This window comes from Pelophylax lessonae, assembly GCF_965119305.1.
Source record: "Pelophylax lessonae genome assembly, chromosome: 3".
In the NCBI taxonomy this organism is placed as follows: Eukaryota; Metazoa; Chordata; class Amphibia; order Anura; family Ranidae; genus Pelophylax; species Pelophylax lessonae.
Genome location: NC_138770.1, coordinates 172,945,230 through 173,017,318, shown reverse-complemented (window position 1 = coordinate 173,017,318; position 72,089 = coordinate 172,945,230).

Below are 72,089 nucleotides of genomic sequence, written 5' to 3'. Positions count from 1 at the left end.
CCCATTCCTCCTTCTAGCACAAATTACCCCCCTCCCTCCTCATTACCCTTCTCTTCCCAGCACAAGCAGCCCCCCTCTAATCTTACAGGAATAGTGAGGAAGTGCAGGCTCTCTGAGCACCCCCAGGCTGGACCCCTAATGAACATTGTAGCCACGTCCACTACAAGTCTGGACAGGAGAAGTATCAGCGAGGAGAGAGCGGGGATAACAGTGGTCCTTCATACTGGGATAACAGCGCTTCTTCACACAGCGGATCACACAGGTTCCTCTTAGATCAGACAGTACACAGCTTGTTTACCCATCCTCTACCTTCTCCAAGAACTGCTCATCTCCCAAAAATTTGTGTAGGGGGCGGGTAATCAAGCCGTGTACTGTGCGATCGAAGAGGATCCTGTGTATTCTGCTGTATGGAGGAGCGTTTGACTGACAGGAGCGGGGAGCGCATACCTCCTCCAAGCTCTCTTCTTGCTGGCAATTCTTCTGTCTGGACGTGCAGCGGGCGTGGGTACAATGTTCATAGGGGAGCCAGGCTGAGATAGCACAACTGAAATATGGGGGGAAGGCGTAGCCCACCACAGCACCCCCCTAGATCTGACCATGTACAGACGGACGCCTTTCTAAGAAGAGTGACTGTGGCTCATGCCTAGAGTGCCTATTGGGAAATCCAGCCCTATTCAGAGGGGTTGCTGCCTGCTGATTGCTACAAGTTGTGTGAACTTTACCGTGGGCACTGCATGTAGACAACCCCATCCATTGCATATTGCAGTTTAAGGGGGAGCAGTTGGCGGGCTGCAAAAACACAGCTCAACCATGTATTTTTGCCACAACCACAACAAAAACCTCAAGTCCAAGTGAAGCCTAAGAGCAAAAGAGTGTGACTTGTCAAGGTGTCAGCCTGAAAGGCTCAACGGCCTGGAAAGTCAAGTGTCCACCCCCCAAAAAACAGAGAGATGTCAAGGAAGGGGGGGGGGACAGGAAGCAGATACAATTTCACAGGGTATATCTCTTATATTATAATTTTATAGCATAGTCCCCAGTGAGGCGTAAGGTCATCCAAATTAACCTAAAGAAGGAGAATATCATCCTCTACAAGGCCCGAACAGGGCTCCCTAGATGTCCCATTTCCTTGAACTGATCTCATATTTCAGCTATCCTCTCTATGTACAGTAGCTTGAACACCTCTCAAGAAGCACATAGCAATACATTTTCAAAGGAGTAAACCAAGTTTTCGTAAACCAAAAACATATTTATAGTATTGCAGCTTATCAATGTTTTGGCTGTATTGGTTTTCTTTTTTAGGAGTTTTTCCTCTTTTTTCACCTGGTGACCAATATAATAAGACTATTACTTTGCAATATAATTTAACAGACCAAGCTGTGGAGACAAAGAAGCAGATAGAGGGATGAGACAATTCATTTAACAATGATAGGGGTGCTTACATTCATTTATGTAAAACCTTTATCCCAAAAGCTTTAATTTCTTAGTCAAGTCCATCTATATTTGCTGGTGCATCTAAAACTACCTTCTCCCCCAGATTGACAATGCTGTTGTTTCAAAGGCATCTCTGTTGCACTGGCATCTAGAATGAAGACACCCTAAGACAAGAAATGCGTTACTAGTCAGATCACCAGGTGAAAATAAAGTAGATAAAAAAGGCTAAGAAAAAGAAAACCAATGCAGTCACCTCATTTAAGGATCAGTAAACCACAATAAATTAATTTGTTGTATTTGGGTTTAATATACTGTAGTGCTACCCCCACAGGAGCTGCTGGTATGTTGCCCTAGTCTTCCCCACTTTTGCTCTGCAGCCAGGTACAAGGCAGCTTCACACAGCCAGATGCACACCTTCACTTCTGTTCATTACTCCAATGACTTGTCTAGGGGTTTTGTTTTTTGTTGTATTGAATAGGTTGAAGGATATAGTGGAATACTTCCAAATAAAACTATTTTCACTGAGGACTCTAACTTCCTTTCCCAGGGAAACTTGGCTAAAGTCCTTCCAGAGGCAAGCCAACTGGCAGCAAACTGAATGCAGAACTGAGCAATGTCCCTTAGTAAAGAAGTGGACAGTCCTAGACAAAGCTCTAAGAACACTAGCCATTGTTCCCTTTGTGTGGACCCATAACTGACTTAGAGCACAAGAGGGGGGGGGGTAACTATCTAAGGCTCCTTAGGGTGACTGTACTCACAAAGCTCCTGAAGTACCACCGGCATCCTTCTCTCTTTGTGATACCAGACCAGATGCACTGTAGACTCTCCCTCTGTCAGCTATGGTAGAACCAGAGTTAGCCACAGAGGCTTTAAGCCCTCAGGTTGCCCACCTGAGGCCACGTGGCAGCAAGTGCTGGGGGGAGACAGTGCCTCTCCCACAGCCTGGTGCAATTCTCTGATAGGTAAGACCAAGAGCCCATGTGCTCCTCGAATATAAATACCAACACCCAGCATGCATAGGGGCACCTCCGCTTCTAATTTGCCAGGGCTGTATGAATATTCAAGCTCCCATCTACATGGTTTTTGCCTGGTATCCAGCATTTTCCTTAGTTGCTAGGATACAGTGAAACTTCAAGACAGCATGAGCAGCATCAGAGCACACTGAGCAAATCACACTAGCCGATCACCACTTTCTGTTAAGCAGACAGCAATTAAATTTACCTAGCTGTCTCTTTGTTAAGCAGAGCAAACAAAACCTATTATACTCTAATCCTAGCACCTAACTAGGAGGGTGCTACAAAGGTGTTAATATAAGGCAGTGGTGAAGTGGTCAACTTTGTGAATATTGTCTGACCTGCTCCTTTCTATGGGCTCCAGTCGTATCTGCTGCAGGACAATTTTGCTTGCCGCAATGTGGGCACTGTAGACAAATGGAATGCTATGTAGATAACCTCAGACAGCTCAGGCAAACTACAATGTTAACAAGCAAAACTAGAAAACTTGTCACCAAAAATACATGAAAAGCCTGTGCAGACATAACAGAAAAAAGAAGTGCTGAACACAATTTGTGGAGTTTATTATTTCAGAGACCTGCTGTAAATATCAAATTTGTCAGAAAGCTAGAGACGCGTTTTAAATTACACGGTTGTATGAAGTCTTCCAATCGTGTGAGCAGGTACTAACATAATAATGCAATACTTGTATCACATTTTGTATAATGGCTGTGGGAGGATGAATTAAGCACTGAAACTCACTGAGGATGAAAAAGGACACTTAGCTAGGGCACAGACTTGTTTTTGGTTTAGCTGAAATAGACACATATTCCATAATATATTCACTCAGGAGAACAGTACTATTTACTAAAGTTTTTATACAACTTTCACCCAACATTCACATTGTAGTCATTTGTGAAAATGTGTGAGAGTTGTGTGAAGCTTGTGCGAAAACATTTAGAAAGAAACATCCATGTATATTAATGCTATTTAAACTCTAAGGCCTCTTTCACATGGGTGGCCGGGGGGAGGTAAAAACAGGTGGCTGAGCCACATTTTTGCCATCCCCGGCCACCCACCTATGGGCTAGACAACAGTCGAAGGAATGGGGGGGAGGGGCAGCAGCGCTATCCCACGGTACATAGTCTACAATGTAACTCAGGCAGGCTTGATGGAAAACCTTGAAAAGTTTATTTATAAAAATTATATATAGTGATGATGATTAAAACATAATAAAATGTATTCCAAACCAGATCTGTGGCGTTGCTGGGGGTCACAGGATGACCGAGCCGCTGGGTGAGCCGGAACTGTGTAGATGATCACAGCAGGGAACCAGGCATAAGGGAGAAGGATCTTATGTGCCAAAAGCAGACCGGACCAGCCGGTAAGGTGGCGTGGCTTCCTCCCACCCGATAGCGTGGCTGCTCGCACTGAAGCAGTGTAGACGTGCCGCGGAGCCGCCAACCAGAGGTATCCACAGCGGAGGCCGCTACTCGTAAGCGGCGTCAGCAAGCGTCGGGACCTGGCCTGGAAAGCATCAGAGTTGCCGTGACGACATGTTTCGCACTGCTGTGCTTTGTCAAAGTCACGGGAGGAACAGCAACCTGAACATTTAAGGTGGAGGAGGGGGCGGGCACCCAGTGTCTCGATATCATCATTAACCCCTCAACATCCACTCTTATAAAAGATTTTTTAAAAAGGAACATAGATAAAAGCAATTGCTACTGCATAAACAGTTGGTAATGCTAGTGGACATATGCATTCAGTACTGGTACAAACATAAAACTGCAGATATGAGAAAGAATAAAAAAAAAAAAAAACGCATAATAAAAACGCATAAAAAAATAATAATAAATAAATAAATGCAAAATAGAAACAAAAATGACCGGATGCAAGGACAACAACAACAATGATGAAATATATGTATAACAAAGAAAAAAAAAAAAAAAACCCACAGACAGATTACACAATTGTGTGTACCTCCAACTCCTCATTCAAGCCCCCAGGGGCCAAAGACCCAAATTTAAATATCCAAAAAGTCTCCCTCTTACATAGGAGGGAGAATCTCTCATTGTCAGTCAAGGTGCCTTTAGGGATGGATTCTATAGCCATTACCTCAAGCGCCTTAAGATCTTTTTTGTGGGCTTGTAGGAAGTGGCGAGGGACGCTATGTTTATCGCACCCTTTGTGGATTAACCTCCGGTGTTCACCTATTCGGGTTCGCATTGTTCTTATAGTCCGTCCTACATATAATAAATTACATGGGCACTTCAAAACGTACACCACATAGTCAGTGGAGCAAGTGATGAACTGCTTGATCTGGTATTCCCTGCCTGACCCATCGCAGATCATGGTCCGTCCATGTTGGATGAACTGGCATGTTAGACAGCCCCTCTTCCTGCATTGGAACACCCCTGTTCGATTGTCAAAGAATGTTCTAATGTCCGATAGGGGGCCAGTCATTGTGCTCTTGAGTTTGCTTGGTGCCAGAATGTTTTTTACCGTTCTGGCCCTGCGGAAGGTGATCTGAGGTGTAGGTGGTAAAAGGGGAGCCAATCTCTGATCTAATTTGAGAATGTTAAAATCTTTCTTTATAATTTTACCAATTAAAGAGAATTGGTCATTGAAGGTTGTGATAAACCTAACGCCATTGGTGTTCTTATTGGACGCTACAGATCCCTTGGGACGGCTGGAAACAATCTGTTCGTCAAACGCCTTCTTAACCAACCCAGATGGATACCCTTTCTCTAGGAATTTTTGAGACATATGGACTCCCTGAGAGAGGTACTCACTATCTTTAGAACAGTTTCTCCTCAACCTATTAAACTGGCCTCTCGGAATGTTATTCTTCCATGATGGGTGGTGACAGCTGGAAAAATGGAGGTAAGAATTACCTCCCACCGACTTCACATGATTCTTACTGATGATGTTGCCATCCTCATGCGATAGGACCAGATCAAGGAACACCAGCTCATCCGCATCCAGAACATGGGTAAAAGTCAAACCCATATCGTTGTTATTGCAATGGGCCACAAAGGAGGAGAAGACATCCGGACCTCCATCCCAAATGAGCAGGACATCATCTATGTATCTGCCATAGTACACGAGATGTCGAGCAAAGGGATTGTTGGCCCAGATGTACAACTCCTCCCAGTGGCCCATGGTAAGGTTGGCATAACAGGGGGCAAAATTAGCCCCCATCGCTGTTCCTTTGAGTTGGAGATAGAAACGGTCCAGGAACGTAAAATAGTTATGTGATAAACAAATAAAATTGGCCTGCTCGGAATTGATGTTACCACAGCTAGTTAAAAAATGTTGAATAGCCCTCAGACCTATGTTGTGCGGGATCGAGGTGTACAACGAGGATACATCCAGGGAGGCCCACATGTAGTTATCCTCCCACTTGTAGTGGCTCAGGGTATCAATCACTTGACTGGAATCCCTAATGTAGGATGGCAGGTAGCTGACAATCGGCTGAAGAAAATGGTCTATATATACTGACAGACCCTTGGTAAACCCATCCGTGCCCGCTACTATCAGTCTGCCAGGCGGGTTTGTCAAAGATTTATGGACCTTGGGCAGGTGATAGAAATACGGAGTACTAACAACAGGGGGAAGCAAGAATGCTCTCTCTTTTTTGTCCAAAAGACCCTCTCTCCATGCTTTGTTGACCAAGGTCTGGATTTCAAGTTGAAAGGCAGGGAGGGGATCAGATCTAAGCAACATATATGTATCAGGGTCTGACAGCAGACGATAACTTTCCTGTATGTAATCGAGTTTATTCATGACCACCAGGCTGCCTCCCTTATCTGCCTGCTTGATAATGATGTTTTTATTAGCTGTAAGGTTTTTAAGTGCTTGTTTCTCTAGGTTGGTTAGATTTGGAGATCTTCCATTCTTGTGCGAATCATCACACAGCTGGGCTAGGTCTCTATACACAGCCTGATAGTAAGTCTCTATATAGGGACCCTTGGACCGAACGGGAAAGAAAGTGGATGCAGGCTTGAGATTGGTGTGAACAACCTCTGGATCCAAACTAAACTCGAAAGAACACTCTACATTCCCTTCTACCCATAGTTCCTGTAGGACGGACAAAATTTCATTATCATTTACATTGTTAGGCTCTGTGATTACGGGAATTTCTGATGGTATATCCTTACCTTTCCCATATTCAGAGTAATGTCTCTTTAATGTCAAGGTACGGATGAATTTATTCAGATCCTTAAACAGACCAAACTTGTTTGGTGCTGCTGAAGGGGAGAAACTGAGTCCTTTTTTCAGCAACGCCAGTTCAGCACCTGTAAGAGAATACGATGAAAGGTTGTAAATTTTCATCGTATTTTCTATCCCTTCACCTCTGTTTTTTCTTTCTTGCTTCCTCTTTTCTCGTTTACCTCCTCGTCTACCTCGTCCAACTTTCTTTTTTCTTTTATAACTCCCCTTGGAGGTTGGACTAAAAAATTACCTTCAGCTCTTAATAAATTTGACGTGTCCCCAGTATGACTCCCTTCCAGCATGAAATTATCAAGATCACGTGCTAAGGGGCTGTATTTGTTAGATAAGGGTAGGGAAAAATTAGTATTAAGGTCATCCATTACCCTCGGAAAGCTAGCCTTCGGGGGAGTTCTGACCTGTTCCATATTGGGTAAACCCGGTAGATTAACTGTCGGTATGATCTCATCCTCCACAGTAATGACAGGGTCTGTATTTTTTTTTTTTTTTTATTCTTTCTCATATCTGCAGTTTTATGTTTGTACCAGTACTGAATGCATATGTCCACTAGCATTACCAACTGTTTATGCAGTAGCAATTGCTTTTATCTTTGTTCCTTTTTAAAAAATCTTTTATAAGAGTGGATGTTGAGGGGTTAATGATGATATCGAGACACTGGGTGCCCGCCCCCTCCTCCACCTTAAATGTTCAGGTTGCTGTTCCTCCCGTGACTTTGACAAAGCACAGCAGTGCGAAACATGTCGTCACGGCAACTCTGATGCTTTCCAGGCCAGGTCCCGATGCTTGCTGACGCCGCTTACGAGTAGCGGCCTCCGCTGTGGATACCTCTGGTTGGCGGCTCCGCGGCACGTCTACACTGCTTCAGTGCGAGCAGCCACGCTATCGGGTGGGAGGAAGCCACGCCACCTTACCGGCTGGTCCGGTCTGCTTTTGGCACATAAGATCCCTCCGGCTCACCCAGCGGCTCGGTCATCCTGTGACCCCCAGCAACGCCACAGATCTGGTTTGGAATACATTTTATTATGTTTTAATCATCATCACTATATATAATTTTTATAAATAAACTTTTCAAGGTTTTCCATCAAGCCTGCCTGAGTTACATTGTAGACTATGTACCGTGGGATAGCGCTGCTGCCCCTCCCCCCATTCACTGCATTAATTAGCAGCAGCACCACACGGTAATTTGACTTTATTCATTCCTGAGAGTGAGAGATATCACAGTTAGCGCTGGAAGTCCCTTTGTTGTTTGATCAACAGTCGAAGGAAGCTGTTCACATGTCATAGCTGCAAAGCTTTGTACCGCAGTCACAGCACATGTCAAGTTGAACAGGCAGCGCTTCTCATTAAAAGTCAATAAGGCCATGCCACAATACTGCGAGCCAAAGGTTTCAGTGCTTTAGTTCCTGTAGACACTGCCATTCCGCAGAAAAAAACAGGCATTGGGGGGGCAGAATTGCCTCCTGAACACCTTACAGCAGCTGCTCAGCACCGTGGATCGCTTTTCAGAGATTTGGCTAGTGTAAACCTAGCTCTAGGGCCGATCTACACTTTGCCATTATTGGGACTTGCATTATTGTGCATTGCCTCATGTGTTAACATACACTGAATAAAGGCAGCTCATTTATTTTGAAAAGGCTGCCAGTCCCCCGGAACAGACAAAAAAGTACATGACATGCAGCATTTTTTTGACTCAGAATTAAGTGGTGCCACCCTTGCATCGGCGCCATGTCTGATGCGGCTGACTGGTGATGTCCATTAATTTGTGGCGTCATCACGTCATGCACGCGGCCTATCACCTCTCTTGGCCGGATGAAATCGTTGCGCCAGCACAGTCTTTCTCCATCTGGCGGCAAGCGCCAATCTGGCGTTTGCACGCCTTCAGCCAGAGCACATGGTGTTTGGGGTGGGACCCGGCCACGCCCTATCCGAGAGATACAAATGAGAGACAGGTACACAGAGGCATTCATTCACTCACCTGTTTGTCCATGAAGGGAGCAGCCTTTTATCCCTGGGTCCACACACTACACACGGTGGGTATACAGACATAAACTACACCGTTTCAGATTCATTTCTTTCTGCACCACTGCTTTCCTTGTTCCCTCCTTTTGTTTGCACCACACATGGTACAATATCGATCTCTTCCAATCGGTATTTTTTGTTTTTACCAATATATTATTATTTATTTTTTTTTTCACTTTGCTTTACACACTGCTCATACCTAGCATTTTGTTTCACTTTTGGGTGCATTTCCTCCCCTGATCCCTGCATCAGCCCTCATATTTACATCCTTGTTGCTGTACATTCAATACATATTTATATTTATGATGCAGTTGATTCTTACATTGCTATAACCTACATATATTTATTTTAGTCAGTGATCATGGACATCTGGCACCTTAAGGCCAGTACACGCGTACCGATTGTCGGCCGTAAATATTCGGCCAACGTCCAATCGGCCGATTGTCGGCTTGTTAGTATGATGCTTCCGACAACCGACTGCGACTTTTCGGCCGAACAGAATCTGGTGTGCAGGCTTTAAAATTTTTGTTGGCCAACACCAGAACGGCCGATTGTTCCTCAGTCAGTACAGAATTCGGCCGACAAACAGCAGATGAGCAAGACTGGGCATGCTCAGAGAAGAAAAAACACACGGAAAGTTAACCATCACATGACATCACTTCTGCAGTCGGCTGTTGTTGGCCGACAAAATTCGTGTGCAGTCTTTAGCACTTTTCAACCTACAGGACAGCACCGGACAAAAGACGGCCGATCGTTCGGCCGACAATCGGTACGTGTGTACGGGGCTTTACTCTACACACCCACACCATTTCCCTGTCCCTCATCCTCTCCCGGCTGGGTGTTTCTGGGTCCCTTTCCATCAGCTCCCGGATCAGGCGTTCATGCCGCCACTGGAGTTCAGTGTCTCTTCGATGTCCAGGCCCGGCCAACTGGTAAGTATGGGTTCCTGACTTGGGATCCTTCATGGGTTTTGTACCCTGCAAACATCATCAATAACACATTTTTGGATTGTTGTTAGAAACATAGAAACATAGAAACATAGAATGTGTCGGCAGATAAGAACCATTTGGCCCATCTAGTCTGTCCAATATATCTGAATCCTATGAATAGTCCCTGGCTCTATCTTATATGAAGGATAGCCTTATGCCTATCCCATGCATGCTTAAACTCCTTCACTGTATTTGCAGCTACCACTTCTGCAGGAAGGTTATTCCATGCATCCACTACTCTCTCAGTAAAGTAATACTTCCTCATATTACTTTTAAACCTTTGCCCCTCTAATTTAAAATTGTGTCCTCTTGTGGTAGTTTTTCTTCTTTTAAATATGCTCTCCTCCTTTACCAAGTTGATTCCCTTTATGTATTTAAAAGTTTCTATCATATCCCCTCTGTCTCTTCTTTCTTCCAAGCTATACATGTTAAGGTCCTTTAACCTTTCCTGGTAAGTTTTTTCCTGCAATCCATGTACTAGTTTAGTAGCTCTTCTCTGGACTCTCTCTAGAGTATCTATATCCTTCTGGAGATATGGCCTCCAGTACTGCGCACAATACTCCAAGTGAGGTCTCACCAGTGTTCTGTACAGCGGCATAAGCACTTCTCTCTTTCTACTGCTTATACCTCTCCCTATACATCCAAGCATTCTGCTGGCATTTCGTGCTGCTCTATTACATTGTCTTCCCACCTTTAAGTCTTCTGAAATAATTACTCCTAAATGCCTTTTCTCAGATACTGAGGTCAGGACTGTGTCAAATTTTCTATATTCTGCCCTTGGGTTTTTATGCCCCAGGTGCATTATCTTGCACTTATCCACATTAAATTTCAGTTGCCAGAGCTATTTCTGCATATGTGTTTTCACAGACATGCATGTGTGCATCCATTTCTGAAGAAGCGAGCAGTTTGCTCGGGAAACGCGTCAAAGTTATTAAGATGCCTGTTTACAACCATGCAACAATACAGTTACTAACCTCAAGCATGTACTATATTTGTGCCTATACTTTGTTTAGCTTGGTTAACATTTTTATGTACCATGTTACATGATGTAATTTTCTTTGATACTAATCATTAAATTGAGATTACATTTACTTCATTGAGTGGCCACCTGTGTTCGCATCATCTAAAGTCCCAGGGCAATCTTCCCTTTCTGTATGTAAATGTTGCAAAAGTAAAGGCACCCAAATACACATTATTGCAATGCCAAAGAGTGATTTGGCTCTTAAAACAGATCTAAACCCAATTACTAAAACCTCATATGTGTTAACATGTTAATATAATTTCAAAAGTTGTTTACAATCTTTAAAACTCTTTTATTAAACTAATAGAGAGACATAATGGAAGTGAGAAAGTGCACCAGCCTAGTGTAGTCATTTTAATTATTGTCACCCATGCAATGGTCAGAGAGCACTGTTAGGCAACGATTTCTTTATTTTTTCACTAAAACAATACCTGCTGATCTGTCATAAAGGTTCTTGTTCAAGCAATTCTGGTTATGAATTGACCACTGTCATCCATCAGTGCCCCTGCCAGATGCGCAGCTTGCAGCTTGTGGGCCCCGATGCAAAAGTTGATCTGGGGCCCCCCCACTACCACGCACTGCTTCCACCGCACACCAAGTAAGGCCCCTTTCCCACCTGTCCGCTCTGCCGATGGACTCTGCCGATCCCCGCTGAGCAGGCGGATGACAGCTCCGTCTCCGCTCTGTGTGCGGAGATGGAGCTGTCAGATCCCCGCTCTCCTCTATGGGAGATCAGATGAAAACAGACCGCCTGTCCGCTCTCATCCGATCTGATCTGCTAGACGGATGGAAAATAGGGTTTCCATCTGTCCGGATTTGACGGACAGGATCGGATCGGATGGCAGCGGGTGTCAGCGGAGATGTGTCCTCTGACATTCGTTGCCCCATAGGGATGCATGGAGCATCCAATCAGGTCCGCCTGAAAAACTGACAGGCGGATCTGATCGGACCGTATGTGTGAAAGGGGCCTAACTCCCAACATGTGTCAAGATATACTAGTCGGCTAAAGAGTTATTTCAGATCTTTATTTATATGTTGAGAAGGTAATTCAAAAGATTTTGGAGAAACTGACCACATTTTGACACACCTCTCCAATTCTTTTGAATACCCTAGAGCATGGGTAGGCACCCTTTGAGAGGTGAAGATCTACCTGAACAACATGAAAGAGATCAAAGATCAATGAGGTTTTTCTTCTTTTTTTGTTTTGTAGTAATAAACTAGCAAGGCCAAACTAAATAATAAGGAAAACTTAGAAAAAAAAAAATTACTGTAGAAATATAAACCTAGCCCACCCTAAAATGGACAGTGTCAATCATTAGAGCAGTGGACAGTGTCAGTAGGACAGTGGACAGTGTGTGGACAGTGTCAGTAAGGCAGTGGATGGTGCCAGTAGGGCAGGGGCAGTGGTGAATAATCCATCGGTGCAGGGTGTTTACAGAACACAGGCCCCAAAGGGGGAGCCCACTCTGACCCACAATGCACCCATACTGTAGATGATCCATCCCTGGTTGACAGTCGAGGGTGATCGGTGCGGTGGGGGGACAGTTACAAGCACCAATCTTCCTGTATAGTTTTTCAGTCAAGCAGCTAACAGCTGCGGTAGGGAGGGAGTGGAGCTCCTTAACTGAAATGTATACAGGGAGATCGGTGCTTGTAACTGTCCCCCACCGCAGCACCAATCACCCCCAACTGTCTCCCTGTGTTCTCTTCCTCCAGCCAACCCTTCCCCCTGTGCTCCTCCTCCGACTCCCCCTGTGTGCTCCCCTCCCGGTGTCCTTCTCCAGCCCTCCGTGTGCTCTTCCTCTGCCCCCCCCTCCTTCCCCGCAGCTGGCTTCCCTTCTCTCCCACTGGCTGCTGTGGGGGATCTGTCAAGATGGAGAGGAAGGGGTCGGTAAGCAAGTAATTTAACGCCCCTTTCCTTTTCTGAATTAGACACAGTGAGTGATTGCTATTGATCGCTCCTGTGTCCTTTGATAACTGAGCATTGTAAACTGTGTTTGTACTCCACTTCAGTTCATCAATGAACAGGAGCCTCTATCTCTGTTCATTCAACTTCAGTGCAGCTGAGGCTGCAGAGAAAGGGACTCTCTGTCCTCGGTCCCTTTCTCTGTCTCAAAGGGGAGATGTCAGCCCACCAACAGGGCTGATAAAAAATGTCAATAAATATTAAAAACTCAGATTGTAAAAAAAGATAAAAAATCAATTTGTAAAAAGAAAAAAAAAAAAAAACTACTGACACCCCCGCCCTATCAACACTGTCCACTGCCCATGAGCTGAAGCAGAGTATAAACACAGTTTAATGTTCAGTCAATTTTTTTTTTTTTGTTACTTTATTTTTTTTATTTTTTTAAGATGTTATTGTATTTTTTTTGACAATTAAATTTGTTATTTTTTTTTTTTACAGTTTCTTTTAGCAGCCCTGTTGGGGGGGCTTTGGTAAATTATCAGAGGTGTAAACAGACCCCTGATGTCTCACTTTTGAGACAGAAAAGGCTGATTGAGGATACAGCTCTCAATATCCATCTCTGCAGCCTCAGAGCTTCCCAATCATTCCCAAACTGAAGCTTAGTAAAAAAAACTGTTTACTATGCTTCAGCTATGAATGAACACAGAGAATGATGTACCGATCACTCACTTGGTTCTGTCAGAAAACGAAGGGGCCAGTAAATGACATATATACTTTGATCTCCATCCTGACACATTCACCGCAGCAGCTGGCGGGAGAGGAGAGAGGGGAAGCTGGCAGCGCTGCCGGAGGGACCAGGGGAGCACACAGGGGTCCCAGCCAGCAGAGATGAGTAACACTGATAGGAAGGGTATTATAAACACAAACCAATCCCCTTGATTTTCCTCCTGCAGCCACTGAATGCAGAAGGGAGGGAGAAGAGAAACAGCAGGCTTTCAGAGGCTGCAGAAAGAAAATGGAGGGGATTGGTTCCAGTATATGCCACCCCTTCTGTCCAGGGGCATAACAGGGAGGCCACATGAAGCCCCTGGAGCTCAGGGCTGGGTTGCAATTGTGACCCCTACACCCCTATAGATACACCTCTGACATTGTCACATGCACCCCTGGGGCAGATGGCCATGCTGGCATACATTTTACAGCTATGGTCCATCATTGTCACTATCAGGAAACTAGTCCAGAGACCACATGTATGTAGACAGGGAGTGGCTGAAAGAGGCTGGAGGAGATCACTCAGATCAGTAGACTTGAGATGCAAAAAAAATTTGCAAACAGTATTTTATAGGGAAAAAGAAAAAGGTCATTGTTTATACTACAAAATGCTGTAGCAAGCTAAATGCCATCCAATTAGGATTTAGATCTACTTGAAGATCAGATACAATATAATATACATTTAATAGCAATTTCTAAAGCTATGTAAATGAGAATTGTCTTTAAAGAAAAATAAAGACTAATGCACAAACCATTAATTATCTTAATTGTCATTTCATATGTAACACAAATTGTTATTTCCCTCCAACAATGAAAGTTTCTTATCTAACTGTTATGGGGGTATCATGTAATCTGTGCTTTTGTTTTATGTTTCATCAGTGTCTATAGAAAGAAGAGTATCAGAACCTGTCATCATCAAAGAGTGTTACAGCAATTGCAGAACCTATTGTGTTATGTTCTCTGCTAAATAGTGAAGCTTGCTGTAATATGCCAATCCAACGAGTCCTATACTGTGCACATGTTCATGCAACTAGTGGGAAAGATGGGAATCAAAGGACTGGCATGTTTGTTATTTAGGCAGCAATACATATGCCATGTAGTGGGTGCTGTATGGACTTTTAGTTTTTTCAGAGGAGAAAAAAGTTTAATGGTTCAATTTTAAATTCATTTTTGAATGTGTGCATCTTTCTGTAAATTTTTTATAGAGGAATGATTCACAGTGTCAAATTATGCATACAATTTTTATCTTTTTTTGTGAATATTAGATTCACTTCCATGGCAGATGCTTTTTTTTCTATACTTCAAAAATTCTGCTTGCAGGTCTTTAGAAAATGGCTCAAAATGTATTTGTATTGCACAGATCTCATTTTGCACTTTGTGTGAACTTTATGTCTACCGTATTTTCCGGCGTATAAGACGACTGGGCGTATAAGACGACCCCCCCTAATTTTCATCTACCGGTAATACTTATACTTGGGTTACCTTGGAGATATTATACTCGGCGTATAAGACGACCCCCCATTTTTGGGGGATTTTTTTGAGGTTCAAAAGTAGTCTTATACGCCAGAAAATACAGTAATCTCTTTTTATTAATTTTTGTAGAAAAGCTATTACAAGGTACATATACAATAAAAAAAATGCAAAATTATATACTGTATATGATATATATTATTTCCATGTTCCATAAAAAGGAACAGAGATACATATACTATATCTGTATTAGACTGCTTCCAGACATTGCATCCAAAACTGAAAAAAATATATATGTGTATTTTTGAACAATTGAATTCCTTGTTGTATGATATAAAGTAGAGTTGTGTGTGTGTCATTCTAGTACTGTAGGAACAGAACAGAAAAAAAAAGAAAAAAAAAAATTAGATAAAAGGCTTGTAATGGAACTCACAATATCTTGTGGGAGTTTGATCATCTGCTATGGATGGAAATTTGTTGACCACAGCTTGTTGACGAAGTTTGGTCATTTCAATCTCACTTCTATAGTCCAACCATGTAGCCCAAGCAATCAGGAACAGTGGGGAAAATATTTATTTCATCCTCTGCAGAGTTTGCCCACTTACAAAGAAATGAAGGGAATATCAATTTATCATAGTTGTGTTTTTAATGATAGAGACAGAATATGAACCAAAAATCTAAAAAAAATACATGATAGAAATGCTAGAAATTGAGTTGCAGTTCAGTAAGTAAAATAAGTATTTGATTCCCAAGCAAAACATGACTTAGTACTTGGTGGAGAAACCCTTGCTGGCAAGCACAGAGGTAAGATGTTTCTTGCAGTTGGTTACCAGGTTTGCACACATCTCAGAAGGGATTTTCGTCCTCTGTTCTTTACAGATCTTCTCTAAATCCTTAAGGTTTCTTGGCTGTCGCTTGACAACTTGAAGTTTTAGCTCCCTCCAAACTTTTTCTACAGGATTATTGTCTGAAGACTGGCTAGGCCACTCCATGACCTTAATGTGCTTCTTCTTGAGTGGCTCATTTGTTGCCTTGGCAGTATTTTTTTGGGTCATTGTCATGCTGTAAGACCCAACCAAGACCCATATTCAGTGTTCTGGCTGAGGGAAGAAGGTTCTCATCCAAGGTTTTACAATGCATGGCCCTGTCCATTGGCCCCACAATGCGGCAAAATCTGCCTGTCCCTTTAGCAGAGAAACAGCCCCAAATCATAATGTTTCCATAATGCTTGACTGTGGGGATGGTGTACTTAGGGTCATAGTCAGCATTTTTCTTTCTCCAAAAATGGCGAGTTGAGTTAATGCCAAAGAACTTAATTTTGGTCTGACCACAGCACTTTCTCCCAATCCTTCTCTAAATCATTTAGATGTTCATTGGGATGACTATACATGTGCCTTCTTGAGGAGGGGGACCTTGTGGGTGCTGCAGGATTTCAATCCATGGCAGAATATTGTGTTACCAATAGTTTGTTTGGTGGCCTCAACTGCCTTGAGATCATTCCCAAGCTCCTCCCATGTAGTTCTTGGCTGATCCCTTACTTTTCTCATGATCATCCTTAACCCATGAGGCGAAATCTTTCATGGAGCTCCAGACTGAGGACGATTGATGGTTATTTTGTATTTCTTCTATTTGCAAAAAATCGCCCCAACAGTTATCTCTTTCTCCCCAAGCTTCTTGCTGATGGTCTTGTAGCCCATTCCAGCCTTGTGTAGGTCTACAATCTTGTCCCTGACGTCCTTTGACAGCTCTTTGGTCTTGCCCATGATGGTGAGGTCTGAATGAAAGAAAGAGACAAGTGGAAATGTGTCTTTTATACACATAATGAGTTGTCATTAGGAGCACCTTCTTAATTTGATAGGGCTAATCTGTGTATCACATAAATACATACTATAGCCAGTATGTGGGAGCCAAAATTATTGTTGGTTGGTAGGGTATACTTATTTTACTCACTTAAATGCAACCCAATTTATATTATTTGTATCATGTGAGTTTTCTGCATTTTTGGTTGATATTCTGTCTCTATCATTTAAAATACACCTATGATAAAATTTATAGACCCTTCATTTCTTTGTAAGTGGGCAAACTTACAAAATCTGCAAGGGATCAAATAATTATTTTCCCCATTTTATGTATCAGTAGATGTGTCCTGTGTCCTGAATAGCAAACATTCCATCTGATAAATGGTGTTGACCTCGCTTATTTATTTTGTGAAGGGGTAATAGAATCACGACAATACCTAGTAAAGACAGCACAGGTGGAGATTAGGTGGTCAGGTTTGTTTGTATGAGTCACTAGATAATTTGAAGCTGTAAAAAGTCTGTTAACCAAGTTCTTGTTTGCATATTATTTAGCATCTAATAAAAAATGCAAAATCATAAAGTAAATGGTGCTTATATCCCAAATGTGGTTATGTTGGCTTATATAACAAACTTGATTAAAACCTAATCAAGAGTACACTCATCTAAAAAGTGTTTTGACCCGCACCAGTATTGTTCTGCCTCCAGCAGGATAGCTATTAGTTGTTTGCCTGCATTATCAGATTTGATCACAAGATGGAGTCAGTGGTAAATTTACAGTTTTATAGAAACTAGAAAACTGTTCACCTTTATTGAAACTTCCTATTGTATGTTCTTCAGTCTAAGGAAGAGAGACAAGTGCATCCGGGAAAATCAGACCCCATTTTAGAGACTGAAAGAAGGATCCAGCTATTAGAGCACATGTTGGACTAAAACTTGCATCCGCTTGCATCTCCTAAATGTAGCATCGCTTTTTCACCTCACCCAGTCTGGCTTATTGCAGAATAGGAGGGTTTAGCTGCATGTGCAACCTGAAAGCTACAGACAGGGAAACATGTACTGGGGACAGACAGAAGTATCTTGCACCTGAAGACAAATGCTAAATTCCAAAAAACTTCTCTCATCAATCAATGTAACTCTGAAAATGACTATCAATTTGACTCTGTCCTCTGACTTACCACTGTCTGAGTCCCAAAACATGTGACAGTGATGTCTGTACATTCCTGGACTCCGCTGGTCAGGCACAAGATACTAGTGCTAGTCATAGCACATTTTATGTGAATGTATCCTTGGTTAAGTTTTAATGTTTTTGAGAAATACAGAGTTATATACAGTGCCTTGCGAAAGTATTCGGCCCCCTTGAACTTTTCGACCTTTTGCCACATTTCAGGCTTCAAACATAACGATATAAAACTGTAATTTGTTGTGAAGAATCAACAACAAGTGGGACACAATCATGAAGTCGAACGAAATTTATTGGATATTTCAAACTTTTTTAACAAATAAAAAACTGAAAAATTGGGCGTGCAAAATTATTCTGCCCCCTTAAGTTAATACTTTGTAGCGCCACCTTTTGCTGCGATTACAGCTGTAAGTCGCTTAGGGTATGTCTCTATCAGTTTTGCACATCAAGAGAGTGAAATTTTTGCCCATTCCTAATTGCAAAACAGCTCAAGCTCAGTGAGGTTGGATGGAGAGCGTTTGTGAACAGCAATTTTCAGTTCTTTCCACAGATTCTCGATTGGATTCAGGTCTGGACTTTGTCTTGGCCATGCTAACACCTGGATATGTTTATTTGTGAACCATTCCATTGTAGATTTTGCTTTATGTTTTGGATCATTGTCTTGTTGGAAGACAAATCTCCGTCCCAGTCTCAGGTCTTTTGCAGCCTCCATCAGGTTTTCTTCCAGAATGGTCCTGTATTTGGCTCCATCCATCTTCCCATCAATTTTAACCATCTTCCCTGTCCCTGCTGAAGAAAAGCAGGCCCAAACCATGATGCTGCCACCACCACGTGGCTTGTGGCAAACTTTAAGCAACACTTTTTATGGATATCTTTAAGAAATGGCTTTCTTCTTGCCACTCTTCCATAAACGCCAGATTTGTGCAGTATACGACTGATTGTTGTCCTATGGACAGAGTCTCCCACCTCAGCTGTAGATCTCTGCAGTTCATCCAGAGTGATCATGGGGCTCTTGGCTGCATCTCTGATCAGTCTTCTCCTTGTATGAGCTGAAAGTTTAGAGGGACGGCCAGGTCTTCGTAGATTTGCAGCGGTCTGATACTCCTTCCATTTCAATATTATCGCTTGCACAGTGCTCCTTGGGATATTTAAAACTTAGGAAATCTTTTTGTATCAAAATCCAGCTTTAAACTTCTCCACAGCAGTATCTCGGACCTGCCTGGTGTGTTCCTTGTTCTTCATGATGCTCTCTGCGCTTTAAACGGACCTCTGAGACTATCACAGTGCAGGTGCATTTATACGGAGACTTGATTACACACAGGTGGATTCTATTTATCATCATTAATCATTTAGGTCAACATTGGATCATTCAGAGATCCTCACTGAACTTCTGGAGAGAGTTTGCTGCACTGAAAGTAAAGGGGCTGAAAAATTTTGCACGCCCGCTTTTTCAGTTTTTTATTTGTTAAAAAAGTTTGAAATATCCAATAAATTTCGTTCCACTTCATGATTGTGTCCCACTTGTTGTTGATTCTTCACAAAAAATTACAGTTTTATATCTTTATGTTTGAAGCCTGAAATGTGGCAAATGGTGAAAAGTTCAAGGGGGCCGAATACTTTCGCAAGGCACTGTATATGATAGTGTTTGTTTAATGGGATTATTTATGGAGAACTTAGAGGAATATACTAATCAAAGGAGAAATTAAGGTGTGATGATCGATCCATGATATAGGCAGCTGGTGGCAGACCTGCTTTCACGTTAGAGGTCACATTTGGGTCATTTAATAAAGCACTTGCAACACTTTTATGGTCACATATGCCAAATTCAAGTAAGCCGATTTATTGCTATTTCAAACAATCAAAATAAATTTAGGTGACACTTTTACATTCTGTTGCTATGGATATGACAAATTCATAAATAAATAATTCTAAATCTTTGATAAGAAAAGTGGAGGCAAATAAGACCTTTTCCATGTTGGAGTAAATTCTGTAGTATCTGTCAGTTTTGTGTCCCAGGCAAAATTTCTTACCCCCTGTCGACCGTAACATGATTCTGTCGCCAGTTCCGTCATTTGTTGCACCAACAGGAGACAGACTTCAAATGAGTGTCTATGACAGTCTTTATGAATTCCAAGGATTGTACAGTGTAAGTGTGTTCAATTAGGGTCATGGTGGTGTAGGAAGAACACATGTGGGGCGTGGGAGAAGAAGTTTATTAGCCACTAACTTTTTTGAGCGTGTAACAGAAAACATTTTTGTTTAACCACTTGCCGACCTGCCGCAATACTTTTACTACTACATGCACAATCAGTTGCCTGTATGTCGCGGTTTTCTTGCGGGTCCACTCGCGCAAGAGCGGAAAACTGTGCTACCATTCACTGCAGCACAAGCTGATTAGCCGATCCCAGCCAATGATTTATGGCAGGCACCTTCTGATCAGGGAATGACAGAAGAGAGCCCTGTGTTGGTAAAGTTCCGAACTGCAAAAAATAACCTGATCAGGAAGGGGGTAAAATCTTCTGGAACTCAAGTGGTTAATAGACTTTTCAAAAAAATATATCTGCACTATAGACAAAACCAAACGCAATATTTCCCACGCACACATTCGGCTGTTCAGTGATGCTGGGTGCTGTAATGACCATAGATTGGAAACCGTGAATACTTAAAGTGAAGAAATTTCATCAGCACACCAAGGATTCCTCGAAAGAATCCAAAGCTTTATTCCGTGGTCACATGATTAATATGTAGCAACGTTTCAGAGCCCCATTATCAGGCAGGTCACTATGGACGATCTCCAAACAAAAATAAAAATAAATAAATTACAGCTGCCAAAACCACATACGTATACCCTAAGATAAGGTTTAATGCAATATAAAAGATTGTATGTTGGTGTGGCATTGTGAGTACTACAATACACCTCCCTCCTAAACTATTGTAAGAGCAGCCAACTATATCCTTGTGCAATAATCCATGCAAACTTTTACAGCTCAAGAAATATTTTTCTATGCACTGTACGAAAGCAGAAGTGATGCAAGAAGCCGCGCTCAGCGCATTTTATCAGGTTGACGTCATCACTGATGACATCAACACAACAAAACATGTTGGCCCGGGCTTTTTACGTCACTTCCACTTTTGAATTTCTTATCAGTGGCATGCAGGGGCATTCCAGATAGTTTACATGTGCTGCGTAGCTTGTGTCAGAGAAGCCACACTTGAATCTAAGTGGATTTTATTTGTCTTTACAAAAAACACTTTTAGAGGCTTCCTTCCAATTACTTTCCCCTACACTTCTACATTAACCTCCGTGATTATGTCAGTATTTTTGAATGTCAAAGCGGTACATTGTTTTGCATGGAAATCTACTGTTTTATATTGTAGGCCTGTAATTCTTAGGAAAAAAAAAGTGAATAAAAATGATTAATAAATTAATATGTTAAATTAATAAATTAAATGAACAAATTAATAAATTATTAATAAAAAAATATTAATAAAAATAAAAGGAATAAAACAGTAAAAGTGCAGGCAGGGCACTGGACAAAGCACTAGGGACAAAACTGAAGTAAAATGATTTGATACAGTAATGTAATCCTACAGATTGCAATGTATCATGTCATGTTTTGTGTACTTTTTTTGAATTTTCCGCCCCCCCTGCATCGCGGCGCTCGCAGGGAAGGGAACCCAGAAGACGGATGCCGGTGTTCTATTAGAATACCGCGACCTTTCAGATTCTGCAATGGGAAGTGAAACTTACTGCGCATGCGCCATGCATTCCAACATGGCTGCTATGCATTCCAATTGCTTTCCTAATGTGATACAAAGCAGCTGTGGACATCTTCTTTTCGCAAGTCTTGAACTTTACATTTATTTTAGCAGTAAACTGACCTTATAGACTGAATAACTGTATTACATTTCTATTATTATTTTATTATAGTAAATATAGCGAGAAACCTGCAGGTAGAAGGTGGCGATGGCCATCTTGGTACACCCCACACTGCTCAGTGACAAACTGATTATATAGTGAAATAGACTATTTCACTTGGTCGCAGTGAAATAGTCTATTTCGGTACATAAGGTGAGTATAAGGTGAGTTTACTGCTAAAATCAGTCTGAAATTCAAGAGTTGCTTGGGCGTAAGAACTTGTCTGCTGCTGCTTCGTGTTCTGTCACATTAGGAAAGCTATTGGAGCATATGGCGTCCAGACATCACTTGCAGAATGGGATAGGTAGCGGCAGAGATGTATAGTAACGAAGTAGAACTACTTAAGTACTGTACTTAAGTACCGAAATGCGGTATCTGTACTTTCCTAGAGTATAATTTTTTTCTCCTACTTCTACTTTTACTTCACTACATTTTTTCGATGATTTCAATACTTCTACTCAAGTATTTTTTTTTGTGCTGCATAGTTACTCGTTACTTTTAAAAAAATTACCACTGCCAGAACAGTAGATGGCAGGTTGCATAAAGCTCAAAAAAATGTGTATAATGTCATTTGTAAATCAGCGCATACGAAAATAAAGGCTGTGTATAATAAAAGCTGCTATACCAAATCTTTCCAATAAAAAGAAAATATGAAACAAACAAATAAATGGTGCTACAGCGCTTAAAGTGCATCAAGAAACTACTAACAAACACAGGTTAATCATTTGAATAAATCATTTGAAATAATAAAAAACAATATGATGTTCAAACTTTTGACTTCTTTCTTTAATAACTACATAACACAGTACTTGTACTTCTACTTTCAGTACTTGAGTAGAAATTTTTTTTCAAAACTACTGGTACTTTTTACTTTTAGTACTTAAGTAGCAAATTTTTTGAAAAAACTACTTGCAATACTTAAGTAAAAAAAATGTTGAATACTTTAGTACTTCTACTTAAGTAACTTTTTCTGCGAGCACTTCCACTTCTACTTAAGTAACTTTTTGATCGAGCACTTGTACTTTTACTCAAGTAGAAATTTCGAGTACTTTATACAAGTCTGGGTAGCGGTATTCTGATAGAAGGACATCGGGGGATCGTAGGGACAAGGTAAGTTTCACTACAGGGTAATCCCGAGTGTTGCTTGGGGTCACCACTTTTGGTACTGAAAATTAACCCACGAGCCACGCTTGGGATTACCCCCAGGGAGGATAAGGAGGAGAGTTTGGAGAGGTGGAGACACAAGTCCCAGAGAACAAGTTCAAAGACAAGCCTGGGGAGAGATATACCTTAAAATGTCACTGACCCACTTACCACAAATAGGAGTCAAAGTACTCAGGTGAGTGCAGTGTTTAGGAGAGGAGCACGTGTGGTCACAAAAGAGTGTGTGACGACATTGAGATTATTTCAGCGCTTTATTGGAGCACTTTATGGAACATTTGCACACAGGCTTTATATTGCACTTTATTGATATTGTTTGCAACTAGCCATTGCACATTGTTGCACAGAGATTTTATCACACTTTATTGAGATTGGTTTTATGTTTGTTTATTCCTGATTTAGTGAAAATTTATTAGGAGGGAGGTGTTTTGTAGTACACAGAAAAAACCTTCATATGATGTGAAGGTTTATATGGGTTCAGAGGCATAACTAGAACCTCCAGGGCCCCGGTGCAAGAAACCATGAAGGACCCCCCCCCCCCAGACCCCTGGCCCGGGGCCCTTCCCTTCAAGCCTGGGGCTCTTCCCACTGATCCTAGGGCTCTTTATTCTCACTGCGGGGCCCTTTATTACTGTGCGGCAGTGGGATCCTTTCACAAGTTCTGCAGTGGACCCCCTTCCTTCCATCTTGGGGTCTCCCAATAGTGGTGGAATGCCATGACCCGGTCGCAAGTGTAACCTTTGCAATCGTGGAAGTTCACCCACTGGTGTCAGTAGTTTTTATTTTTTGGTATTTTAATTATATATATTTTTTTCATTTTATTTTATTTTTTTACAATATCACTGGCTATGAATCTGTCCATTCAGGAAAGGAAGGAGCTGGAAAATTACATATTTACTGACCCCTTCCTGTGTATGACTCTGTCCATTCAGGAAAGGAAGGAGCTGGTAAATTACATATTTAACAACCCCTTCCTGGTTCTCTATTGTGACACATCCCATGCAGCAGCCTGCAGGAGAGGGAAGTGAGCACAGGGGTGGGGGGGGGGGGGCAGGGGAGCACACAGGGGCCCAGAGACAGCAGAACACAAGTGAACTGGATAGGAGGAGTGGCAGGGGCAACATATAGAGGAACCAATCTCCTTCATTTTCCTCCTGCAGCTACAGGAAGTAAAAGGAGGACAGTGATTTCTCTACATGCTGCTCCCGCCACCCCTCCTATCCAGGTGTACAGGGGAGCCGCTTTGAGATCCGAATAGCAACATTTACGCCCTGAAGAAGGGGGAGTCTCTGTTCCCCGGAAACACGTTGGCTTTAACATGTTCTGCTACCAATAAAACGACGATCTTTTGATCTAAGTGGGATTCTTATTGCTGATTTTGGGCGCTCCTTTAACCGGCTACCACTAGAAACAGGGGAGCCGCACAGGCCCACTGGAGCATGGGGCCCGGTTGCAATTGCAACCACTGTAGTTACGTTCCTGTATGGGTTATTGCACAGTGATATAGAGAAAAATAAGTTGTTTTTAGTTGATTGAGTTTACACTTGTTTAGGAATGAGTTGTATTGTAATAGAGCCACACAAACATACAATCTTTTAACCACTTGCCTACTGTGCACTTAAACCCCCTTCCCATCCAGGCCAATTTTCAGCTTTCAGCGCTGTCACACTTTGAATGACAATTGCGCGGTCATGCTACACTGTACCCATATGAAATTTTTTATAATTTTTTTCACACAAATAGAGCTTTCTTTTGGTGGTATTTAATCATCTCTGGGTTTTTTATTTTTTACAAAAAAAAAAAGAAAAAAGACAGAAAATTTAGAAAAAAAAAAAAAGTTTTTCTTATTTTCTGCGAGTAAATTTTGAAAATAAATAAATTTTTCTCCTTCACTGATGTGCGCTGATGAGGCGGCACTGATGGGCACTGATAGGCTGCACCTGATGGGCACTGATGAGGTGGCACTTATGGGCACTGATGAGGTGGCACTTATGGGCACTGATGAGGAGGTACTTATATGCCGCACTGATGAGCACTGATAGGCGGCACTGATAGGCGGCACTGATAGGCGGCACTGATGAGCACTGATAGGTGGCACTGATGAGCACTGATAGGCGGCACTGATGAGCACTGAGAGGTGGCACTGCTGGGCACTGAGAGGTGGCACTGAGATGTGGCACTGCTGGGCACTGAGAGGCGGCACTGACGGGCGGCACTGATGGGCACTGGCGGATGGCACTGATGGGCACTGGCGGATGGCACTGATGGACACTGACGGGTGGCACTGATGAGCACTGATGGGCGGCACTGATGAGCACTGATGGGCAGCACCATCAGTGCCCACACTCAGTGCCCATAGTGCTGCCAGTCAGTGCTCATCAGTGCCTAGATGAGCAGGCACTGATGGGCACTGACTGGCAGCACTATGGGCACTGATTGTGGGCACTGATGGGGGGCACTGATGGCGGGCACTGTGGGCACTGAGTGTATTTTTTTTTACCTTGTGTAATCAGTGCCCTGATTGTCGGTGCCCTGATTACATTCTTCTGTGTCCCTGGCGCTGGGCAGCTCTCCCTCCTTCCTCACACTGCAGTCTCTGTGTGAGGAAGGAGCGCTGGCGATGAGAGATGATCTCATATGTTTACATATGAGATCATCTCTCATTGGACGGTCCAATCACTTGGTGAATGGCCGCTGTGATTGGCCATTCACCACGATCTGTGATCGGGGAGACTGTTTCTGGGAGGCCGTTTAAAAACGAGCATATATGGCATAGCATAAGGGCTGTCCTATTGCTTCGCCATATATTTTTTACTCTTTCTTTTGGCACAGATTGCAATAAAAAAAAAAAACACACGTTCGACACAGATTTTCCCCAATGCGTGCTCACGGGAGGGCACGGGGAGACTGTTTCTGGGAGGCCGTTTAAAAAAGAGCATATATGGCATAGCATAAGGGCTGTCCCTATGCTTCGCCATATATTTTTTACTCTTTCTTTTGGCACAGATTGCAATAAAAAAAAAAAACACACGGCCGACAAATATTTTCCCCGATGCGCGCTCGCGGGAGCGCGCGGGGAGACTGTTTCTGGGAGGCCATTTAAAAACGGCCTCCCGAAAATGTGAGTCCGCGCTGCAGCCGTACATAGGCTGTAGCACGGATGGGAGGAAGTTAATGGACTTTTCATTTTATTTTTGGACTATTTGTTTGTATGGTTTTTATGTTATGATTTTGGTTTCTGTTATAGTGAAGGCGTCCCACTCTATAAAATTGGTTTGTAGATCGATGGATACATTTTTTTCACTTACACCTCCGTTTTTTAATTTTGCATAGGTATTATATGTTACATTGTGTTTTGAGAATTTTTTTTCATACATAACCATATCGCTGTTTAAAACATGAACATACTATACAGATTTACAGACAGAAATATGCAGGAATTTATTCTATCTCTTGCTTTGTATGTTTTTCGAACCAGTGGTAGCACTGCATACAAAGAACCCCAATGCTGACTTTTATTAGCTTATTCTGGTCTAAATTTACACAATATTAATCATGCTGTATAGTTACTGACAAATTAGCTTGAGCTCTTATGAAAGGGTGTCAACATTTACATGTGCCTCAGGCATCTTCTAATAAAATTCGGCATTCAAAGGTAGGAAAGAATTGGTATTAATTTCATTAAATGTTATCTCAACAGTACACAGTATTGCAGTTGTTGTTGTTTTTTTTTTTTTAATCTATGTTAAAAGAAACATAGAAAAAAATGGTAACGTTCCCAGGTTTTCTTTTATTAAGAGACCTTGTTGTCTTCCATAATAAGGCCTATATATAGTTCTCATATAGATCAACATCACAATATGTGCTTTGTTCTCTCAGAAAAGCCTGTGCAGGAAAGGTGAAGGGTTAATGCAGGGGGATTGTAAGAACAAGGTCAGGTGAATTATCTTGGGAATATGTGTGCAATATAAAAGAATTCAGGAAAGAATGAGACACCAGGCTCCACAGAACAAGGCAGAGATCAATTACAACTCAGTTGGTCCAGTGTTAAAAGGAACCTGTTTATAATTAAAATTGATGCTTTTGATAACAAATATACCAGAGCTGTGTAAAGGTGACCCAAAGGGTTTTTTTTGTGACCCTATTATAGCGGTAGACCCCAAGCTATTTGCATGGTATTGTGCTGCAAAATGATGTAAGGGAAGGAGGAGAGGAATGCTGAAGATTAGATGATGCTCTTTCCCAATCTCACTGTAGATTGGGCCTTTGCAATGCTAATCTGCATGAAATCATTCTAATTGTGTGTGAGTTAAGTAGCGTAATATTTCAATTAGTATTCTAGGAACATTAGCAGACCCAAATATGTATTAACATACAAAAGTAAAAAAAAACAAAAACAAAACAAAAATAAAAAGCCGATGCTGTATTATAGGAAAATATAGATAATCAAGTTCATTCTAAGGCTACATGCACACTGGCATTAAAAGCAGGCTTTTGAGGGACTTTAAAAATGCCCCTTTAACCAGTTCCAAATGGCCCACTGTATATATACTGTGGCAGGGCGGCCCAGGTGCGCAAAACCATGTACCTGTACATGTGTGCCTGCCCACTGTTGCTGCAGCAATCTGATTCGGTCCTGACCAATTGCAGAACCTCCTGTGCCTGTGTATTATAAACAGAGGCACAGGAAATTATGCAATCTCCTCTCCTGGAGCCCTTTTCGGTTCCAGCGAGCTAAGAGAGAGCATCACAGTGATTACACAAGCACTACACTGACACCAGTACACATAGGCACATTTTGCACCCCTATCACCCCCCCAGTTAACCCTTTCACTCCCTGTCACAGTGTCACTATATACAGTATACAGATAATTTACTGATCACTGTATTATTGTCACTGGGGATGCCAGTTAGCGCCAGCCAAAGTTAGTGGTAGTTATCATCAGTCCCAGATAGGTTTAGGGTACCCGCCATATATTCCCTAATAAAGGTTTAACCCCTTGATCGCCCCCAGTTAAACCTTTCACTCCCTATCACAGTGTCACTATATATAGTGTACAGATAATTTACTGATCACTGTATTAGTGTCACGGGTGACACCAGTTACCGTCAGCATCAGTGTTAGTTAGGGTCAATCCCAGACAACGTCATATTTTAATCCTTTGATTGCCAGTAACACTAGCACACACACACATGCACTATATACCTCCATTACTGGTATAGTGTATGAACAGATCAATATCTTTGATCTGATCAGAACTATACTAGAGTCCCCACAAGTGAGTGTTCCCAAAAATGCAGCTTTAGCATTATCAGTCCTGACACCTGCCAGCACCTGCGTTTATCCACTATGCCCAGCCTAGCGCACCCAAACAAGTGCAGTATCAATAGATCACTGTCACTTCCAATATACAGCACACAAAAATGCAGCGTTAGCAGAGTCAGGCCTGATCTCTGCTAGCCTTACCAGTTCATTTTTTTTGTAGCAGTTCAAATAATTCTCAACAAACAGGTGCTTTTTTACCTGTGACTTACACCAGGTACCTCTAAATTTAGTGACCAAAATGTCAAACGAAAGGTACACTAGTGAAGAGGCCTACAGGATACTGAGCATGACAGATGAGAGCGATAGGGAAGCCTCACTGTCAGAATCAGGCTCAGTATACAAACCTGTAGAGAGCAGCGGCACCCTGACAAATAGCTCTGATGATGGAGTAGAGGTCCCTGCTATGGTCAGGCGTACCCGACCACATTCTTCTGTTGCTGAGGTGCAACAACCGCATGAATCTCATATGCAGCCATCAAGAATTTGAACGCAGGGCTGTAGAGCCCATAGTGCCCTTCCTGATGCGCTTGCAAATCCTGATTGGTAGCCCACAGATTCTGCAGAGCAAATACTTCCCCATTCACTGGCCAACCCAGAATTTAGGTAGAAACAGACAATTTTACACGCCTTGATTTTCATGAGCTGTTTTTCACTGAAGATCTGTACAGATCTATTGTGGACCAAAGCAATTTGTATGCTAATCAATTTATCGCCGCAAATCCAAATTTGACCCTTGCCAGACAATTTGACTGGAAACCTATAACGGTTCCCGAATTTAGGACCTTTCTGGGCCTATCCCTCAACATGGGCATTACTATAAAGAGTGAGTTGCGATCATATTGGTCCACTGACCCAATTCATCGTATGCTTGTGTTCTCTGCTGCCATGGCCAGGGTTAGATACAAGCAAATATTGCGATTTATGTATTCAATGACAATTAACTCTGTCGTCCTCGGGGTGACTCTAAATATTCTCCCCAGCAAGCGTGCCAGATATGGGGTACCATTTATACATGGACAACTTCTATGCAAGCGTGCCACTTCTTAGACACCTCTTTAAATTAGGAATTGGCGCAAGTGGCATGCATGTGTGCGATCTAATCACCGGGGCTTCCCCTAACGGCTTGTAAATACCCTACTTCGTCGGGGGAGAGAACCTGCTTGAGGTGCAGTGAATTGCTTGCAGTAAGGTGGAAGGACTAATGGAACGTTTTCATTCTGTTCTCCATGCACATAGCTATGGCAGTCCAAATTACAACAGCGGCTGGTGTTGTTGGGAAGCCCATCTGTGTCCACGACTATAACTGTAAAATGGGAGGGGTGAACTTCAATGACCAGATGATGGGGCTGTACTTAGTTGTCCGTAAGGCCAGACGCTGGTACAAAAAAGTGCCTGTATACTTATTGCAATTGGCTCTTTTCAACGCTTATGTACTATACAAAGTGTCTGGAAGAAGTGGATCCTTCTTAAAATTCAAGGAATCCAGAAGGTGCTGTGGCCCAATTTCCCTAACAAGATGCTGTGAGCTGGCTGCATGAGAGGCATTTTCCAGATGGCCTCCCTGGTACCCCTACCTAAAGAGCACCCCAAAAAAGATGCGGTGTCTGTAGCAAGTGCGGATATAGGCGTGACACTTGCTATTTTTGTCCCTCCTGTCCTGGCGAACCTGGTCTCTGCATCAGTAACTGTTTCCGTCGCTACCACACTAGTGGAATATTAGTATAGGCAACAGCACGGCACAGTCTAGGGCAGTGTTTCTCAGCCTTTTTTCAGTCAAGGCACACCCCCAAATTATGGACAGTCTCGAGGCACACTTTAAAATTATGGACAGTCTTGAGGCCTCCCATCCTAAAATGTAAAAACTATTCTAATAGTTTTACATAATGCAGCAACATAGACACACGTAGGACGCCCAATGTTAGAGGTACAAGTTGGTACTGACTAGTATTCCAATGTTTCTCTTTTTTCCCCAATTTTTTCTCTATCGCTCAGCTAATGTGACCCCAAAACTTATGGAGAGAAGCAGGGGAGGGTCAAACAAGCATGCAAGCAGGCAACTGAAGTCCTCCTTATCAACTGATGATGTCATTAGTCTTTAGCAGGTCGGCAGCTAGAGGGTCATAATGGTGCACAATGAAAACCTGTGACTTAAAGTAAATAAAAGGCTGCCTTCATCCACCCACTGACTTGCATACAATTTTTGGGAAATTTTTCGGGCATTTTGCTGAGGCACCCCTGAAGAAACCTCAAGGCACACCAGGGTGCCTGGCCACCCTGGTTGAAAAAGGCTGGTCTAGGGCACACTTTCACACAGGGTCTTGAAAGATGTTAGATGGCTATTATATTACATTAATCTGGAACAATTATAGTCACAATAAAAGTGTAAAAAAAAAAAAAAAAAAAAAAGACAAAAATTAAAAAAAACAAAAATAGTTTTTTTATTGTTCTTACTGTTTTACTGTATTTTGTATTATACTGTAATGTTTTATTGTTACTGTGTTTTATTGTTAACCATTGTTTGCTTTGCAGGTACGTCATTGAGCTGCAGCTCTGATTTGCTTATTTTGACAGCAACAGCCTTTTCTCTCACAATGCATAAAATATGCGACTCCAGTGCTGTAGGAGGTGATTTCACCACCACAGTTAAAAAAAAGAGCATATATGGCATAGCATAAGGGCTGTCCCTATGCTTCGCCATATATTTTTTACTCTTTCTTTTGGCACAGATTGCAATAAAAAAAAAAAACAAAATGTTTTATTGAGTTAATGTTTTATTGATACTGTAGGAGGTGATTTCACCACCGCAGTTAAAAAAAGCATATACACCAAAGCATTAGTTTTAACACGATCATGGGTTTATGATTATTATACACTGTTTTATTTATAGAACAGCACACCACCCATACACTAATGTTACTTACAGTATCTGTTTTCAAGTATTTGAGCACTTGATTTGGTGGTAGCAGCAGTTCACTCATACATATATTGTATGTTTCTGTGGTTTTTCCACCAGTTAGCCAGCCTTAGCAGTTTACTAGTGCCTCTAAATAACTACATTAAAACACAAGACATCATTTCCGATCTTTAATTCTGTTGTACAAGAATTTCCATAACTTTAGTAAACTCTTCATTTTCAATATAAAACTAGCATGCAAAAAAAAAACAAAAAAAAAAACGGACAATCTGTCGTCCAATTTTCAGATCGTGTATACAGGGCTTTAGTAAAGATCTTGACAATATAATCAGAAACTCTGATAAAGGGGGACTGATTGCAGTAAAGGATACATAAGCTTACAGAGATGAGGCATTGAGGCAATTATCAGATGGCGCCACATATGAGGTGTTAAAAAGTGATCCCACTAAATCATATAAAGAAAGGCTGAGTTTGCTAGTGAGGAGGGTAGTGAGATCAGGAGTTCTCACTATAGAGGAGGGTTAGATATTGATTCCACAGTATCCTGTAATGGCAATATTTCATCATCTTTTTAAAACTCATAAGGGTTAAATCTCCTTGTGGGTAGACCTATTGTGTCAGGAATAGGCTCCCTGAATGAACAGCTAGGACAGTGCCTTGATGCTCAATTACAACCTCTGGTTAGAGAATTATCCAACTTTCTCAGAGACACCAAACATTTGTCAAACATAATGGACACTTTTCAATGGCAGGCAGAATTTATTTTCTTTTGATGGGGTTTATTATCGCCAACGGTGTGGTGCATTTATGGGCACTAGATTTTGGTCCTCTCTTGTCAACTTATATATGGTTTGGTGAGAAAGGGTTCACATCTATGTAGAGGGTAACCGATTCAGGTCCAGCATTAAATTGTTCTATCACTACATAGATGATCTGATTTTTGTCCTTGATGGGTCTGGCTTTGTATTGGAAAAATGTATAGAATATCTTAATAGTAATTAATTAAAACCAAGATTCACAAGACACCAAAACGATCATATTATACCATTTTTGGATGTGGCATTATCACATAGTGGGGCAAAGTGAAGAACCAATCTATACTGGAAATCATTGTCAGGTAATACTATTCTCAGATCGGACTCTGGACACCCCAGACATACCATCGGGGGTATTCCAGTGGGTCAGATGCTGCGGATTTGCCGCATTTGCTCTGAGGAAGTGGATTACCAGTATGAGTCTGAACAAATTTGTCAATACTTCACTCAGCTTGGTTATTCTACTGCTGATTTGAGCAGAGCACTGGACATCACTGGGCTACACCCAGGGAGAACCTCTTGAGGGGTAAGAGGAAAAGGGCTGGTAATTGTGGTGCAGCAGTATTTTCCACAGATTATAGCAAGGAATTTTACAAGGTGAGGAAAATTGTAGAGAAGCACATTCCAGTGCTATAATCAGGATGAGGTCTACACCAAAGTTCTTAGAAATGGGATTAAAGTGGTGTCACAATGAGCCCCTACTTTAGGACAGTCTTTATCCCCTTGTTATTTTTCATTGAAGAGAACTGGTAACACACATTGGTTAAGCTTCAGAGGCAACTTCAAATGTGGTGCAAATGATTGTCCATGTTGCCTCAGAATTATTGAGGGGGATAAATTTAGATCTAGCACAAGTGGAATAGAGTATGTTGTATAATCTTTTAATAATTGTAATACAAAACATGTGTGATACCTCATCACTTGTGCTATATGGAATGTCCAGTATGTTGAGAGAACAATCACGCGGTTAGGCGGCCGCCTGAGAGACCATGTATATGACACCATTAAACATCATGATACAAGTGTGGCACATCACTTCAAAGAACATCATATGGGGACACAATGGCCATCCATGTCCAGGCTGTAGAGAAGGTGGGTACTCCCAGACGTGGTAGTGACAGTTTTAGGTCTCTCCAGCCCATGTGAGCTGTGACCCCAGGTGTGAGAACTGAGACAATGACAATTCCAGCATCTTTGGTTTGGTTGTTTATTGTATTAAGGGGATGGGAGAAGGAAATGAGTGGGATACTCCCCTGGCTCAACTAGGTACACTTTTGGGTCTCTTTAGGCAAGAAATGCCTCATAGCGCTGTCTTGACGCCAGCCGACGCTAGCCAACACTTCCTGACGCTTGAATACACTGTAACACTGAAAACTGTGCTGGAACCTCGACTTTAATTCAGAAGATCCAGGACTGTAGAATACTTGATTCCTGACACTGCTTTGCTAAAAAAGTCACTGAATAGCTCCCTCCAGGCCTGCGCTGTCTTTAGGTAGCTCTTTGTAGATTCCGTGCTGCTGCAACTCTCAACCGGTACACTCCACACTGTAACTGACTCTTCAGGGCCCAAACTGCAGGTCTCCCATTTAACTCTCCAGGGCCCTCTGACTAGGTACCCCCTCTAACTTCAGGGTCCTCTGACCAGGCACCCCCTTTTACAGCTAGCTGACACTTGGATCCTAGAACCTTCTCTGGAGTGGTCCCCCTCTAACACTAGGCAGACCCCCAGGGGCAATCCGAAGTACTCACAACCTGTGTAGGCTTTCCTGAGACTGGATCCCTCTCTCTCTCCGCTGGTTCTCGGCCCTCCGGATCCCCTTCAGCTCAACTCAGCACCCTCTGGATTCTCAGGCAGCACCCAGAGACATCCGCTTCCTCTGACAGGAGGAGAGACAGCTGTACTCTCCCTCCTGGGACTCTGCTTCCTGCCAAAGACCATGAGTCATGCACTCCTTTCAAACTTATCCCCACTCCCAGAATCCTCTGCGGCAGAATCTGCCTTCTGGGGTAGCTACAAGCCTGAATGTGACCCTGATTGGGTTTCCTCCACTGCCCTATGAGAAGCCTCTCAAAGAGCCAGTGGGGAGACTCCCCTCTCAGCAGACACACCTGGAAGCCATGACACCCTACCTCGGGCAGCCATCCTCCTATCGGTTTGTGTTTCACAGTGTAACTTTCACGGCCATCAGAGTGTAACCACGGTAACGCTCTGCACAGCTCGCGAGAGTTTAACCTGAGCTGAGAGGAGCCGAACTTGTAGCAGCCAGGTACAAGTAGTTAAAGACGTGGGATAAATTAAGTCTCGGGGAGTGGTGGAGCACACAGCAATCTATTCGTGACAGGGGGGAGGGGGAGCTCCCTGCAGAGTAGCGTGTGTCTCTTTGTAAGGCAACAGTGTTCACGGGGGCCAGAGTGACAAAAGGAGTCTGCCAGGGGGGTTCAAAGAAGCACACTGCCTGACACACACACACACACACACACACACACTAGCTCCTCCATTCCTGCAAAGCAGAGTGCACTGTAGAGATGTCCAGAACTTGTACCCTTTTAGGAACAAATGTTTCAAAGCAGTGAAGGGGGACAAAATTCTGAGCTACACTTATTTTTCTTCAAAGTTTTTTTTTTTAATTACGTTTTTTTCCAGAAAATTCCGCCTTAAAATTAGGTGCGTGTTATACGCCGGCGCGCGTTATACGCCGATAAATACGGTATATATATATATATATATATATATATATATATATATATATATATCACACAGGGCATCCTTCTGGAATTGCTCCACTGCCCGACAGCACCATTTCCCCCTGCTGTTCGGGCCCTCTGTGTGCCCGGACCCCCTACAGGAGGACTGGTGGTCCCCCCCTATCAGGGGCCCTGTATGACATGTTAGTATGGAAAGCATAGGCTCTGATTAGTGTAGTAGGAGTGCTTTTCTAATTGATTTATTGGTTAATTGTTCAATTGCTTAATTGCCAAACCATACTAACTTGTACCGTGCATATATATATTTCATGCAATGTATGTGTATATGAGGTTTGAGTAAATGCTGACTTTAGCGCAAAACATGTTACCTTTTATGTTCCTGTAATACCTGTGATGTTATTTTAATGCTTCAATAAAGATACTAAGGAGTGCAGCAATATTCCGGATTTTTGCATGTTACTGCTCCATGGTCCAGTTCTGATGCTCATGCGCCCATTGTGGGCACATTTGACTGTGGATATGGGTTAGCATAGGCACCCTGACCTTTCTGCGGCTACGCAGCCCCTTACAAAATAAATTGCAATGGCCATTTTTTTCTGCTTTTAAAACATCAACATCAGGGACAACATATTTACTTTCTGCCTTATACAGTATATTCCACTGATATATCTGCACTGTAATGAGATAATCAATTTCATTCACTTAACCTGTCAGTGGTTATAAACCTATGACTGATTGGTGTATATCAGTACTAAAAGTACTTCCTTGTGGAAATACATGGTTATGATGTAATTTCTTGTCTTTATTTTTCTATTTTCCAATAAAACAAAAAGGGTTCAGTCATGTGTCCAGCACTATCTAACTGTTTGGGGTCTTTTCTTCAATAACTTTCTAACTTGCTGTAGGCCCAGTAATAGCCAGAAAATTACCCATTTGTCTACCAAGGTACATTTACGGTGTAAACGGCATGGTAGACAAATGGATAAATCAAGCTCACAGCTGCTGATTTGTTCGCCGTGAATGTCAAAGTTAGAGCAATAATTCTAGGGCCATAGTTCATGGTTAAAGAGGAAGCAAACCCTGGACAAAAAAATGAGAAAAAAAAAACCCTGTAAGACAAAGGCATAATAAGCTAGTATGCATTGCATACTAGCTCATTATGAAATACTTCCCTTAGAACGAAGCCCCCGCAGTGCCTCCCGCACAGCGGCAGGACGGCTGACATGTTCGGCCGTCCTGCTTCCTGGTTTGCATCCTCCGGCCATCGGATTGGACATCACTCCCGCGCATGCATTGGCTGCATTAAAAGTAAATATCTCCTAAACGGTGCAAGTTCAGGAGATATTTACAGTACCTATAGGTAAGCCTTATTAAAGGCTTACCTATAGGTACAACTTCCAAGAGACGGTTTACTACCTCTTTAACTCTAAACTGATGACCTATAAAGGCGTTTAAAGAATTGCCTATGGAGAATTTTGGGTACCAAGTCTTTTTTGTGATTACAGGAGCGTGCACAATTTTAAGACTTGACACATTTGGCATATTTTTACTTGATGCAACCCCATTTTGTATATTTTACCAAAAATTGGGTATTATATTGTTTGTGTTTCCATTATCATTCATGCTAGTGTATTTTTTCCTGAAAATATGAGTTTGATAAATAACTGCAAAATATCATAAAATCAATTCTAGCAAAAAATGTAGATTTTAACATGTGTGCGAAAAATGAAAAAAAAAAATGCCCTGGAAGGCACATGGTTCAACACTGCTGCTGATAAAGATACAAAACAGTTACAGGAAAACAATCTCACCAAAAAAAAGGTCAGAAATCATATATGATGGCTGCTAATCATCTGCTAATCTGACAAACCATAGTTACTGGTCTTGAAAATTTAACATGAAGTAGTTGCTGATAAGACAGGGTACATGGAAAGATATACTAAGAGCCCAGACCAAATCCACCTACAGATGAGTGGACAGAGAAAGATAAAAAAAAATCTCAAAGCACTATACATACAAGATGATCAAATTATGCACATATACAGTGCCTTGCAAAAGCATTCAGTCCCCTTGAACTTTTCGACCTTTTGCCACATTTCAGGCTTCAAACATAAAGATATAAAACTGTAATTTTTTGTGAAGAATCAACAACAAGTGGGACCCAATCAGGAAGTGGAACTAAATTTATTGGATATTTCAAACTTTTTTTAAAAAATAAAAAACTGAAAAATTGGGCGTGCAAAATTATTCAGCCCCCTTAAGTTAATACTTTGTAGCGCCAACTTTTGCTGCGATTACAGCTGTAAATCGCTTGGGGTAAGTCTCTATCAGTTTTGCACATCGAGAGACTGAAATTTTCACCCATTTCTCCTTGCAAAGCAGCTTGAGCTCAGTGAGGTTGGATGGAGAGCGTTTGTGAACAGCAGTTTTCAGTTTGTTCCACAGATTCTTAAATGGATTCAGGTCTGGACTTTGACTTGGCCATTCTAACACCTGGATATGTTTATTTGTGAACCATTCCATTGTAGATTTTGCTTTATGTTTTGGATCATTGTCTTGTTGGAAGACAAATCTCCGTCCCAGTCTCAGGTCTTTTGCAGACTCCATCAGGTTTTCTTCCAGAATGGTCCGGTATTTGGCTCCATCCATCTTCCCATTAATTTTAACCATCTTCCCTGTCCCTGCTGAAGCAAAGCAGGCCCAAACCATGATGCTGCCACCACCATGTTTGACAGTGGGGATGGTGTGTTCAGGGTGATGAGCTGTGTTGCTTTTACGCCAAATATAACATTTTGCATTGTTGCCAAAAAGTTCGATTTTGGTTTCATCTGACCAGAGCACCTTCTTCCACATGTTTGGTGTGTCTCCCAGGTGGCTTGTGGCAAACTTTAAATGACACTTTTTATGGATATCTTTAAGAAATGGCTTTCTTCTTGCCACTCTTCCATAAAGGCCAGATTTGTGCAGTATACGACTGATTGTTGTCCTATGGACAGAGTCTCCCACCTCAGCTGTAGATCTCTGCAGTTCATCCAGAGTGATCATGGGCCTCTTGGCTGCATCTCTGATCAGTCTTCTCCTTGTATGAGCTGAAAGTTTAGAGGGACGGCCAGGTCTTCGTAGATTTGCAGTGGTCTGATACTCCTTCCATTTCAATATTATCGCTTGCACAGTGCTCTTCGGGATGTTTAAAGCTTGGGAAATCTTTTTGTATCCAAATACAACTTTAAACTTCTCCACAACAGTATCTCGGACCTGCCTGGTGTTTTCCTTGTTCTTCATGATGCTCTCTGCGCTTTAAACGGACCTCTGAGACAATCACAGTACAGGTTCATTTATACGGAGACTTGATTACACACAGGTGGATTCTATTTATCATTAGTCATTTAGGTCAACATTGGATCATTCAGAGATCCTCACTGAACTTCTGGAGAGAGTTTGCTGCACTGAAAGTAAAGGGGCTGAATAATTTTGCACCCCCAATTTTTCAGTTTTTTATTTGTTAACAAAGTTTGAAATATCCAAAAAGATTTCGTTCCACTTCATGATTGTGTCCCACTTGTTGTTGATTCTTCACAAAAAATTACAGTTTTATATCTTTATGTTTGAAGCCTGAAATGTGGCAAAAGGTCGAAAAGTTCAAGGGGGCCGAATACTTTCGCAAGGCACTGTATAAATATAAAACTGCAAAAGAAATGTGGGAGGAGCTAGAGAAAATACATGATAGAGCAAATCCTAGCAATAAACTTGACTTAATTTGAAAGCTATAAATGACTACGTTATACCTGACTTTGGCCCAATATGGCTACCAAACAAGCTGCTGACCAGGCCTGTGCTGGTAATTCACACTGGAAAAAAAATATCACTGTAGGTCCAGTTCACTCCTGGTTTGTTCGCATTGTTGTCAATCAAATCCTGATGAAAGGAGCACTCTGTGACCCCCGCAATGTGGAAAAAAAAGTTGTAGCTGGACCTCTTATCAGTGGTGCTGCGCTTCCATTTTAATTTAAATTTTTGTTATATGATTATTCATGACATGGGTTGTCATTCAAGGTAAAACTTGAAAAATGTATTGATCAAGTAAGCAACAAATTTGGTAAAATGCCTAAAATACTCAAACAGATAATGACATAGAATACACAATTGATAAAAGAGAAGCTATCGTGAGGAAGATATGCCAACAACTCACTGGGAAGAGGCAAACACAACAGTCAGAACTGCTTACCTGGAAAAGCAACAAAAAAAACTCCTATAAACTACTGAACTATGGAATGGAAAGAAGCCTGACCTGAAATACATCAAAACCTTTTGAATGCGAACCACACATGCACTCGTTCATGTTTCAAAAGAAAACCATACAAAATCCCAAAAGACTTACAGAATTCTGTATCCAGACAACAATAAGAAAACAATCAGCAGAAGTGTAAAATAATAATAAAACACCTATGTTTTATTAAAGCCTCTTGAAGGGACACAAGCAGCACTGTCTGAACAACAATCTGACCAAGAAGCCTCACTAGTTCTACAGGAAAAGGAGCAGAACATCAGTGATTTATCTTTTGAAAAGGAAGAACTAAACTCTCTGCAACCTCAGTTAGAAAATCTTGGAGATCCAGTAAATGTATTCCAGCTACATGCTTATCATATATGGTTCATATCTCTCAACTAGCTTCAAGCTAGAATCCAAAGGCATAAGCACACCAGTAGAAACAGCTTACCTAAAACTTACCCAGTAGAAACAAGCAATGGGGGTACTTTTATATAGTGGAATCACTACACATCCAAATAAAGAAGCTGTTGTGTCTCTCAGATTTGTAAATAAACCTGAATAAATCCAAAAGAAAAAAGGATTTACAGTATCTCATAACACCGAATACACTCCTCACATTTTTGTAAATATTTTATTATATCTTTTCATGTGACAACACTGAAGAAATGACACTTTGCTACAATGTAAAGTAGTAAGTGTACATCTTGTATAACAGTGTAAATTTTCTGTCCCCTCAAAATAACTCAACACACAGCCATTAAAGTCTAAACCGCTGGCAACAAAAGTGAGTACACCCCTAAGTTAAAATGTCCAAATTGGGCCCAAAGTGTCAATATTTTGTGTGATCACCATCATTTTACAGCACTGCCTTAACCCTCTTGGGCATGGAGTTCACCAGAGCTTCACAGGTTGCCACTGGAGTCCTCTTCCACTCCTCCATGACGACATCACTGAGCTGGTGGATGTTAGAGACCTTGTGCTCCTTCACCATCTGTTTGAAGATGCCCCACAGATGCTCAATAGGGTTTAGGTCTGGAGACATGCTTGGCCAGTCCATCACCTTTACCCTCAGCTTCTTTAGCAACTCAGTGGTCGTCTTGGAGGTGTGTTTGTGGTCATTATCATGTTGGAATACTGCCATGCAGCACAGTCTCAGAGGGGAGGAGATCATGCTCTACTTCAGTATGTCACAGTACATGTTGGCATTCATTATTCCATCAATGAACTGTAGCTCCTCAGTGCTGGCAGGACTCATGCAGCCCCAGACCATGACACTCCCAGCACCATGCTTGACTGTAGGCAAGACACACTTGTCTTTGTACTCCTCACCTGGTTGCTGCCACACACGATTGACACCATCTGAACCAACTAGGTTTATCTCTGTCTCATCAGACCACAGGACATGGTTCCAGTATTCCATGTCCTTAGTCTGCTTGTCTTCAGCAAACTGTTTAGGGGCTTTCTTGTGTATCATCTTTAGAAGAGGCTTCGTTCTGGGACGACAGCCATGCAGACCAATTTGATGCAGTGTGCGGAGTATGATCTGAACGCTGATAAAACAAGGCAGGCGGCTCTCTTGTCGGACAGGCACAATGAGATTGTGTGTCTCAGATAAGTTGAAACACTGATCTCTGTGATCCTGTAACAGAGCCCCCCCCCCCCCCCCCCACAATTAGTGAAAAAAAATTTGCAGCACGCTTAACCCCTTGATCACCCTCAGTATCAACCCCTTCCCTGCCAATGTAATTTATACAGTAACAGTGTACAGTAAAACCTTGGATTGCGAGCATAATTCGTTCTGGAAACATGCTTGTAATCCAAAGCACTCTTATATCAAAGCGAATTTCGCCATAAGAAATAATGGAAACTCAGATGATTTGTTCCACAAGTCCTTCAGTTTATAGTCTATTGTAATGTTCCGGTACCTTTGGTACCCTAAATTACTCTTTTCACAAGTGTATGCGCCCCACCATTCTCTTTTGGAAAGGTGCGCATACACCTTTAAGACTGAAGCTGTCATCACTCTGCGCCGGACTAGATGGCTATTTAAAGCGCCGGTTCTCACTCACATGTGTTCGTTCAAACACCCTTACCTGGATGCTAACTTGGCTTGAAGCTTTCGTGCTTGCAAGCATACTTCGCTGACGGAACCTCGCTGCGCTGATCCCTGCATCCCGCTTCCGGATCATCCGCTCCTCCTGAACCAACCTTCGGCTGTATTGCTATTAGTGCTAAGTACCCTGCAGGGGAACCCTCTATAAAACTTTACTAAGCTTACACTATCTAGCTCTGCATAGCAAAGACTATTTATCATATCTGCATATCTAGATTGCTAACTCTTAAGACTACTGCTACTTATTCCTGCACTGGGTTGATCACTCTTGTATGTCCACCTGCTACTCTGTCATCTGCTACCATACATGATTGCTAAACCTACCTGCATCCATCTGCTACTGTCTTACCTTCAAGTGTCTGTCACCTACCACCTCCACAACCTGTCTCTTAAATCTTCATCACTGTGTTACTACATACATAAAGTCACTCTAGGAACCAGCTTGTTGAGTGTGTGTATTTACTAGCTGAATTAAGACCTTCCACACACGATGAGTCATTGAGGTTGGGAATGGTATCTCAGCATCTCTCTTACATGACTACTGAAGTGGAATATTTCTGCAGCTGAAAATACACACCATACATGAAACGCAGGAGCGTTACAGATTGAACGAACCTACAAATGGATTCAGCAGAAATAACCACTCAGGTGACACAATTAAAACAGCAAGTAACTGCGTTAATACACGCACTTGCTGAATTAAAAGAAGACAATCAGGCTCTGTCGCAGCAGGTAATTAGACTGACACAACTTACCTCTGCTCAGTCCCCTGAACCCAAGATAAATCCCCCTTTGGTATTTACAGGCAATCGCAAAAAATTTCGCGAATTTAAAAACGCATGTGAGTTATTTTTTTTTGCTAAAACCTCGTACCTACCTTACTGATCACATTAAGGTTTGTACTATTATTTCTTACCTAACAGGCGATCCTCGAGCCTGGGCAGACTCTCTTTTTGAGAAAAACGACCAGCTTCTCAACTCCTATGCCTTGTTCCTAGCAGAACTCACTAGCCTATATGATGACCCCAATAGGCAGAGTACTGCCGATCTTCAATTAAGATCCTTGAAACAAGGAAGGAGGCCTGTAGAAGACTTTGTCGCAGAATTCAAGAGATGGACCCTTGAATCAGAATGGAATGATGCATCTCTGAAAACCCAATTTAGGCTTGGCCTATCAGAAGCCGTTAAGGACGAACTCGCCCGAGCGGATCTACCAAAAACCCTGGATGCATTAATACAACTCAGTATTACCATAGATAGAAGACTACGAGAAAGAAAGGCTGAGAAAATGGGAATGCCATTATCCGTTTCCTCTCGGATTCCGGCCGTTAACCCCGTTCCTATGGAGGTAGGAACCATACGCCCACCGCTATCAACTATGGAAAAAGCCAAAAGACGATATGAAAATCTCTGCTTGTACTGTGCATCCCCGGATCACAAGATAAATGTCTGTCCCCTAGTCAACAAAAAGAAGGGTGAGTGTTCACATGTCCTCCTAGGGGGATTGACAACTTCATTCACTAACCCTTACATTTTTGTTTGTTTGACATTACAGTGGGACCAGAACAGGATTACTACTAAGGCCATGATTGACACAGGATCTTGTGGAAATTATATAGATATATGTTTTGCTGCTTCAAATAAAATTCCTATTATTTCTAAACTTAAACCTGTCTCAGTAAGTCTTATTACCGGTGTTCCATTATCCTCTGGTCCAATCACCGATCAGACACAAGCACTTCTAGTCACTATTAACGAGTCTCATAGGGAGACTACTACCTTCGATTTAATATCTTCACCCCACTTTCCCATTGTGTTGGGACTTCCCTGGTTACACACACACCAACCAACCATAGATTGGAAGGAACGGTCCTTGGCCTTCCTCTCTTGCTATTGCGAGGATACGTGTAACCTCCCGTCTTCCGGGAAGATTCTGTCTATGGTGACAGATGAGATTGCACCACTATGTTATCAGGATCTTTCTGAGGTTTTTCTTGAGAAAAATGCTCAAGCACTACCTCCCCATCGAGACTATGATTGTAGTATTGATCTACTCCCAAATAGCAAATTGCCATTCGGTCATGTTTATCCTCTTTCACAGGATGAACTTTCCCATCTCAAAACCTATTTGGATGAGAATTTGGAAAAAGGTTTTATTAGACCTTCCACTTCTTCCACAGCAGCAGGACTCTTTTTTGTTCGCAATAAGGACTCAAGTCTCAGACCTATCATCGACTACAGGAAATTGAATGCTATCACAATAAAAGATCGCTATCCTCTACCGCTTATCCCTGAGCTCATTGAGCAGGTGCGTGGAGCTACCTATTTTTCAAAATTGGACCTGAAGGGAGCATACAATCTCATTCGAATCCGTGATGGAGACGAGTGGAAGACTGCATTCAGAACCAGATACGGATTGTTCGAATATCTTGTGATGCCATTCGGGCTATGCAACGCCCCTGCAGTTTTCCAACGATTTATAAACGATATTTTTAAAGACTTACTAGATGTCTGTGTTGTGGTATATCTGGACGATATACTTATATATTCACGATCCCTGTCTGAACACATAAGACATGTAAGACTTGTACTATCGAGATTGCTTGCACATAACCTTTATGTGAAACTGAAGAAATGCTTGTTTCATAAAGACGAGGTACTCTTTCTAGGCTACATCATATCCAAAACAGGAATCGAGATGGACATGAGTAAAATATCCTGCATTCAGGATTGGCCTACACCAACCACACGCAAGGCGCTACAGCGATTCCTGGGATTTTCAAATTTCTACAGGAAGTTAATTAAAAACGTTTCTGCTATTGTGAGACCCCTCACACAGCTCACTAGCATAAAGAAACCATTCAAATATCAGAAGAAGCCAATAAAGCTTTTCACTTGTTAAAGACAAGGTTTACTTCCGCTCCCATATTACGCCATCCAGACCCATCCCTCCAATACATTCTGGAGGTAGATGCGTCAAACATGGCAGTAGGAGCAATACTCTCCCAACGACCAACCCACACTTCACCACTTCATCCAGTCGCCTTTTTTTCTAAATCCCTAAGCAGTCCCGAGATAAATTACCCAGTGGGTGAAAAGGAACTGCTTGCTATAAAATTGGCTCTGGAGAATTGGCGACATTTACTCGAAGGCACCCAATTACCAATAATAATATACACGGACCATAAAAACCTCCAATATCTTCAGACTAGCAAAACTCTCTCGCACCGACAGGTACGATGGTCACTATTCTTTCTAAGGTTTAACTTCCTAGTGACTTACACACCTGCAGATAAGAACAAAAAGGCAGATGCACTATCACGACTATCTGAAGAAAACTACTTTGAAATCCCTTCCGTTCCTATAATACCTCACAAACGCATTATTGGAGTTGTCCGTTCCTTGAAGGAAGAGGTTTTGCATGGTATAAGTTTGGATTCACCCCCAACACAACTAAATACTGATGCAGAAGGCTTCCTCTACTACAACGACAAACTTTACATACCACCTACCCTACGCACCAAGATCTTAGAATTATCTCATGATGTGCCTATGGCAGGACATATGGGTATGACAAAGACTCTTAATTTGATTTCCCGGCAATTCTGGTGGCCTGACATGAAAACATCTATACAAAAATTCGTCTCTTCATGCAATGTCTGTGCCAGGTCCAAAATTGACACTACGAGACCATCCGGTCTACTATGCAGTCTACCAATACCCCAAACTCCATGGGAAGTTTTGTCCTTGGACTTCATCGTAGAATTGCCTCTTTCCAAAGGATTTAATACCATCTTGGTGTCAGTGGACCATCTGACAAAGATGGCACATTTCATTGCTATTCGCAGACTACCTTCGTCCAAACAAACGGCAGAACTCCTGATGAAACATGTCTTTAGATTACATGGTATCCCAAAAACTCTTCTGTCTGACCGTGGATCACAATTTATTTCTAAGTTCTGGCAAGAACTATGTCACATACTACGGATCGAAGGGAAGCTCACTTCTCCTTACCATCCGCAGACCAACGGACAGACTGAAAGAGTCAACCAATGCATTGAGCAGTATTTACGTTGTTATACTTCTTACCAACAGGATGATTGGGTGGATCTTCTCCCTCTGGCAGAATTTGCCTACAACAACGCAACCCACAGTACAACCAAGCAGAGTCCGTTCTACTTGAACTATGGGTTTAATCCCTCTATTCTTCCACCACGCATCCTTCCTTCAAACAACCCAGTAGCCTCAGACTATCTTACCCAAATTAAGGATTCTCTGGGTTTATTAAATACTACCATTGCACATGCTCACAGTCAACAAAAGAAGTACTATGATCTTCGCAGAAGACCTTCTCCACAGTACACTATCGGGGACCTCGTTTGGCTCTCAACAAAAAATTTAAGATTGAAGATCCCTAGCAAAAAGCTTGGACCTCTGTTCTTGGGACCTTTCCCAATCAAAAAACTTATTGGAAAAGCTGCAGTACAGCTTACATTGCCAATAGACCTAAAAATCCATCCCATTTTCCATGTGTCGCTACTGAAGCCCCATGTTCCGGACCACGGAATAAGGCCTAATATTCCACCTCCGCCTCCTGTACAAGTTGAAGGTGGAGAAGAATACGAGATAAAAGAGATTCTAGATTCTCGTATCTACAGAAGAAGACTTCAGTACTTGGTTAGATGGAAGAACTATGGGCCCCAAGACGACACCTGGCTAAACACCTCTGAAATACATGCCCCTAGATTAATCCGCAATTTTCATGCGAGATACCCAGACAAACCAGCTCCAGAGGCCTTCAGGAGCCGGCCTTAAGGGGGGGTATTGTAATGTTCCGGTACCTTTGGTACCCTAAATTACTCTTTTCACAAGTGTATGCGCCCCACCATTCTCTTTTGGAAAGGTGCGCATACACCTTTAAGACTGAAGCTGTCATCACTCTGCGCCGGACTAGATGGCTATTTAAAGCGCCGGTTCTCACTCACATGTGTTCGTTCAAACACCCTTACCTGGATGCTAACTTGGCTTGAAGCTTTCGTGCTTGCAATCATACTTCGCTGACGGAACCTCGCTGCGCTGATCCCTGCATCCCGCTTCCGGATCATCCGCTCCTCCTGAACCAACCTTCGGCTGTATTGCTATTAGTGCTAAGTACCCCGCAGGGGAACCCTCTATAAACCTTTACTAAGCTTACACTATCTAGCTCTGCATAGCAAAGACTATTTATCACATCTGCATATCTAGATTGCTAACTCTTAAGACTACTGCTACTTATTCCTGCACTGGGTTGATCACTCTTGTATGTCCACCTGCTACTCTGTCATCTGCTACCATACATGATTGCTAAACCTACCTGCATCCATCTGCTACTGTCTTACCTTCAAGTGTCTGTCACCTACCACCTCCACAACCTGTCTCTTAAATCTTCATCACTGTGTTACTACATACATAAAGTCACTCTAGGAACCAGCTTGTTGAGTGTGTGTATTTACTAGCTGAATTAAGACCTTCCACACATGATGAGTCATTGAGGTTGGGAATGGTATCTCAGCATCTCTCTTACATGACTACTGAAGTGGAATATTTCTGCAGCTGAAAATCCACACCATACATGAAACGCAGGAGCGTTACATCTATATACAAAGATTATAGCAATGTGATAGGTTGTGTAACCATAAAATGTCCATCCACAATATGCAGCCTTCCCAAGGGGATTAGAAGCAAAATCTAGCAGAGCTACAGAATATAATAGAGATGAGAGGCGCATCTGAGTGTAGCAATATGGTTACATTTAATGAAGGTTCAACATTTAGCAACTCACATGGTTGATGATTAAAATAGGCACACCTAAGTATGCAGGCATCCGGGGTAAAGCTGTCCACATAGACCATCTTCTGAACCACCGGCTCTCACCACTGTCAGTCTGCAATCATGACTGGGAAGAATAGCCTGCAGTAGAGTGATCTGAAAGTGAGGCTTTGAATCACTCGTGGAGTGCAGCGGGGAAGGGATGATGAAGATGGCTGTGCAGAAGATGGTCTATATGGATAGCTTTACCCCAGATGCCTGCATACTTAGATGTGTCTGTTTTAATCATCAACCATGTGAGCTGCTAAATATTGAACCTTCATTAAATGTAACCATATTGCTACACTTTAGATGCTCCTCTCTTCTTTTTTTATACAGGACACTACTTGTATATCAAGACATCGCTTGTATATCAAGTCAAAATGTATTTAACCACTTGCCGACCGCCGCAAGTAAATATACTGCGGCGGTCAGCCCCTCACAGGCAAAGTGACGTACCGGTACGTCACTAGCCTGTGAGGCTCTGGGGAGCGAGCGTGCGCCGCCGGAGGCGCGCTCCTGCGCGGTCACGGACCCCCCCGCGCGTGTGAGCGGTGGACCCGATGTCCGCCGCTCACTCACGATCGTCCGTGACAGCGGGAGAAAGGCAGGCGGCTAGTGTAAACAAGCCGCCTGTCATTCTCCCCTGTGTAGGAACAGTGATCATACGGTTCTACTATGTAGGACCATTGATCATTTTTCCTAAACCTCAAGCCACAGCCAATCACAGTTAGAATCACGCCCCTAGGGACACACACAGCCCCTCCCTCTCAAAAAAAGTTAACCCCTTCACTACTAGTGTCATTTTACAGTAACAGTGCATATGTATAGCACTGATTACTGTAGTAATGTCACTGGTAACCCCAAAAGTGTCAAAAAAGTCAGTCAAGGGTCCGATCTGTCCGCCCCAATGTCGCAGTCCCGCAAAAAAAAAATCGCAGATCGCCGCCATTACGCGTTAAAAAAAAAAAACAGCAAAAATGACAAAAATCTTTTCCTTTGTTAGTAAACGCGATAACTTTTGCGCAAACCAATCAAAATACGCTTTTTGCGATTTTTTTTTTACCAAACATAGGTAGCATAAAACAAATTGGCTGTGGGCGCTGACATGATCCCTCGGTGTCTCTTCCGGGTTCGGCGGCTCCGGCGCTGTGATTGGCCGGAGCTGCGATGACGCGATGACGTCACTCCCGCGCGTGCGCGCGGGAGTGATTTTCCGGCAAGCTCCCGACAAGGAAAGCTGAAGGTCTGCTGGACCTTCAGAGCGCATGCGCCGCTTGCGTGAGTGGCTTCATGCACTGCAAATATCTCCTAAACCGTGCCGGTTTAGGAGATATTAATTGTACCTACAGGTAAGCCTTATTATAGGCTTACCTGTAGTTAAAAGTGTCAAAAAGCGGGATACTACCGCTTTAATTCTGTAATCATTGTACTTCTTCATTGTAATCATTGTACTTCTTTATGTAGCACCTAGACAGGTGCTAGTTAAAAGCATCTAATTCTCCTGCTGCTTATCAGGGGAGCCTGATCTTTAGTTAGGCCTGCTCTCTGTGCTCAGTGTGTATTCATCTGGTCTGAGGGAGTGTCCCCACTGTAACCAATGGGGAAGCCTGTTGGACATTGGAGGAAACCTGGCCAATGATGCACAAGCTTTTGTAACTGTCCCAGTGGGTTGGTCCCTGAAGAGGTGCATCATGGGATTGGTGATAAAAGCGTGGAGCGCATGAGGCAGGGGGTCTTTTGTCAGGAGCAAAGTCACAGGAGGAGGTGGACGGCTGTCTCTACTCCTGCAGAGTGAGGAAGGTGGTCCAGGCGGTCGGCCTAGGGACCAGGAGTGGAGCTGGTCTGCAGAGGATCCAGTGTGCTGACCAGTGGAGTTGTTGGGCAGAGGACCTTGGGAAAAACAGTATTGTGAGTATTAAAGGATCTGCCTAGGGGTCTGCCTAAGAGAGGGGACCACTCCAGAGAAGTCAGGGGATCAAGGAGCCAGCTCACTCAGAGTGTTACAGTAAAGGGGGTGCCGGGTAGTGAACCATGAAGATTAGGAACAAAAGGGGGTGCCAGGAAGGGCCCTGAAGTTGTTCAGCAGTACAGTCAGATTGCTTCAGAGTATAGATTACTTCAGAGTACAGACTATCTCAGAGAATTCCTTCAGCTCGTGACAAACTAAAACCAGCGGCCTAGTCGTGACTAGCTCAATTTCAGCGTTACTCAGCATTAATCAGCACTAACCAGCATTTATTCAAGGTGTTTCTGCCTATTGTGCATAGTTCTATTCAGTTGGAGTATCCCACTCATCCCTTCTCCTATCCAAGTTCCTAATAAACATAAAAACCAAAGTAACTGGACTGATTCTTGTCTGAGGTAAAAACACTTGGAGAAATGCCAGATTGTTCTACTGTTGCTAATAGTAAGCTAATGGTAACTGTAATCAGCAGCTCCCTTGGGAGTAGTGCTACATTTATATTCTAGGTATAATCATACTCAGCAGAGTGGCTTAATTTTTAGCACTCTTAGCTAGCAGCACTTAGGTCACAAGTTCAAATCCCACCAGTGGCGGCTGGTGCTCAAAATTTTTTTTTGGGGGGGGGGGGGCGCAAAAAGAAAAATGTAATAGGTATTGCTTCGCGTCAAAAAACGCAGTAAAAAATTGCGTGACTTTGAAGTCATGGTACAGGCGATGGTATAGGCATGGCACAGGTGATGGTACAGGAGATGGTATAGGCATGGCACAGATATGGTATAGGCATGGCACAGATATGGTATAGGCATGGCACAGGTCATGGTACAGGAGATGGTATATGCCCTCTTTCAATGCAGAGACCAGCGTACATGCCCCCTTTCAATGCAGTGACCAGCGTACATGCCCCCTTTCAATGCAGAGACCAGCGTACATGCCCCCTTTCAATGCAGAGACCAGCGTACATGCCCCCTTTCAATGCAGAGACCAGCGTGCGTGCCCCCTTTAATGCAGAGATCAGCGTGCGTGCCCCCTTCAATGCAATGAATATTGTGCTGTGCCCCCTTCAATGCAATGAACACTGTGCTATGCCCCCTTCAATGCAATAAACACTGTGCCCCCTTCAATGCAATGAACACTGTGCTGTGCCCCCACAATGCAGAGTTCAGCGTGCATGCCCCCTTCAATGCAACTGTGCTGTGCCCCCTTCAATGCAATGAACAATGTGCTGTGCCCCCTTCAATGCAATAAACACTGTGCTGTGACCCCTTCAATGCAATAAACACTGTTCTGTGCCCCCTGCAACCCCAATGATTGCAGAGTGCCCACAGCATTGTACCCCAATGATTGCAGAGTGCCCACAGCATTGTCCCCCAATCAATGCAGAGTGCCACAGCATTGTACCCCAATGATTGCAGAGTGCCCACAGCATTGTACCCCAATGATTGCAGAGTGCCCACAGCATTGTGCCCCAATGATTGCAGAGTACCACAGCATTGTACCCCAATGATTGCAGAGTGCATACAGCATTGTACCCCAATGATTGCAGAGTGCCCACAGCATTGTACCCCAATGATTGCAGAGTGCCCACAGCATTGTCCCCCAATCAATGCAGAGTGCCACAGCATTGTACTCCAATGATTGCAGAGTGCCCAAAGCATTGTACCCCAATGATTGCAGAGTGCCACAGCATTGTACCTCAATGATTGCAGAGTGCCACAGATAGCATTATACCCCAATGATTGCAGAGTGCCACAGCATTGTTCCCCAATCAATGCAGAGACCAGCGTGCGTGCTCCCTTCAACCCAATGCACTTACCTGGTGGTTCGGCTATCGGCGGCGGCTTCTCCCCTCCTCGATCCTTCGTCCTCTTCTGCGGCGGCGGCGGGAAGGTGAGCGGCTTCTCCCTCGTCCTCTTCTGCGGCGGGAACCGGCGGGAAGGTGAGCGGCGGTGACGGTGAGTGACTGATGCACGCACCGGCACCGCCCCCATTGCGACGTCAGCGATCGGATGTCCTGGATGATGATTGGTCCAGGCTGGAGACTGGACCAATCACAGCCAGGATATCACGAAGGTGGGGGTGGCCAAGCGCTCTTTCCTGTGCCCAGGTTATGCCCCCAGAAGGCAGCCAATCGGCGCCTTTCTGGGTCGTAAACCCCACCCCCCTTCAGCCACCACATAGGCCGGCGAACCGATTTTTTTTTTCTATAACTTTATTGTTTTTTTTGTCACTTTTTTTCCTTTTTTTTAAGGGGGGCGGTGCCCTGGCGCCCCCTATGCACAGGCCGCCACTGAATCCCACCCATGCTACCACCTTCCTAGAATTTCAAATGCTCATGTTACATACATAGTTACATAGTAGGTGAGGTTGAATAAAGATAATATTCCATCCAGTTCAACCTGTGTAGGTGTGTGTGGCCGTAATCATCTCTCATACCCCTGAATGTTCTGATCCTTGAGATGTACGTCTAAGAGCCTTTTAAAGCCCCCACACTTCCCGCAGAAACCACCTCTTGTGGTAGTGAATTCCACAATCTTGTAGCCCTAACAGTAAAAAACCCCCCACTTTGCCTGAGTTAAAACGCTTCACCTCTAATCGCATTGTATGCCCTCGAGTCCTCATGCAATCCTTTCGACTGAATAGCTTTTTTTCTATGCTGAGATCACCATTGAGATATTTATAAATTGCTATCATGTCCCCTCTCAGGCGTCTCTTCTCCAGGGAGAATAAATCAAGCGATTGCAGACGCTCTTTATAATTAAGGTCCTCCAATCCCCTAATTAGTTTAGTTGCCCTTCTCTGGACTTTCTCCAGCTCCAACACATCCCTCCTGAGGACTGGCGACCAGAACTGGACAGAATACTCCAGATGTGGTCGGACCAGAGTTTTATAAAGTGGAAGGATTATAGTTTTATCTCTGGAATACATCCCTTTCTTTATGCATGCTAATATTCTGCCTGCTTTAGCAGCTGCTGCTTGACATTGCATGCTATTGCCTAGTCTATCTTCTACCAAGACTCCCAGATCTTTCTCCATTTTTGATTCCCCCAAAGGTTCCCCCCCTAAAGTGTGTTGTGCTTTTATGTTTTTAGTCCCCAAGTGCAAATCTTACACTTCTCCACATTAAACCTCATCTGCCATGTCATGGCCCACTCTGTTATTTTGTCAAGGTCATTCTGTAGGATATCTGCTTCATGCTGTGCAGTTATTACCCTGCCCAATTTTGTGTCATCTGCAAAAACTGATATCGAACTACTGATCCCGTCCTCAATGCTGTTTATGAATAAATTGAACAAGGTTGGTCCCAGGACTGAGCCTTGGGGGACCCCACTTACCACCTCAGCCCAGTCTGAGTATGCACTATTTATTACCACCCTTGTTATATTGTTATTTACGCTAAATGTGATCATCCTGTGATTGCTAGAGCCCAGGTTGTCCTGGACTCCTACCTCCGAGATTAGGTCTGGTTCATTAGTGATCAATAGATCCAGGACTGCATTTTCTCTAGTAGGAGAATCCACCAACTGAGACATGTAGTTGTCCTGTAAGGTTTCCATGAATAGATGGGCCTTCTATGAGTGTGCAGTCCCCTCTTCCCAGTCAATGTGATGGGATAATTAAAGTCCCCCAATATGATGACTGATCCCAGTTTTGCCACTTTACCCAACAGTGATATAAATTCCAGCTCTCCCTCCTCCCTTTGGTTGGGTGGCCTATAGCAAACCCCCACAATTACTTTTCCCTTTTCTTCTTCCCTATGGAGTTCTCCCACACAGATTCTAACTCCATACTTATCCTTTCCATAATATCACTCCTCTCTATCACCCTTACATTGTTCTTGACATGGGCTTTGGCGAATGCATAAGCGCCATCAGCGAGATATAAATTGTATCACGCTGATGAAAAATATGCGTTCCCCTATGCACTTATCCATTCGCCATTGGAAACTTTAAGGAGGTGATAGATGGGATTCAAACCCATAACCTAACTGTTGCCAGATTAGAGCACTAACCATTAAGCCACTGTATTGACCAAACTTATACCTAGGATATATAGTAAGACCATAATAAAAGCATAAACATATATAACTAGAAGTCAACATTCTATTAAAATTATTTTTAGACATTAACAATTATTTATCATATAATAGAGACCTAAGAGCTTGGTTTGGATTGGGGGACCCCCACGCTGATTTTTTTTTTTCTGATTAAAAATGTAGCCCTTGTACACTTGTGACAGGCACCACAACTCCATTTCACAAAGCTACATAGGGTTCCCTGGACACAATTAAGAGCTACCCCTAACTTTCTAAATGTTACTGAAGTGGATTTGTATTTTGAAAATATTGATGCAAAGCAAACAAGGATTAGAAGTAGTTAGCAACTAGTTCATTTTAGGTGGCTAAAGGTGGCCATACAATGTACAATCTCGATGTACAAGCTCTGTACAATCTCCTTTAGATTTACCAAAACTATACAATGGGAGGTCCCATCAGCTATCTGATCACTCTGTATCCAATCAGGCAGGCCCTTGCACTACATAATTGATAGTAGAACTAAAGGATATTGTACAATCAGATTGTATACTGTATGCTGAGCTCAACAGAACCCAGGGCATGCTTCTCCTGTTTTCAATACTACAGCTCTACCCATATAGGCGGTTATCTGATCTCTCTTTTCCTGCACTCCACAAGTGAGCAGATCTATGCAAGATGAGTTTAAGACAAAACAAAAATGTCTGTTTCCTGACAGACTCCATGGCAGCATACGTTTGGGTTTAGCCCTGCCTCCACTCCTTTCCTCTACGTGGGCAAACAGAAGAGGAGCCTATGCCTGACCATTGGCAGGCGAATGGTATATGGCCAAATAGCCCAGATGATGCTGATAGCCATGTTTTTTCTGGAGTCCAGTGTGGTCCCTGATGCTTGGCCCTAAAGATTGGCAGTGTATATACAGTAAGATGTACCTTTTTCTATGGCAGCAGTTTGCATATGTGTTACATTTCTTCATGTTTTTTTCCTTTCCCTGGTGTCAATGTCTTCCGGTCATGGTGGCTGGTTCACTCTGCGTTCCAAGCCACCACTTTGCAGCCGGTCTGCGTTTAAAGCGGAATTCCAGTCTCCTAGCCAACATTGCATTAATAGCATTGTAAAGATCGTTGTAATTCCTGATAAGCATAATGGAAAATGTTGCCCATGTACACTTTGCATCTACTTACAAACTGCTTTTTTTTCTTTTGCCCCCTCGATTCTGGCTGCGGACATGCAGAATTTGGGCAGCTGAAGCCGGCCTGGCTTAATTTCCTGGATTTCGTGCAGCTGGCTACCCAGCATGCACCTCCGGATCTTGCTCCTGCACAGTAACAACACTGCGGCGCACTTTGTATAATTGCATTAGATGCCTGAAGACTTCTGGCATTGATAACATAGATATCCCAGGCGTAAATGGGCCTGGTTGATGACATAATCGCCTAGGCAGCTGTGACTGGAAGTCGCGGGGTACACTACTAAAAAAAAGGTACTTTCTGCAGAAATTTCCACACATCAATATCCAAACCTTAATCCACTAGCGATCTACATTACAATGTGGGTAATTCTTAAAAATGGATTACCCACTTAGGGCAGCAGCCGCCGAGATTGAGGCTTGGACGCTTATGTGCGATACTAGCAGTACGGCAGCGATCGCGCATTCGTGGTGCGCAGCTATGCGGCGACGTCACTGGAGCGTGGATATCAAAGGGGATAGCTCTTGGCAGCCTGTGGGAATGTTGGTAGGATATGCAGCGACTTCCCCAGGCTCCAGGAGTGTTGCTTCAAGGTAGGGGCACATCGCTGTGTGGGCTGTACGCTCTGGCCCCTCTTCCTCTCTGACCTGGCTGTGTTTTGGTCCTCAGTGCAGTTCATTTCCAGTCTCAGGGGATGGAAGCGTCACCCCCCCCCCCTGTGGCCAGCCCTCTCGCAGCAGGTGCCTGTTAGGGGTTTTTTTCTTGGGGTACGGCCTGTGGGGGGGGGGGGAGCATGGTGCATCATGTCTCTCTCTCTCCCTCTTTTTTTTCCTAGCTCTTCCAGGTCTGATCCTCAGTGCACAGCACACAAAGAAGGTTGCCATTCAATATCACAGCACCGGCATTCCTCTTCAAGGTCCAGGCGCAGGTCCCCCTCTAGCTTAAAGCACCGCATTAAGGACCCAGCCTCCTCACCAAGATATTTTCGTCACTACTCTCTTGGGTGCTGGGGATGTGGATCTCAGGTCCCAAGTGGAAAGTCTCTCTGTGACCACTGTTATGCCCAGGCAGCGAGTGAGGGGGGGGGAGTATGGATCAACAGCTGGAAACCATGGTGAGATGAGTCCTTAAGGAATCACTGCGTGAAATGGGAGTTAGCCATGTCCAAAGTCCGGCCTCAAACCCTTCACTCTCTCTCGTGAGGTGAGATGCTCAGAGTCAGGACACTCTGGAATCCTCACAGCCAAGTCGTCCTTCCATCTTCCTTTCAGGCAGCAACTCAGAGACAGAAGATCCTTGTCTGGGTTTTGATTTTGGCCTTGTTTCCCCCCCTGGTCAGGGCAGTAAGAGAAGCACAAAACTGGGAAGATCCACCGGCCTCTCCTCTCAAACAGAGAAAATTCTTTAAGCAACTGAATAAGGATTGTCTGAATTTCCCATTCCTAGGAGAGTTGGGAGAGGTTATTACGGATGAATGGAGTAATTTGGAGAGGAAAATTGCATGCTCTCAAAAATGTCGAAGCTCTATCCCTTTAGGGAAGAAGAGGTGAAACACCTGGGGTCCCCAACTCTGGTGGATGTGGCTGTGATTAGGGATGATCGAACTTTTGAAAAGTTCGGTTCGACCAGAACACCCGAATTTTCCAAAAGTTCGGTTCGGATTTCAGAACCCCATTGAAATCAATGGGACCCGAACTTCGGTAATCAAAAAACACAATTTTTAAGCCCTAAAACCCAATAAATGCCACTAAAAAGTGCCTAGGGTTCTGGGTCATGCCCCATTAACTATTAATCACACAAAAAAAAGTTCTTAAAAATTGTCATTTTTGATAAAAAAGCCAATTATTGAAAAAAAAAAAAGAGAGAGATTTTTTCATTTTGACTTTGGATTTAGTATCTGGGGGGGGGGGGGGGGGGGTCTAAAAAGTGTACCTGTAAAGTTTCAGCTCTGTAGAATGTCCAGAACCATGAAAAAAAAAAAAAGATAATTTTTCAGTAGAACAGGGATGTGGGACCCTCCTTTAACACCTATATGATCTTTTTTTCTGGTTCTGGACATGCTACAGAGCTGAAACTTCACAGGTACACTTTTTAGACCCCCCCATACACAAAATCACACAAAAAAAGTTCTTAAAAATTGTCATTCTTGATAAAAAAGCCAATTATTGAAAAAAAAAAAAAAAAGAGATTTTTTTTTATTTTTACTTTGGATTTAGTATCTGGGGGGTCTAAAAAGTGTACATGTGAAGTTTCAGCTCTGTAGCATGTCCAGAACCATAAAAAAAAGATTGTTTGTATTAGAAAACTTTCAGCTCAGGGGGTTGGCTTCGCTGCTGTAACACCTTGCCGGTTTAATAGAAGGCATTTTTTTGGGTTCTTTGCAGTCAGGAAAAACATCTGAACTTGTGATGTTTTGCCTGCCTCCAAAAACCCCCAAAAAATGCCAGCAAAAACACACCTGGGCATTTTTTTTTGACGCTAGCATTTTTTTTGGCATTTTTTGGGGTTCTTTTGAGGCAGGCAAAACATCTGAACTTGTGTATAGTGGTGTGTATATACACACATACATATATTTATATACACACCTAGACATATATAGGTGTGATAGTAGCAGAAATATATGCTTGCGCTAATGAAATCATTTACAGTAATATATTTCTGCTACTATCACACCTATTTTTATTTTTATGGTTCTGGACATGCTACAGAGCTGAAACTTCACATGTACACTTTTTAGACCCCCCAGATACTAAATCCAAAGTAAAAATCAAAAAATCTCTTTTTTTAAAAATTTTTTTTCAATAAATGGCTTTTTTTTATCAAAAATTACAATTTTTAAGAACTTTTTTTGTGTGATTTTGTGTCTGGGGGGTCTAAAAGATGTACCTGTGAAGTTTCAGCTCTGTAGCATGTGCAGAACCAGAAAAAAAAGGATTGTATGTATTAGAAAACTTTCAGCTCAGGGGGTTAGCTTCTCTCCACACCTTGCCGGTTTCAAAGCAGGCATTTTTTTGGGTTCTTTGCAGTCAGGAAAAACATCTGAACTTGTGTATAGTGGTACTGTGCACAAGTTCAGATGTTTTGCCTGCCTCCAAAACCCCCCCAAAAATACCAGCAAAAACACACCTGGGCATTTTTTTTTTTACGCTAGCGTTTTTTTGGCATTTTTTTGGGTTCTTTTGAGGCAGGCAAAACATCTGAACTTGTGTATAGTGGTATATATACACACATACATATATTTATATACACACCTAGACATATATAGGTGTGATAGTAGCAGAAATATATGCTTGCGCTAATGAAATCATTTACAGTAATATATTTCTGCTACTATCACACCTATATATGTCTAGGTGTGTATATAAATATATGTATGTGTGTATATATACCACTATACACAAGTTCAGATGTTTTGCCTGCCTCAAAAGAACCCAAAAAAATGCCAAAAAAACGCTAGCGTCAAAAAAAAATGCCCAGGTGTGTTTTTGCTGGCATTTTGTGGGGGTTTTTGGAGGCAGGCAAAACATCAGAACTTGTGCACAGTACCACTATACACAAGTTAAGATGTTTTTCCTGACTGCAAAGAACCCAAAAAAATGCCTTCTATTAAACCGGCAAGCTGTTACAGCAGCGAAGCCAACCCCCTGAGCTGAAAGTTTTCTAATACAAACTATCTTTTTTTTTATGGTTCTGGACATGCTACAGAGCTGAAACTTCACATGTACACTTTTTAGACCCCCCAGATACTAAATCCAAAGTAAAAATCAAAAAATCTCTTTTTTAAAAAAATGTTTTCAATAAATGGCTTTTTTTATCAAAAATGACAATTTTTAAGAACTTTTTTGTGTGATTTTGTGTCTGGGGGGGGTCTAAAAGATGTACCTGTGAAGTTTCAGCTCTGTAGCATGTGCAGAACCAGAAAAAAAGGATTGTATGTATTAGAAAACTTTCAGCTCAGGGGGTTAGCTTCTCTCCACACCTTGCCGGTTTCAAAGCAGGCATTTTTTTGGGTTCTTTGCAGTCAGGAAAAACATCTGAACTTGTGTATAGTGGTACTGTGCACAAGTTCAGATGTTTTGCCTGCCTCCAAAACCCCCCAAAAAATACCAGCAAAAACACACCTGGGCATTTTTTTTTTTTACGCTAGCATTTTTTTGGCATTTTTTTGGGTTCTTTTGAGGCAGGCAAAACATCTGAACTTGTGTATAGTGGTATATATACACACATACATATATTTATATACACACCTAGACATATATAGGTGTGATAGTAGCAGAAATATATTACTGTAAATGATCTCATTAGCGCAAGCATATATTTCTGCTACTATCACACCTATATATGTCTAGGTGTGTATATAAATATATGTATGTGTGTATATACACCACTATACACAAGTTCAGATGTTTTGCCTGCCTCCAAAACCCCCCAAAAAATGCCAGCAAAAACACACCTGGGCATTTTTTTTTTTTGACACTAGCGTTTTTTTGGCATTTTTTTGGGGTTCTTTTGAGGCAGGCAAAACATCTGAACTTGTGTATAGTGGTATATGTACACACATACATATATTTATATACACACCTAGACATATATAGGTGTGATAGTAGCAGAAATATATTACTGTAAATGATTTCATTAGCGCAAGCATATATTTCTGCTACTATCACACCTATATATGTCTAGGTGTGTATATAAATATATGGATGTGTGTATATACACCACTATACACAAGTTCAGATGTTTTGCCTGCCTCCAAAACCCCACAAAAAATGCCAGCAAAAACACACCTGGGCATTTTTTTTTGATGCTAGCGTTTTTTGGCATTTTTTGGGTTCATTTGAGGCAGGCAAAACATCTGAACATGTGTATAGGGGGTATATATACACATATAAGTCTGAATATATACCCCTAGACATATATAGGTGTGATAGTAGCAGAAATATATTACTGTAAATGATTTCATTAGCGCAAGCATTTATTTCTGCTACTATCACACCTATATATGTCTAGGGGTATATATTCAGACATATATGTGTATATATACCCCCTATACACATGTTCAGATGTCATGTCTGACATAAAACATGTCCTCAAAAAAGCACTGGCAGTGGCAGCCCCTGCAGCATAAAAATGCTTGGCTGGTGAGAAGCCATATGGGTGTAATGTTCCGGTACCTTTGGTACCCTAAATTACTCTTTTCACAAGTGTATGCGCCCCACCATTCTCTTTTGGAAAGGTGCGCATACACCTTTAAGACTGAAGCTGTCATCACTCAGCGCCGGACTAGATGGCTATTTAAAGCGCCGGTTCTCACTCACATGTGTTCGTTCAAACACCCTTACCTGGATGCTAACTTGGCTTGAAGCTTTCGTGCTTGCAAGCATACTTCGCTGACGGAACCTCGCTGCGCTGATCCCTGCATCCCGCTTCCGGATCATCCGCTCCTCCTGAACCAACCTTCGGCTGTATTGCTATTAGTGCTAAGTACCCCGCAGGGGAACCCTCTATAAACTTATACTAAGCTTACACTATCTAGCTCTGCATAGTAAAGACTATTTATCACATCTGCATATCTAGATTGCTAGCTCTTAAGACTACTGCTACTTATTCCTGCACTGGGTTGATCACTCTTGTATGTCCATCTGCTACTCTGTCATCTGCTACCATACATGATTGCTAAACCTACCTGCATCCATCTGCTACTGTCTTACCTTCAAGTGTCTGTCACCTACCACCTCCACTCAACCTGTCGCTTAAATCTTCATCACTGTGTTACTACATACATAAAGTCACTCTAGGAACCAGCTTGTTGAGTGTGTGTATTTACTAGCTGAATTAAGACCTTCCACACATGATGAGTCATTGAGGTTGGGAATGGTATCTCAGCATCTCTCTTACATGACTACTGAAGTGGAATATTTCTGCAGCTGAAAATACACACCATACATGAAACGCAGGAGCGTTACAGATTGAACGAACCTACAAATGGATTCAGCAGAAATAACCACTCAGGTGACACAATTAAAACAGCAAGTAACTGCGTTAATACACGCACTTGCTGAATTAAAAGAAGACAATCAGGCTCTGTCGCAGCAGGTAATTAGACTGACACAACTTACCTCTGCTCAGTCCCCTGAACCCAAGATAAATCCCCCTTTGGTATTTACAGGCGATTGCAAAAAATTTCGCGAATTTAAAAACGCATGTGAGTTACTTTTTTTGCTAAAACCTCGTACCTACCTTACTGATCACATTAAGGTTTGTACTATTATTTCTTACCTAACAGGCAATCCTCGAGCCTGGGCAGACTCTCTTTTGAGAAAAACGACCAGCTTCTCAACTCCTATGCCTTGTTCCTAGCAGAACTCACTAGCCTATATGATGACCCCAATAGGCAGAGTACTGCCGATCTTCAATTAAGATCCTTGAAACAAGGAAGGAGGCCTGTAGAAGACTTTGTCGCGGAATTCAAGAGATGGACCCTTGATTCAGAATGGAATGATGCATCTCTGAAAACCCAATTTAGGCTTGGCCTATCAGAAGCCGTTAAGGACGAGCTCGCCCGAGCGGATCTACCAAAAACCCTGGATGCATTAATACAACTCAGTATTACCATAGATAGAAGACTACGAGAAAGAAAGGCTGAGAAAATGGGAATGCCATTATCCGTTTCCTCTCGGATTCCGGCCGTTAACCCCGTTCCTATGGAGGTAGGAACCATACGCCCACCGCTATCAACTATGGAAAAAGCCAAAAGACGATATGAAAATCTCTGCTTGTACTGTGCATCCCCGGATCACAAGATAAGTGTCTGTCCCCTAGTAAACAAAAAGAAGGGTGAGTGTTCACATGTCCTCCTAGGGGGATTGACAACTTCATTCACTAACCCTTACATTTTTGTTTGTTTGACATTACAGTGGGACCAGAACAGGATTACTACTAAGGCCATGATTGACACAGGATCTTGTGGAAATTATATTGATATATGTTTTGCTGCTTCAAATAAAATTCCTATTATTTCTAAACTTAAACCTGTCTCAGTAAGTCTTATTACCGGTGTTCCATTATCCTCTGGTCCAATCACCGATCAGACACAAGCACTTCTAGTCACTATTAACGAGTCTCATAGGGAGACTACTACCTTCGATTTAATACCTTCACCCCACTTTCCCATTGTGTTGGGACTTCCCTGGTTACACACACACCAACCAACCATAGATTGGAAGGAACGGTCCTTGGCCTTCCTCTCTTGCTATTGCGAGGATACGTGTAACCTCCCGTCTTCCGGGAAGATTCTGTCTATGGTGACAGATGAGATTGCACCACTATGTTATCAGGATCTTTCTGAGGTTTTTCTTGAGAAAAATGCTCAAGCATTACCTCCTCATCGAGACTATGATTGTAGCATTGATCTACTCCCAAATAGTAAATTGCCGTTTGGTCATGTTTATCCTCTTTCACAGGATGAACTTTCCCATCTCAAAACCTATTTGGATGAGAATTTGGAAAAAGGTTTTATTAGACCTTCCACTTCTTCCACAGCAGCAGGACTCTTTTTTGTTCGCAATAAGGACTCAAGTCTCAGACCTATCATCGACTACAGGAAATTGAATGCTATCACAATAAAAGATCGCTATCCTCTACCGCTTATCCCTGAGCTCATTGAGCAGGTGCGTGGAGCTACCTATTTTTCAAAATTGGACCTGAAAGGAGCATACAATCTCATTCGAATCCGTGATGGAGACGAGTGGAAGACTGCATTCAGAACCAGATACGGATTGTTCGAATATCTTGTGATGCCATTCGGGCTATGCAACGCCCCTGCAGTTTTCCAACGATTTATAAACGATATTTTTAAAGACTTACTAGATGTCTGTGTTGTGGTATATCTGGACGATATACTTATATATTCACGATCCCTGTCTGAACACATAAGACATGTAAGACTTGTACTATCGAGATTGCTTGCACATAACCTTTATGTGAAACTGAAGAAATGCTTGTTTCATAAAGACGAGGTACTCTTTCTAGGCTACATCATATCCAAAACAGGAATCGAGATGGACATGAGTAAAATATCCTGCATTCAGGATTGGCCTACACCAACCACACGCAAGGCGCTACAGCGATTCCTGGGATTTTCAAATTTCTACAGGAAGTTCATTAAAAACTTTTCTGCTATTGTGAGACCCCTCACACAGCTCACTAGCATAAAAAAAACATTCAAATGGTCAGAAGAAGCCAATAAAGCTTTTCACTTGTTAAAGACAAGGTTTACTTCCGCTCCCATATTACGCCATCCAGACCCATCCCTCCAATACATTCTGGAGGTAGATGCGTCAAACATGGCAGTAGGAGCAATACTCTCCCAACGACCAACCCACACTTCACCACTTCATCCAGTCGCCTTTTTTTCTAAATCCCTAAGCAGTCCCGAGATAAATTACCCCGTGGGTGAAAAGGAACTGCTTACTATAAAATTGGCTCTGGAGAATTGGCGACATTTACTCGAAGGCACCCAATTACAAATAATTATATACACGAACCATAAAAACCTCCAATATCTTCAGACTAGCAAAACTCTCTCGCACCGACAGGTACGATGGTCACTATTCTTTCTAAGGTTTAATTTTCTAGTGACTTACACACCTGCAGATAAAAACAAAAAGGCGGATGTACTATCACGACTAACTGAAGAAAACTACTTTGAAATCCCTTCCGTTCCTATAATACCTCACAAACGCATTATTGGAGTTGTCCGTTCCTTGAAGGAAGAGGTTTTGCATGGTATAAGTTTGGATTCACCCCCACCACAACTAAATACTGATGCAGAAGGCTTCCTCTACTACAACGACAAACTTTACATACCACCTACCCTACGCACCAAGATCTTGGAATTATCTCATGATGTGCCTATGGCAGGACATATGGGTATGACAAAGACTCTTAATTTGATTTCCCGGCAATTCTGGTGGCCTGACATGAAAACATCTATACAAAAATTTGTCTCTTCATGCAATGTCTGTGCCAGGTCCAAAATTGACACTACGAGACCATCCGGTCTACTATGCAGTCTATCAATACCCCAAACTCCATGGGAAGTTTTGTCCTTGGACTTCATCGTAGAATTGCCTCTTTCCTAAGGATTTAATACCATCTTGGTGTCAGTGGACCATCTGACAAAGATGGCACATTTCATTGCTATTCGCAGACTACCTTCGTCCAAACAAACGGCAGAACTCCTGATGAAACATGTCTTTAGATTACATGGTATCCCAAAAACTCTTCTGTCTGACCGTGGATTCCAATTTATTTCTAAGTTCTGGCAAGAACTATGTCACATACTACGGATCGAGCGGAAGCTCACTTCTCCTTACCATCCGCAGACCAACGGACAGACTGAAAGAGTCAACCAATGCATCGAGCAGTATTTACGTTGTTACACTTCTTACCAACAGGATGATTGGGTGGATCTTCTCCCTCTGGCAGAATTTGCCTACAACAACGCAACCCACAGTACAACCAAGCAGAGTCCGTTCTACTTGAACTATGGGTTTCATCCCTCTATTCTTCCACCACGCATCCTTCCTTCAAACAACCCAGTAGCCTCAGACTATCTTACCCAAATAAAGGATTCTCTGGGTTTATTAAATACTACCATTGCACACGCTCACAGTCAACAAAAGAAGTACTATGATCTTCGCAGAAGACCTTCTCCACAGTACACTATCGGGGACCTCGTTTGGCTCTCAACAAAAAATTTAAGACTGAAGATCCCTAGCAAAAAGCTTGGACCTCTGTTCTTGGGACCTTTCCCAATCAAAAAACTTATTGGAAAAGCTGCAGTACAGCTTACATTGCCAATAGACCTAAAAATCCATCCCATTTTCCATGTGTCGCTACTGAAGCCCCATGTTCCGGACCACGGAATAAGGCCTAATATTCCACCTCCGCCTCCTGTACAAGTTGAAGGTGGAGAAGAATACGAGATAAAAGAGATTCTGGATTCTCGTATCTACAGAAGAAGACTTCAGTACTTGGTTAGATGGAAGAACTATGGGCCCCAAGACGACACCTGGCTAAACACCTCTGAAATACATGCCCCTAGATTAATCCGCAATTTTCATGCGAGATACCCAGACAAACCAGCTCCAGAGGCCTTCAGGAGCCGGCCTTAAGGGGGGGGGGGTATTGTAATGTTCCGGTACCTTTGGTACCCTAAATTACTCTTTTCACAAGTGTATGCGCCCCACCATTCTCTTTTGGAAAGGTGCGCATACACCTTTAAGACTGAAGCTGTCATCACTCAGCGCCGGACTAGATGGCTATTTAAAGCGCCGGTTCTCACTCACATGTGTTCGTTCAAACACCCTTACCTGGATGCTAACTTGGCTTGAAGCTTTCGTGCTTGCAAGCATACTTCGCTGACGGAACCTCGCTGCGCTGATCCCTGCATCCCGCTTCCGGATCATCCGCTCCTCCTGAACCAACCTTCGGCTGTATTGCTATTAGTGCTAAGTACCCCGCAGGGGAACCCTCTATAAACTTATACTAAGCTTACACTATCTAGCTCTGCATAGTAAAGACTATTTATCACATCTGCATATCTAGATTGCTAGCTCTTAAGACTACTGCTACTTATTCCTGCACTGGGTTGATCACTCTTGTATGTCCATCTGCTAATCTGTCATCTGCTACCATACATGATTGCTAAGCCTACCTGCATCCATCTGCTACTGTCTTACCTTCAAGTGTCTGTCACCTACCACCTCCACTCAACCTGTCTCTTAAATCTTCATCACTGTGTTACTACATACATAAAGTCACTCTAGGAACCAGCTTGTTGAGTGTGTGTATTTACTAGCTGAATTAAGACCTTCCACACATGATGAGTCATTGAGGTTGGGAATGGTATCTCAGCATCTCTCTTACATGACTACTGAAGTGGAATATTTCTGCAGCTGAAAATCCACACCATACATGAAACGCAGGAGCGTTACAATGGGTGTGCCGAAGCAATTCAGAGAAATGATCATTTCTCTATAGCGGTCACCCTGCTATGGAAGGGTTTTGTCACCCTGCCATAGCAGTCACTGCCAGTTAACCCTACACTACACTACGGTCCCCTTACACTTAACACTTTCCCTACAGAAACTCAATTTTTGAAGCTAACTTAAGTGTAAAGGAGCACTCTAACTACACTAGATATCCCTTTCCTCACACTAAAAATAGCTAAATGACACTTTTAAAGTAAAATTAACAGAACTGCTTCCACTCTCTTCCATGTCCAGTATAACAATGCTAGGAATATGGCGGGGGCGATCTTATATACTGGGGGGCGTATTTACTAATGATTGGTCTAGGGACCCCCTAGTCACTCCAATCACATTCCTAGCATTCTCCTGCCCCCTCAATTGGCTTTTGCTAATGGTTCTGGTCCAATCACGGGCTTTTAAAGCCCATTTCCTGAAGCATTGCATTTTGGGCGGTTCTGGTTGCCGAATTCCGAACTTTTTGGGCAAAAAGTTCTAAATTCGGCCGAACTTTGAACACCCAATGTTCGGGCCGAACCGATGGTCGACCCGAACCGTTCGATCATCCCAGCTGTGATGAGACTCGTCAAGCATGTGACCCTTCTGTTGGAAGATACAGTGTGTTTTAAGGATGCTTTGGAAAGATGGATTGATACCAATGTTAAACTAATCTATCTAATGGCAGGCATGGCATTAAAACTGGCCTTAGCCCTAGCAGCAATGTCCAAAGCAATGGAGATATGGGCAGACAGCGTTGATGAGACCCCTAGGAGTATTTTGGAAGAGGTGGCCAGAAGCTCCCCCATTCAAGAGCTGAAAATGGCTCCGGCTTTCTTGGGAGAGGCGTCCATTGACATCATCCGCCTTGTGACTCGGATTATGCTATTCTTTGTCACCTCTAAGCACACCTTCTGGCTTCGACCCTGGTTAGCTGATCATACATCAAAGCAGGTGTGGTGCCGGATTCCGTTTGTGGGCTCCTCCCTCTTCAGTAATAAGCTAGATAACGCTATAACCCGGGCCACAGGTGGTAGGTCGGGGTTCCTTCCCAAGACAGGAGCCTGCTAAATCAGAAACGGACACACACCAGGAAGCAAAACACAGACCATGCTAGGGAGGCACGCAGCTACAAGCCCAGCAGACAGTTCGTGAGAAGTTGGAAGTCAAGACAGTCCTCCTTCCGGAAAACCCCTAAGGGTAGTTCTACTGGTGACCGGGAGGCCACAAAGTCCTTTTGAGATTGGGCCCACTCAGACATGCCGAGTGGGGGCTCGCCTTCTCCTCTTTCGGCATGTCTAGGCGGCCACAATCGGGGACTCCTGGATCGTCAAAACAATCTCTTTGGGGCATTCCTGGGCCTTCAGCAGTGTTCCTAGGCTTAGGTTCATTCCCACTTCCCTCCCACCTTCGCTAGAGAAAAGGCAGATGTTTCTGTCCTACGTAGAATCCCTGGTATATCAGGGCACTGCTGTTCCCATCCCAGAGGTAGGGAGGGAGCAAGGAATCTACTCACCTTTCTTCATGGTACAGAAAAAGAACGGTGCCTGGAGGCTCGTCAGAGATCTTATGCATCTAAATTAGTTTATCGAAAAAGAGGTTCAAGATTGAGACACTACTAACTATCCAGCAGTCGGTCCAGCCAGGGGACTGGCCAGTATCTATAGACCTAAAGGATGCCTATTTTCTTGTCCCGGTAGCAAGAAACTTCCAACAGACAGGGGGAGGAGTCAGGGGGAGGACAGGGGGAGGAGTCTAGCGATGTAGTACTACGTCGCTAGACGATAACGAGCCACGTTGCTGCAGTAGCAGCAACGTGAGCAGACATTATGTGGTTAAAGCTAGAATTTAGCAAGAATGAAACCACTATAATATATAAAGTTTTCCTACATATCTATGTATGTTATTCATATATATATACTTCATTGTTAATATTCTTTTACATAGGATTATAATATATCTTTAAATCTTATTTTTAAATGGGTTTAAACACAGAATAATTGACTGGTGTTTTATGATCACCACACAAACAAGATTATCCTGGTATAGCGTCAGCTAGACTTTATCTAAAGGAAGTCAACAGGCTATTTTTTTATTACCTTAGGTCAACACAGCATGTCTGTTGAAACTTTTTAAGAATCTCCATATTGCTTAGAAGGAGATTTGAACTTTCAGTGACCTTCTACAACATGGACGCCACTGCTCAAAATTTCTATATAAAACAGAATATGACATATTTCCATTTTTCTTTTATTTAATCTCCCCCAATAATCCTGACAATATCTATACTGTATATATATATATATATATATATATATATATATACATGCATACATATATTACACATATATACATATATATATATATATATATATATATATATATATATATATATATATATATATATATTTATATATATATATATATACAGTGCCTTGCGAAAGTATTCGGCCACCTTGAACTTTGCGACCTTTTGCCACATTTCAGGCTTCAAACATAAAGATATAAACTGTAATTTTTTGTGAAGAATCAACAACAAGTGGGACACAATCATGAAGTGGAACGAAATTTATTTGATATTTTAAACTTTTTTAACAAATAAAAAACTGAAAAATTGGGCGTGCAAAATTATTCAGCCCGCTTAAGTTAATACTTTGTAGCGCCACCTTTTGCTGCGATTACAGCTGTAAGTCGCTTGGGGTATGTCTCTATCAGTTTTGCACATCGAGAGACTGACATTTTTGCCCATTCCCCCTCAGTGGCGTAGCGTGGGGGGTGCACCGGGCGCAAAATTTAGGGGGCGAAATCCCACGTCCGTGTGTCAATCCTGCCTGTTCTCTTAATTTTATTACAGTGTCCCCAGACAGCCATGTTCCGTTGCGCCCTGTTATTGGGCGAATAGGGTCATGTGCAGCAGGGGGGGGGGGGGGGCTGGCCTGTCCGTGATCAGGTGGCACATGCTCACGGGAGTCCCGCCTCGGCGCCTCCAGCATCTTCTCCTCTCCTCCGGGTGGCACATGTGGCGCGCATGGGAGTCCCGCCTCCGGCTTACTGTGAACTTCCACCACACAATCTTCTCCTCCTCCTCTGCTGGATCTCAGGTACTTCCCGTTCACAGTCTAGCAGTATGTCAGAGCCAGAGGCAGCAGCCAGAGAGATAGACAGACAGAGTGAGTTAAGGTCAGAGTTAAGGTGAGTTAGGACAGAGCAGTTAGGGTCACACTGTGTAGTGATCAGTATAGGAATACTGTAGGTAGGACAGTGTAGTGTAGTTGTTAGTGTACTGGACAGTGTAGTGGATAGTGTAGTATAGTCTATTGGGTAGTGTAGTGAGTAGTGTAGCATAGTGGGTAGTGTAGTGAGTAGTGTAGTGTAGTGGTCAGTGTACTGGACAGTGTAGTGGATAATGTAGTGGGTAGTGTAGTGAGTAGTGTAGTGTAGTGGTCAGTGTAGTGTAGTGGGTAGTGTAGTGTAGTGGGTAGTGTAGTGTAGTGGGTAGTGAGTAGTGTAGTGTAGTGGGTAGTGTAGTGTAGTGGGTAGTGTAGTGTAGTGAGTAGTGTAGTATACTGGGTAGTGTAGTGGGTAGTGTAGTTTAGTGAGTAGTATAGTGTAGTAGGTAGTTTAGTGTAGTGGGTAGTGTAGTGTAGGGATCAGTGTAGTGGTCAGCGTAGTGTAGTGCAGTGGGTAGTGTAGTGGACAGTATAATGTAGTGGGTAGTGTAGTGTAGTGGTCAGTGAAGTGTAGTGGACAGTGTAGTGTAGTGGACAGTGTAGTGGACAGTGTAGTGTAGTGTAGAGGACAGTGTAGTGGTCAGTGTAGTGTAGTGTACTACTACACTGACATGACACTACTACACTGACCACTACACTACACTGTCCACTACACTACACTACACTAACCACTGCACTACACTGATCACTACACTGTCCACTACATTACACTGATCAGTGATCACTACACTGACCACTGCACTACACTGACCACTATACTACACTGTCCACTACACTACACTGACCACTACACTACATTGACCAGCCTGGACAGTGTAGTGTAGTGGTCAGTGTAGTGTAGTGGACAGGTAGGTCAGTTCAGTGGTCAGTTTAGGAATCAGGTAGGTTCCTGTTGTGGTCAGTTTAGGAATCAGGTAGGTCAGTGCAGTGCTCAGTGTAGTGGACAGTGTAGGAATCTGGTAGATCAGTGTAGTGGACAGGTTGTTCAGTGCAGTGGACAGGTAGGTCAGTGCAGTGGACAGTGTAGTTATCTGGTAGATCAGTGTAGTGGACAGGTTGGTCAGTGCAATGGACAGGTAGGTCAGTGCAGTGGTCATTGTAGTGGACAGTGTAGAAATCAGGTAGGTCAGTCAGTGTAGAGGTCAGTGCAGTTGCCAGTATAGGAATCCGGTAGGTTAGTGAAGTGGACAGGTAGGTCAGTGTAGGAATCAGGTAGGTTAGTTTAGTGGTCAGTGTAGGAATCAGGTAGGTTAGTGTAGTGGTTAGTGTAGAAATCAGGTAGGTTAGTGTAGCGGTCAGTGTAGGAATCAGGTAGATTAGTGTAGTGGTCAGTGTAGGAATCAGGTAGATTAGTGTAGTGGTCAGTGTAGGAATCAGGTAGGTTAGTGTAGTGGTCAGTGTAGGAATCAGGTAGGTTAGTGTAGGAATCAGGTAGTTTAGTGTAGTGGTCAGTGTAGGAATCAGGCTGGTCAGTACTATTGTAGGAAGCGACTCAAGGAGTGCTAAAAGTCCGCAGGTTAGGGGGCGCAAATTACTTGCCTTCCCCCGGGCGCTGACAACCCACGCTACACCACTGTTCCTCCTTGCAAAACAGCTCGAGCTCAGTGAGGTTGGATGGAGAGCGTTTGTGAACAGCAGTTTTCAGTTCTTTCCACAGATTATCGATTGGATTCAGGCCTGGACTTTGACTTGGCCATTCTAACACCTGGATATGTTTAATTCGATAAAATTGCTGCGCTATAAGCATAAACATAAAACCTAAATTAAAGGTTTAAAAACAATAAGTGAAAAGCAGCTGACACAAAAAGACATGAAAACAATATCTTCAGGTAACAATATGGAAGATGGTGTCGCGCTAATCACAGCATAAAAGTTTAACTGACAGCAGAGTCCCATGTGCAACAAAAGTCCAAATCAATACAAAGAGTTGCAGAGAGAGTAAGATCCACCACCAAACTGAGTCACTGAATACTCTTACCAGCTACTCAGACCCACCAGGGTCACACAACTCCCAAAGTACTGATGTAGATCACAACAGGTAGGATCCAATAACCCCAAACACCTCCTGCTGCTGCGGACTGGAATCAACTCCACCGAACCTTTGCTGCACTTAGAAGACATAAACAAAGGATCCCCTCATGGTGTAGCATCTTATAACAATTTATTAGGGTAAATTGAGAGCAGCTTACATTAAGGAAGTCGGTTGTCAGCATTCAATATTGCAGTGAGAAGCGATCGTTGGTTTCCCACCAACAAGATGGCCGTCGTGTCCCTCATCTGCGCATGCGTCAGCCGTCAGCCAATCCCGACGCGTTTCATCATACAGTGACGTTGTCAAGAGTGTGGCTTAGACGGAGACGCTATCCAATATATAACAAACAAACACAAGGGCGCACCAGCCTAGTGCATTATCATTTGGATGGTTTATTTAAAAAATAAGGATTAAAAATACTCACAAACGAGTTCTTGTTAAAAGCATGTCACAAAAGGATCGCAGTCCTCAGTAAAGGTATCCGAGGATGAGTAGTCCCTTAGATTCTGAGGAAGAGGCTAGGCCTCGAAACTCGTTAGCCTTCAAGAATCTAAGGGACTACTCATCCTCAGATACCTTTACTGAGGACTGCGTTACTTTTGTAACATGCTTTTAACAAGTTTGTGAGTATTTTTAATCCTTATTTTTAAAATAAACCATCCAAATGATAATGCACTAGGCCGGTGCGCCCTTGTGTTTGTTTGTTGTTACAGTGTTTCCAGACTTCCCTGGTCGTATAAGGCGCAGCAAGGCCGTAGCATTTTTCCTGGGTTGTCGTGTCCACAGCTACAGAAATACTCTTAATACCTCAATAAGGTGGACTAAAGTTTACACCACTCCGAGCGCAGGTCACGGGTGCTTTGCACCAAAAAACTGTATGTACTGCTATCCAATATATAGCTGAGGGAGGCGGAGCAGCCGAACGGAACCCGGAAGTGAACGCTCATGACAAGCGTTCCACCAACCGGAAGCCACCAATGCCTCACAGAGGAGATCATTAAGCCAATATACTAAAAGGGTTCCCAAAGTATAGTGTCTCCCAGCACTATGATTTATGTCATAATAGGGATCCTAGTGGCACTGTGTTCCTAGGTATTGATCGCTTTACGGGTAGCTGGAGGGGGAGTAATATGACCAGAGGTGTCTCCAGGTTGGAGACATCCTGGATATACTAAATAAAATCTTATGCCCCTTTCGACCTCAATATCGACTGGGATATAAATGCCTTTATTAGCAATTCTTAAATGTCCTGCTCCCTCCCAGATCCTGTATCCCTTCAGATGATTTATTCCCTCCTGAGTTTTTCCTGTTCGTATTATCCAGCCATTTAGACTTATCGGTTGTATTTTTAATTATCTTTTAATCAACTTTTAGCCTAACCAAGTGTTATTATATTCTGCTTTATATATATATTTATATTTTTATTGTTGATCAATCTGGTCTCAGCATTTTTATGTATGCTATATGTGTATATGTATTGTCATTTTATCATTTGGTTGTGCATTATCGTTTCCCGCCACTAGATGGAGCCGCTTCCAGCTATGTTATAACATCATTATTAGGATGAGTTTGATATATATTTATTGCGGCCCATTGTCCATTTGAATATGAATTGGGCTTGATTTTCATTAAATTATTTATTTATTTATTTTTGCCGCTTAATGATCTCTTGTGTGAGGCATTGGTGGCTTCCAGTTGGTGGAACGCTTGTCATGAGCGTTCACTTACGGGT